This window comes from Gopherus flavomarginatus, chromosome 10, assembly GCF_025201925.1.
Source record: "Gopherus flavomarginatus isolate rGopFla2 chromosome 10, rGopFla2.mat.asm, whole genome shotgun sequence".
Classification (NCBI taxonomy): domain Eukaryota; kingdom Metazoa; phylum Chordata; order Testudines; family Testudinidae; genus Gopherus; species Gopherus flavomarginatus.
The window spans coordinates 55,789,044-55,850,615 of NC_066626.1; the positions used below are offsets into that span (position 1 = coordinate 55,789,044).

The following is a 61,572-nucleotide window of genomic DNA, read 5'->3' on the forward strand; positions in this document are numbered from 1 at the left end:
CTGTTCCTCATTTCCACTTAAATGCCACAGCTCAAGAACAGGTTGTAATTCTAGCCACGACAGAGCCTGTATTATAGAGCAGACTTCCCAACAGATTTAGAACTTGAAGAAGATATAATTTTAATGTTTATCTGTTATTTTGCTTTGTCTCAAAAGCAATAGAAACAATATGCTTAGTGATTCTGTATGGCTTGAGTTTCAATGAGTCAAAGCGATCATGGCTAAAAGAAAAAGAGGCCCAAATGTTCATTGTCTAAATAGACTCCAATTTACTCTGGTCCTGGTTATAATTAGTCTTCTTTGTAGTATTTTAATAGAGATGTGAACACAAACTCCTCATACATATAATTAACACCTTCAAGTCTTAGCCTACCATAACAGGGTTTAAGAGAGAGTCTTGCTGTCACTCTAAATACAGCTTCCTGTTGTGAGTGTAATTACAGTTTTTATTGGCACTTCAGACTGTTTACCTCCTAGAGAGATAACACTGTTTATTATCAAGGTTTTCTTGTATTCACCTCTACAACATATTATCTCATAGTGTGAATAAAAAAGTGTGGCTATATCTAATATTTTCTGCATGATAAACAAAAGCCCAATGAATTAAATAGCAATGGTAATTTTTAAATAATTTTTTTCTGTGTTACCTTAGGGATTCAGGTGTCCTTCCATTTTGCTTTGACATGCTGATCCTCAGAACATAAGATTGTCTCTGTCTCTTTTCTTTGTTAAAAATAATAATACATAAAAGCCCAAAACAAACTAGAATGAAACCCATTCAATTTCCACCATCCGAGCTAGCGGGCTGCAAATAGCAGTTCAAATTAGATATCATAGTTTGGATCTATTAAATCTTTAGAGCACATCCATATTTAACATCAAGGAAGTAACAGATCTTTTCTACAGGCTGACTAAGCAGAGGAGTGGGAAAGTAATTATATAGTAAAGTAGCAACATGCATTCAACCTTCAGTCATATGACCTCTTAATTTTTTAAAAGACTTGTCCTTCCGAAAGAAATTCATGGGAGACCCTAACAATAACTTATTTCCATCCACCTATGTTAAGTGGTAGTAGAAAGATACTGTGCACAGGAAATTGATTCCTTTCAGTGATACAAACAGAACCTGAGAGGGATTTTATTTCTGTATATCATTATTATATTCAATATTAATAGCATTATTTAAACTGCTTTGAACTTATCTCCACTCTCCAATATTTCATTATTGTTCAAAGTCATTTTTGAGGATTATGCTGTACCTAGAAAAAATATTATTTTATGGTGCATTTTTACAGCCATTAGAGATGTAATCTGTCTAGTAGTGATGTGCATCTATCACAGTTGCTTCATGGAGCTAAAAATGAAAATGAGAAAGTTGAACGTAAAAATTGTTAATCATCTGCAAAATGCCCAAAGCTGTAACTATCCAGTTAAAAGAGGTGGAAGTTGGTAATTTTTGTTGTTGTTTTTTTTATTTGAAATCTTAAAAGATTTGCAACACATTAAATTAGATGCTGTGTTTAGTCTATTTTTATCAGCCCTGTTTCTTTCCCACATGGTATCTGTCAATGGCATAATATTTTTTTAATGTAAAAAATTTGGTGATTTACTTTCAAACTTTGTTTACCAAGTACAGTGATAATATTTAGCACGCAGGCATATGTATATGCAGCATCAGGGTCTTATATGGCACTTTGTATTTGTAGAGCTAAAAGTGCTTCACGAGAAGGCAAATATTAATATCCCCTGTTTATAGATTACACAGCAATGAAAGGCCAGATTTGGACACACTTTCTCATTTTAAGTGGTAGAGCTGGTCCCAAAAATCAAAATTTCTGCAGAAATTTTTGATAAAAATGAAAAAATGTTCATTTTTCTCACAATTTCTCATGGAAACTTTAATGTTTTCAGTAAATCCTCAAAAACTGAATGCTTTCAGCCAAAATATTTAGATGAAAAAGCAAAATTTTCGATGGAAAGATGACATCTCTCCACTCTGTCAAAAAAACAGTTTAGATGGAAAATTTTCAGTGATCCCCACTCCACAAGTAGCCACATTGAACTCAGTGATGCTAACAGTGTAGTAAAGTCCTACCCACCTGAGTGAGGGTGACAGAATCTTGCCCTTAGAGATTAATCAACATCACACAGCTTTTCAGTGGCAGAGCCAGGAATAGAAGAAAATATAAAATCATCAGTGATCAAGTTGGCAGATGACACAAAGATTGGCAGGACAGATCACTGTTTCATAGAGATTGGTTAAAGATGGATGTAAGCAAACAATATTCAAATATAAATTCATGCATCTAGCAACCAAGGATGGAAGATTCTATCCTGGGAAGCAGTGACTCTGAAAAAGTCCTTGGGGTTGTGGTGGATAATCCGTTGAACATAAACTCCTAGTGTGATGCTGTGGTGAAAAAGACTAATACAATCGTTGGATGTATAAACAAGGGAATATCAAGCAGGATTAGGGAGGTTATATTACCTCTATATTTGGCACTTGGTACAACAGCTACTGGAATGCTGTGTCCAGTTCTGGTGCACACAGTTCAAGGATGTTGAAAAATTGAAGGAGGTTCAGAGAAGAGCCACAGAAATGATTGAGAGATTAGAAAATCTGCCTTATTGTGATAGACTTAAGGAGCTCAAACTATTTAGCTTATCCAAGAGAAGACTAAGGAGTGACTTGATCACAGTCTGTAAGAATGCCTATATGGGCAACAGAAGTATGATAGTAGAAGGCTCTTCAGTCTAGCAGCCAGGTATAAAAATATCCAGTGGCTGGAAGTTGAAGCTAGAGACATTTAGAATAGAAATAAGACATATATTTTTAACAGTGAGGGTAATTAACCTTTGGAACAATTTACCAAGTGCTGTGGTGAATTCTCCCTCACTGGAATTTTTGTCATTAAGATTAGATGTTTTTTCTAAAAGATATGCTCTAGTTCAAACAGGAAGTAATTCAAGGAAGTCCTTTGGCCTATGTTAGGAGGTCAGACTAGATGATCACAGTAGTCCCTTATGGCCTTGTAATCTATGAATCCAGGGGTGAGATTTTTGTGCTGCACCTCTAGAACTCATGGAACTAACAGCCTGAGGGCAGGAGTGACTATGGAACCTTTTTGCCACCTTTGCTTCCTCCTGATCCTGGTCTGCTTCAGGGCCCTAATGTAATTAAACAGCCCTGGGAACCTGTTTTAAGTCTAGGTTATGGTAGCCTCCTAGGGCTGCCATATGGGGTGCAGTGCTTTCCAGAATCTCCGCAGCACTGTGTGCTGTGACCCTGCCCCGACATACTCCTCCTTCCTCTAGACCCATCCCCAGTATAGTCCATACACCCCGGCCAGAGTTTGCAAGCGGGTCCTCAGAGGCCATCCCTGGTCTCCAGACTCCCAGAATTTCCCCCCTATCAGTTCAATACCTTTGACTGTAAACCCTCCTAGCCAGTCAAATATGGAGAGAAAAGGTAATCTACATTAAAGATAAAGCCCTGTGGGGAAAATTCCCTCAGGAGATTCCCATCAGATGTAGGTAGTTTTATTGAATTCCCAGGATTTCTAGTATTGGGGGTTGGGGGGTTGTAAGTTTAACTGTAATTCTGAATAGCCTGATTTGTTTTTTCAGTTGTTTTATTTAATATAGTTATTTAACTTTTTGAGGCAGATGGACGGGATACAGAGGAGCTCGTGGATAAGAGCTGGGTGTTTTTCTAGACATTCTTGTCAGTATTTTGACCCTTAAATTACTGCTGTATGCTCTGAACCTTTACTTCAATTAAACAGTTTTTTTTCTGGGAATTTCCATAGTTTTAACAATAGTACTAACATGGGACTAGTGTGAAAAGGAGAGAGGGCATTGCCCATGCTTCTTGCTGACTTCTTGGGGTGGGCAGGAATATGGTAATGCCTAGGCAGATGCTTCAATACCCTGGCAATGCTTATGAGGCTCATCATGGGGCCCAGCCCACGTGATGTTTGTCCAGGGCCTCCCAACACCTCTGTTAGCCATAAGAGCCTTGTGCACCCACCTTAGAAGAGTGGTAGCCCACCATCCCCTCATGACTCTGAGGAAGCTGTTTAGGGGCTTCACACGCCTTAGGAGAGTCATGGGACAACCGGTCCTTTTTTCTCTGCAAGCCATTGGAGGCTGGTTTGGACCAGATGAGCCAAATATATTTGGGATCATCTGGATCTGCAGAGTTTACAAAGGCTCCTGCTAAGGAAGATGTCATTTTGAGCATGCCCAGCACAGCTACTAAGGATCATAAAGGGTTGAATTCCTAAGGTTTAGAGTGTGTGTGTGTGTGTGTGCACAGCATCTGCATGCATTTGTGTGTACATAAATCCCCAAGGATTCTTAATATCTAAGGCAGCAGTTTTCAGCTGGGGGTCCACAGCCCCTGGAAGTCCGTGAGCAGCCCCGGGCAGCAGGGCTCGAGCTTCAGCTGTGGGCAACAGGGCTTGGGCTTCAGCCCCAGGTGGTGGGACTCAGACTGGAGCTTCAGTCTCGCATGAAGGGGTTTGGGGACGGCGTGCCACATCCTCCTCCACCCCAACTCACCTCAGCAGGTCACCCAGCCTATGGATCAGCACCAGCAACAAGTTTCACATTGAGTAAGTAAAACAAAAATAACATTCAGGTTTTTTTTTATATTTGTACCTACATTATCCTTTTCTTTTTTTATATTAAATATGTGCATGTGTGTTTAACTGTATAATGCTCAATTTACTACAGCTTTTAATCTACTGGATAGGCAAAAAAACAGTTGTGGCACAGGTGGGCTGTGGAGTTTTCAGAGCATGTTGGGGGGTGCCTCAGAAACAAAAAGGTTGAAAACCCCTGATCTAAGGGATGGGTGGAATCCTCCCTGACCCTGCTGTGCTTCAGGTCCCCCTTTTTCATACTCCCTTCTCTGCTACTGCCATAGTCCCATTTCTACTGTCCCTTCATGCTCTCCTCAGCCCACAATAGCCCTCCCCACACCTCTGCCCTACAAAAAAAGGAAGTCTTCAGGAAATTTACAAGAGAAGGAACTAGCGGAGCTAGTAGTGGGCTTGTGAGTGGCAGCACAGCATGGAGGCATTTCCTGATTATCTTGATGACTCCAATAACCTCACTTTTAATTGTCACATACTTTCTGTTCCTACACCAGGAACAGCCAAAACATAGTGTCAAGAAGAGTTTCCTAACAACTTCTACTTTTTAAAAAATGTATATTAATTTAAAAATGGCTTGTTTGACCAACTCTCCCTAGTGATTGATTTACAGCTAGCAGCCCATTTCCACAAGGAAGTGTTACTGACTTAGGCCTTGACTACACTGGGGTAGCTGGAATGATGTAGCTGCACAATTGCAAACTCATAATGCAGATACGCTGCACTGGTGTAAAAAGAACCAAGGCACTCCTCTGTTGCAAGTCACAGTTCACACTGGTACAGTGAATTTACACTAGAGGTTGATTCCAGTGCATCTACGCCCATTGAAGAAAACCCTCGTGTAGAAAAGACCTTTCTTTCAATGAAAGCATAACTCTCCAGCAGACATTTGTCAGACTAATTTTAATCCACTGTAGCCAACTTGCCATTCTCATGTTACTATTTAAAGTCTTAACAACATCTACAGAGTTACATTGTAAGTCTTACGGCATTTAGAAGCTGAAATAGACATATAGTCATTCCTTATACTTCATAGGTGAAGGCAAAGTAAGATGGAGCACACATCGTAAGTAGATGTTAACTCAATGTTCATTATTTTGTGATTCATCTGAAAACACTACAGAATCCATTTAATTCTCTGCTTCAATGATCCACAGGTTGTGAGGAGCAAAGCTTACACAATAATGCCCAAACATTAACAGCTACGGTTAAGTAGCCATCTGTCTACTAATTCCTTCAAAGGAGTTAACTGGAGCATAGTCAGAGCTGCCAGTACTTAAAACCTTCCAGCATTGCATAGGAAAGAACATTGCCAGATAGAGGAAAAGCAGAACTGCTGAAAAGTAAGAGTAATTAGACCCACTTTTTTATATATTTTCTTTCTCAATTTTTAAATACAGCAACTAAGAAAGACAAGTACAAAAAGAAGAAAAGAAAGAAAAACTCATTACTCTTAGGAAGAGATAAATAAGATGTCAGAATGCCTGAACAGAATGACAAAAGGGAGATAAACACTCATATATTTTTCAGTAGTGTCTTTTATGCAAAGTTATTGCAACAGAGATTGCAGTCTATAAAAGCAGACACACATGACATGGGTGGCTATGGTGTTTCATTCTGTAGGGCTGGTGTGACTCCACTGAAGTCAATGGCGTTATGCCTGTTTATATCAGCTGAGAGTCTGGCCCATCATAGGTAGTACATGTAGTTGTGAGTAAGCCGTTATGGAAAAAACCTCAACAGTTCGGGATGATTTTCCCTTCCTTTCATATGTTGGCCCATAGAGACCAAGGGGAGCTTTTCCCTTCCCCACACACATCATGACTAGGCTATTCCTCTTGAAATCCATTATTTCCTTCTGGCTGCTCAGAAACCACAGTGATGGGCAATCTTGTTAAAACTTAAATAGATCACCACTACTCAGATTTATTCAGCATAAAATCTCCAGATGATCTGCCTCTATTCTAATCCCCAGGCTAGATGTCACATCCATTCTTTATTTATTTCCATATTTTCCAACTCATTTCTCTAACCCTGATGTCAGGAAGTCACAATAGTCTGGTTAGCAACAATCCTAAATGATCAGTTTTATTCCACCCTGCATTTCAGACAGGTTCTGTGAGAGTTTATCTTGAAGCAATTGCTGCCTTTCTTGACAAGAGACTCATACAGAATGTGAGTTTCATCAGCTAGGTTAGATACATTTGAATAAAAATGAGGACACTGAGACCACCATGGAACTTGTCATCCTTCTGTGGTGCTTAGTGACAGCACTTAAGGCTAAAGTCCACTGAATTAAAATCACTGTCATGGAAATCGGCTTTCCCTTGGACAATAAGTTCTGCTGGGATTCCTGGAGACAGTTAGGCCCATATAATAGAGGACCCTGTGTAGAGGATAATGATGTTCCTATGTTAAGACCAGATTTATTATTTGGCTCTGAAAGCTTTGTCGCTGTGTTTTAAATAAATATAAAGAAGTGTATATAACAATTTACTTCCTGGACTCTGGGAGTGAGGAAGTGACCAAGTGAAAGTGACACTTCAGAATGTATTAAACTTTGAAAATAATTATCCATATCCTCCAGAGTGACATGGGGAAGGGCTCTCTCTCTCCTTTTTGTCCCCCTCACCAATCCAAGCGATGTCTTGGGGACAAATCAGCACTCAGCACAACTTAGAGTGGCCGCGGGGATGCTCTAAATTGCACTAGTATGTAATAAACCCTAAGGAGCTGCTCCACTAGCCAAGATCCGAGAGCATCATTCTCTCCAGCCTCTCCCCAGATACTTCCCTCCTTACCTCCAGCTCACACTAGAATGCCCTTTGCACATGTAGGGCTAAAATAGCAACTTCTACACCATTTGGGATACTTGACAAAGCAGCTTTCTTCGTATCTCCAACAACTATAACACAAATCCCTAAATTCCTAATCCATTTTTATGCAAAACTCCTTCAAATATCATCCCCTCAATGAGCATTTTAACTGAGGAATGACATCAGGGATTTGGCCTGTAAGGTTTTGATTAGGGAAGCATGTTCTTATTAAAATATTTTTAACAGAGCTGAGCTGTGAAACAATGCACTGAATTTTATCTCAGGTGTCACTCCTTTCACACCAATCAAGGCATCTTTAGAAAGAGAAAAAGACAGGAAGAACAATTCACATTCAGTAGCTGTTTCCATAGAAACATACAAATAAAAAGATGGAAAAGACTCATAGACTCATAGGTCAGAAGGGACCAATCTGATCATCTAGTCTGACCTCCTGCACAAGGCAGGCCACAGAACCCCACCCATCCAATTTTATAACAACCCCTATCCCAGGACCGAGTTATTGAAATCCTCAAAAATGGTTTGAAGACCTCAAGCTGCAGAGACACCACCAGCAAGCGACCCGTGCCCCACGCTGCAGGGGAAGGCGAAAAACCTCCAGGGCACCTGCCAATCTGCCCTGGAGGAAAATTCCTTCCCGACCCCAAATATGGCGATCAGCTAAACCCTGAGCATGTGGGCAAGAGTCACCAGCCAGCACCCAAGAAGGAATTCTCTGCAGCAACTCAGTACCCATCGCATCCAACATCTCCCCGCAGACCATTGAGCAGACCTGTCTGGTGGTAATTCAAGATCAATTGCCCAAATTAACGATCCTATCATAACATCCCCTCCATATACTTATCAAGCTTTGTCTTAAAGCCAGGAAAGTCTTTTGCCCCTACTACTTCCCTTGGAAGGCTATTCCAGAACTTCACTCCCCTAATGGTCAGAAACCTTCGTCTAATTTCAAGTCTAAACTTCCTAATATCCAGTTTATACCCATTCGTCCTCGTGTCTAAATTAGTACTAAACTGAAATAATTCCTCTCCCTCCCTAACGTTAACCCCCTTGATATATTTATATAGAGCGAGCATATCCCCCCTCAGCCTTCTTTTGGCCAGGCTAAACAAGCCAAACTCTTTGAGTCTCCTTTCATAAGGCAGTTTTTCCATTCCTCGGATCATCCTCGTAGCCCGTCTCTGAACCTGTTCCAGTTTGAATTCATCCTTCTTGAACATGGGACACCAGAACTGCACACAGTATTCCAGATGGGGTCTCACCAATGCCTTATATAACGGTACTAACACCTCCTTGTCCTTGCAGGAAATACCCCGCCTGATGCATCCCAAAATCGCATTTGCTTTTTTAACAGCCGTATCACATTGGCGACTCATAGTCATCCTGCTATCAACCAGTACCCCAAGGTCCTTCTCTTCCTCCGTCGCTTCCAACTGATGCGCCCCCAACGTATATCCAAAATTCTTATTATTAATTCCTAAATGCATGACCTTGCACTTTTCACTATTGTATTTCATCCTATTTCTATTACTCCAGTTTACAAGGTGGTTCAGATCTTCCTGAATAGTATCCCTGTCCTTCTCCGTGTTAGCAATACCCCCCTGCTTCGTGTCATCCGCAAACTTTATTAGCACATTCCCGCTCTTTGTGCCAAGGTCAGTAATAAAAAGGTTAAATAAGATCGGTCCCAAAACCGATCCTTGAGGGACTCCACTGGTGACCTCCTTCCAGTCCGACAGTTCACCTTTCAATACGACCCTCTGGAGTCTCCCCTTTAACCAGTTCCTTATCCACCTTACAACTTTCATATTCACTCCCAGCTTTTTCAATTTAACTAACAGCTCCCTGTGCGGAACCGTGTCGAACGCCTTACTGAAATCTAGGTAAATTATATCTACCGCATTTCCTTTATCCAAGTAATCCGTCACCTTCTCAAAGAAGGAGATCAGATTGGTTTGGCACGATCTACCTTTAGTAAATCCGTGTTGCAATTCGTCACAATTACCATTGACCTCTATGTCCTTAACTACTTTCTCCCTTAAAATTTTTTCCAAGACCTTACATACTACAGACGTCAAGCTAACAGGCCTATAATTACCCGGATCACTCTTATTCCCTTTCTTAAAAATAGGAACTACATTAGCAATCCTCCAGTCATATGGCACAACCCCCGAGTTTATCGATTGCTTAAAAATTCTCGCTAACGGGCTCGCAATTTCACGCGCCAGTTCCTTTAATATCCTCGGGTGGAGATTGTCCGGGCCCTCCGACTTCGTCCCATCGAGCTGTTCAAGTACGGCCTCTACCTCAGTTGCGGTAATATCCACTTCCATATCCACATTCCCGTTTATCATCCCTCCATCATCGCAAGGTTCCTCACTAGTCTTATTAAAAACTGAGGCAAAGTACTTGTTTAGATGTTGGGCCATGCCTAGGTTATCCTTAACCTCCATTCCATCCTCAGTGTATAGCGGCCCCACTTCTTCTTTCTTTGTTTTCTTCTTATTTATGTGGCTGTAGAACCTTTTACTATTGGTTTTGATTCCCTTTGCAAGTTCCAGTTCAATGTGGCTTTTAGCCTTCCTCACTTTATCCCTACATGTTCTGACCTCAGCAAGGTAGCTTTCTTTACTGATCCTGCCTTCCTTCCACTCCCCGTAAGCTTTCTGCTTTTGTCTAATCCCCTCTCTGAGTTGCTTGCTCATCCAGTTTGGCCTACAACTCCTGCCCATGGTTCTTTTCCCCTTTCTCGGGATGCAGGCTTCCGACAGTCTCCGCAGCTGTGACTTAAAGTAATTCCAGGCCTCCTCCACATTTAAATCCACTAATTCCTCCGTCCAATCCACTTCCCTAACTGATTTCCTTAACTCTTTAAAATTAGCCCTCGAGAAGTCAAAAATCCTAATCGCAGATCTACATTTGTTTATCCTTCCATCTAGTTTGAACTGAATCAGCTCATGATCACTCGAACCAAGGTTGTCCCCTACCACCATTTCTTCTACGAGGTCCTCACTGCTCACCAACACCAAATCTAAAATGGCATCCCCTCTTGTAGGTGCTTCAACTACTTGATGAAGAAATCCATCTGCTATCACATCCAGAAAAATCTGACCCCTATTATTCGTGCAAGTACTCGTCCTCCAGTCTATATCCGGGAAGTTGAAGTCCCCCATAATCACACATTTCCCCTTTGTGTTTACTTCATTAAAGACATTAAAGAGGTCTCTATCCATATCCCAATCCGATCCCGGCGGTCTGTAGCACACCCCAAGCACTATCTCAGGGGAAGCTCTAGTTGCTTTTTTACCCAGCGTGATTTTTGCCCAGACAGACTCTGTCTTATCCATTCCATCGCTTCTTATTTCGCTACATTTAATTTCATCATTGATGTACAAGGCTACTCCACCACCTTTGCCTTTCTTTCTGTCTTTTCTAAACAGCACATAGCCTTCAATACCCGTGCTCCAGTCATGAGTACTATTCCAACAGGTTTCGGTAATCCCTATAATATCCGGCTTCACTTCCTGCACGAGTAACTCCAGTTCCTCCATCTTGTTACCTAGGCTCCTCGCATTAGTGTACAGACCTTTTAATTTTCGGCGTTTGGTATCAGTGACATTCTTTCCCCCGTCGTGCACAAACTTTCTACCACCAGCATCACCCGTTACTCTGGTTTCTACTCCACTTTTCCTCCTTGGATCAAATCTTGGGGTCGCAAGGGTATCCCCGCTCACTTTGTTTACTTCCCTCTCCAGGTTATATTCTGGCGTGGAGATCTCCCGAACATCTCCCAACCATCTCCCCCAACTTTCTAGTTTAAAGCCCTCTTGATGAGGTCGGCGAGCCTCCATCCTAGAATTCTATTTCCCTCCTTGCTGAGATGAAGTCCATCCTGAGCGAACAGTCGTCTATCCGTAAATGCTTCCCAGTGACCGTACATCCCAAAGCCCTCCTTATAACTCCACTCCCTGAGCCATCTGTTGATCACCATAATCTTGTCACTCCTTCGTCGCCCCGCTCTAGGAACCGGCAGAATCCCACTGAAGATCACCTGAGCCTCGATGTCTTTAAGCCTCTTCCCCAGTCTGGCATAGTCCTCCTTGATACAGTCCAGCGAGTAACTAGCCGTGTCATTCGTTCCCACATGAAGGATAATCAACGGATTCTTTCCCGCTCCCGCTAAGATCGTATTCAGCCTCAAATCCACATCCTGTATCTTAGCCCCTGGCATACAGCACACTCTTCTGTTCTCCCGATCAGGTCTAGTTACAGGCCTGTCTACTCTTCTCAGTAAAGAGTCTCCAATCATGTAGACTTGCCTTTTCCTGGCGACAGTGCGATTCTGCGGTCTATCCCCCACAGCAGCTGGCCGCGATTCCTCTCGATTTGAATTTGCCCTTACAATCCTCCTAGGGCTCGTACTTGATGTTGCCTCCAGTGACTGCTCCCCTCCTTCTGCAGTACTAGCTGCTTGCCTCTTCTTCCTCGCCCTTTCTCCTTCAGCAGCCTGCTGTGTTCCATCTTCATTTCCCAACTCAGCAAACCTGTTCCTGAGTTCTATTTGTCCATCGCTGGCCCGTCTTTTCCTCTGCCTGGTTCTCCTAGTGACATGCTTCCACCGTCCACTTTCCTCACCCAGCAGTCCCTCCTCAGAGTCCTTAGGTCCCGCTTCTGTCTGCTCGTCTGAGCTTGTCCCCTGTGCCTCATCATGTCTGTGTTCCATCATCTGCTCAAATCCCCTTCTAAACTCAGCCAGAGTTTCCACTTGCATCTCCAGTCCCCTTACCTTTTCCTCCAGCAGCTCTATCAGGCGGCACTTCATGCAGATGAAACTCCTTTCAGGTGCTCCCTCTAGGACCATGTACATGCCGCAGCTACCGCACCCAGTCATCCTCAGTGTGTCTGCACCTGCTGCCTCTGCCTCCATCGTAGCGCTGCAACTCTGTGCCTGGCAATCCACAGCTCACACCGCACCGCAGGCCACCGGCAAGCGCAGGGCTGCTGGCAGACTCCTGCCCCTTCCCTTGTCTGACTTCCTGGTTTCTCTGCCTTGGTCTCCCCTGCAACCTCCCCCTGGAAACTCCCACTGAAACTCCCCTGTTTGACCTTTGACATAGGCAATCCACCTGCCAGGGCAGCAGTTAGTATCATATAACAACGATCCTGGAGGTTCATATAGTGCCTCTTTCCCATTTGAGGTGTAGTTAGCCTGCATTTCAAAGCCCACAAGGCTACAACTCTGTCTTCCTCTCATCTGCCATTTTATTGCCCAATCACCCAGTTTTGAGAGATCCTTTTGTAGCTTTTTGCAGTCTGCCTGGGACATAATTATCTTGAGTAGTTTTGTATCATCTGCAAATTCACTGTTTACCCCTTTTTTCAAATCATTTATGAATATGTTGAATAAGACTGGTCCCAGTACAGACCTCTGGGGGACACCACTATTTACCTCTCTCCATTCTGAAAACTGGCCATTTATTCCTACGCTATGTTTCCTATCTTCTAACTAGTTACCAGTCCATAAGAGGACCTTCCCTCTTATCCCATGACTGCTTACTTTGCTTAAGAGTCTTGGTGAGGGGCATTGTCAAAGGCTTTATGAAAGTCTAAGTACACAATATCCACTGGATCCCCGTTGTCCACATGCTTGTTACCCCTTCAAAGAATTCTAGCAGATTGGTGAGGCATGATTTCCCTTTACAAAAACCATGTTGACTCTTCCCAAACAAATTATGTTTTTCTATGTGTCTGACAATTTTGTTCTTTACTATAGTTTCAATCAGTTTGCTCCGTACTGAAGTCAGGCTTACTGGCCTGTAATTGCAGAGATCACCTTTGAAGCCCTTTTTAGAAATTGGCGTCATATTAGCTATCCTCCAGTCATCTGGCACAGAAGCTGATTTAAATGATAGGTTACAGACTACAGTTAATAGTTCTGCAATTTCACATGTGAGTTTCTTGAGAACTCTTTGGTGAATCCCACTGGTGCTGGTGACCTATTGCTTATTACTGTTTAGTTTATCAATTTGTTCCAAAAACCTCCTCTGACACCTTTTTGTAATCTTTTGTAACCTAATCATTGTGTAAACATCATGCGTAATAATAGGAATCAGACTTCATTTACTAGGCATGTTTTTCAGGCCACAATAACACAGTGACTTGCATGAGACACCCACCCACTCAGCTCCTTGGCTAGGGGATTGTGTGCATGTTGACACTGGTGGGAGTTATTGAGCAAGTATTAACATGTTCACAATATCCAGATGGAACATACAACTCTTCCAGGAATAAGAATATCATTACTTAGAGCAGATGTATCGAGGCAGTGAGCCAAATTGCAACAATCGGTTTAAATCACGTTTTGGCCACTTTGGCCTAACATACCCAGTATTCTATCTCCTATTCCTGTTAGTTTTAAGATGGTGGCAAAGTAAAAAGACACCAAATCTCTAATAGACACTAATCTTGTTATTTCATGTTGGGATTTAGAGATTCCAAGTGATCATGGCAAGAAATGTGTGTTACACTGATGGTTAGAATCTGGGAAATCTCCTTCTTTGACATTCTGTAATGAGATGGAGTGGCCTCCCTCCAAACTGGAGTGTGACAGACTGCTACATTCCCCTGGGTGGGTGGAGCCAAACCTGCCCCCCTCACCGGAAGTACCAGGGTGGGACAGGAAGTAGAAAAGGAGAGCTCTGGAGCTCAGTTGCTGCTGAGCCACAGGAGAGAAAGGTATCAGAGGGGTAGCTGTGTTAGTCTGGATCTGTAAAAGCAGCAAAGAGTCCTGTGGCACCTTATAGACTAACAGACATATTGGAGCATGAGCTTTTGTGGGTGAATACCCACTTTGTCGGATGCATGTAGTGGACATTGCCAGGGACAGGTATATCTATATGCAAGCAAGAAGCAGGCTAGAGATAATGAGGTTAGTTCATACAGGGAGGATGAGACCCTCTTCTAGCAGTTGCGATGTGAAAAGCAAGGGAGGAGAAACTGCTTTTGTAGTTGGCTAGCCATTCACAGTCATTGTTTAATCCTGAGCTGATGGTGTCAAATTTGTAGATGAACTGAAGCTCAGAAGTTTCTCTTTGAAGTCTGGTTCTGAAGATTTTTTTGCTGCAGAATGGCTACCTTTAAATCTGCTATTGTGTGTCCAGGGAGGTTGAAGTGTTCTCCTACAGGTTTTTGTATATTGCCATTCCTAATATCTTATTTGTGTCCATTTATCCTTTTCCATAGGGACTGTCCAGTTTGGCCGATGTACATAGCAGAGGGGCATTGCTGGCATATGATGGCGTGTATTACATTGGTTGATGTGCAGGTGAATGAACTGGTGATGGTGTGGCTGATCTGGTTAGGTCCTGTGATGGTGTCGCTGGTGTAGATACGTGAGCAGAGTTAGCATCGAGGTTTGTCACATGGATTGGTTCCTGAGTTAGAGTTACTATGGTGCGGTGTGCAGTTACTGGTGAGAATATGCTTCAGGTTGGCAGGTTGTCTGTGGGCGAGGACTGGCCTGCCACCCAAGGCCTGTGAAAGTGAGGGATCATTGTCCAGGATGGGTTGTAGGTCCCTGATGATGCGCTGGAGGGGTTTTAGCTGGGGACTGTATGTGATGGCCAGTTGGAGTTCTGTTGGTTTCTTTCTTGGGTTTGTCTTGCAGTAGGAGGCTTCTGGGTACACGTCTGGCTCTGATCTGTTTCCTTATTTCTTCGTGCAGGTATCGTAGTTTTGAGAATGCTTGGTGAAGATTTTGTAGGTGTCGGTCTCTGTCTGAGAGGTTGGAGCAGATGCGGTTGTACCTCAGTGCTTGGCTGTAGACAATGGATCGTGTGATGTGCCCGGAATGGAAGCTGGAGGCATGAAGGTAGGCATAGCGGTCAGTAGGTTTTCGGTGTAGGGTGGTGTTAACACAGTTTCGGACTTTGGCCAGTGCCGGCCCAGAGTGGTTCTTGAGTCCAGCAACCCAAAAGTCACCCCTCCCACAGTTTCTGTCCTTGGTCAGTGCAGCCTCCAGCGTTCAGAAGTTCATCTGCAGAGTTTACCTCCCAGCCTAGGTGGAAGTGGGGGGAGGAATCGGAGGCATCTTACATGCTCTGCTGGTCAGAATGACGGCCAGTTGCCACACCTCTCCACAGGGTTCTGCGGCAGTCTTCACTGCCCGCTGCACCTCTCCGCCAGCTGTCCTGCTATCCGCTCCTCTCCATTATCCGCTCCTCTCCTCTCCACTCCACCAGCTGCGCCTCTCTGCTAGCTGTCCTGCTAGCCACTCACCAACTTGTCTTCAGGCCCCCCACACACACTTAAACACAGTTCTCAGTGATTTCAGCTCTTTGTAACTTCAGCTCTTTAGTGAGTTCAGCTCTCAGTGATTTCAGTTGTTAGTAGGAGGTCCTCAGTGCTGGTGCACTCAGAACAACTAGCCCAAAATAGATCTAATGCTTAGACCTATGAATCAGTGATTTCAGCTCTGCAGCACCTAACAAGTCTCCTAACTGAATCAAAATTAGCTCTGTTATTACACAGTGGAGAGAGGAGGGTCAAAGTTGTATTTAGGGCCCTCAGAAGGGGCCCACACTACCAGGTACACATGCCTATCCCCAGCCTCTCTCAATTCACTGGGCTTTGGAACCCATGTCCCTTGCCTAGCAAGTGACAGTTGAGGGCAAGTCCCTCCATCATAAAATGCCAAGTACAGTTCTACTGTCCTTGATTCACATAACCAGGATAACAACCTTGCACCAATAACAAAGAGACTGGGGATCCCACAGCTGACAAAGTGACCATTTGGGCAAGCAGCCCATCATGCTAGGCAGGGTGGGCATGCCCATCCAAATGAGATCAGCCCCTGAAGTCCTTTTCCACAGCTCAGCACCAGATGTCAAGGTAGAGCTCATTCTGACTCTGCTTACACATTAATAATATACATATATGGATAGAGCAGGGGTCGGCAACCTTTCAGAAGTAGTGTGCCGAGTCTTCATTTATTCACTCTAATTTAAGATTTTGCGTGCCAGTAATACATTGTAACATTTTTAGGTCTCTTTCTATAAGTTTATAATATATAACTAAACTATTGTTGTATGTAAAGCAAATAAGGTTTTTAAAATGTTTAAGAAGCTTCATTTAAAATTAAATTAAAATGCAGAGCCCCCTGGACCAGTGGCCAGGACCCAGGCAGTGTAAGTGCCACTGAAAATCAGCTTGTGTGCTGCCTTCAGAACGCGTGCCATAGGTTGCCTGTCTCTGGGATAGAGAAATGACTTTCAGCAGATCATAATGGCAGAGAGAAAGGAGGGTCAGGGCAAAACTGGGAGGCAAGATCAAATCAGTATCTTTGATGCCTATATACAAATGAGAGAAGTATGGGTAATAAGCAGAAAGAACTGGAAGTGCTAATAAATAAATACAACTATGACATTGTTGGCATCACCGAAACTTGGTGGGATAATACACGTGATTGGAATGTTGATATGGATGGGTACAACTTGCTCAGGAAGGATAGATGGGGGAAAAGGAGGAGATGTTGTCTTATATATTAAAAATGTACACACTTGGAATGAGGTGGAGATGGATATAGGAGACAGAAGTGTTGAGAGTCGCTGGGTTAGGCTAAAAAACAAGGGTGATGTCATGCTAAGAGTCTACTACAGGCCACCTAACCAGGAGGAAGAGGTGGATGAAGCTTTTTTTAAACAACTAACAAAACTGCCCAAAGCCCAAGATTTGCTGGTGATAGGGGACTTCAACTATCCAGATATAAGTTGGGAAAATAACACAGCAGGCACAGACTATCCAATGCCTCCTTTCTCTCTGCCATTCTTGGACTGCATTGCAGACAACTTTTTATTTCAGAAGGTTGAAAAAGCTACTAGAGGGGAAGCTGTTCTATATTTGATTTTAACAAATAGGGAGGAACTCCTTGAGAATTTGAAAGTGGAAGGCAGCTTGAGTGAAAGTGATCATGAAATCATAGAGTTCACAATTCTAAGGAAGGGTAGAAGGCAGTACAACAAAATAGAGACAATGAATTTCAGGAAGGTGGATTTTGGTAAGCTCGGAGAGATGATAGGTAAGGTCCCATGAGAATCAAGACTGAAGGGAAAAAAACTGAGGTGAGTTGGCAGTTTTTTCAAAAGGAATTATTAAGGGCCCAAAAGCAAGCTATTCTGCTGGGTAGGAAAGATAGAAAATGTGGCAAAAGACCACCTTGGCTTAACCATGAGATCTTGCATGATCTAAACAATAAAAAGAAGTCATATAAAAAATGGAAACTAGGACAAATTACAAAGGATGAATATAGGCAAACACAGGAATGCAGGGGCAAGATTAGAAAGGCAAAGGCACAAAATGAGCTCAAACTAGCTACGGGAATAAAGGGAAACAAGAAGACTTTTTATCAATACATTAGAAGCAAGAGGAAGACCAAGGACAGGGTAGGCCCACTGCTCAGTGAGGAGGGAGAAACAGTAACAGGAAACTTGGAAATGGCAGAGATGCTTAATGACTTTTGTTTCGGTCTTTACTGAGAAGTCTGAAGTAATGCCTAGCATAGTGATAGCTAATGGGAATGGGGTAGGTTTAGAAGATAGAATAAAAAAAGAACAAGTTAAAAATCACTTAGAAAAGTTAGATGCCTGCAAGTCACCAGGGCCTGATGAAATGCATCCTAGAATACTCAAGACGCTAATAGAGAAGGTGTCTGAGCCTCTAGCTATTATCTTTGGAAAATCATGGGAGAGAGGAGAGAGTCCAGAAGACTGGAAAAGGGCAAATATAGTGCCCATCTATAAAAAGGGAAATAAAAACAGCCCGGGAAACTACAGACCAGTTAGTTTAACTTCTGTGCCAGGGAAGATAATGGAGCAAGTAATTAAAGAAATCATCTGCAAACACTTGGAAGGTGGTAAGGTGATAGGGAATAGCCAGCATGGATTTGTAAAGAACAAATCATGTCAAACTAATCTGATAGCTTTCTTTGATGGGATAACGAGTCTTGTGGATAAGGGAGAAGCAGTGGATGTGGTATACCTAGACTTTAGAAAGGCATTTGATATGGTCTCGCATAATATTCTTATCAATAAACTAGGCAAATACAACTTAGATGGGGCTACTATAAGGTGGGTGCATAACTGGCTGGATAACTGTACTCAGAGAGTAGTTATTAATGGTTCCCAATCCTGCTGGAAAGGTATAACAAGTGGAGTTCCGCAGAGGTCTGTTCTGGGACCTGCTCTGTTCAATATCTTCAACAACGATTTAGATATTGGCATAGAAAGTAAGTTTATCAAGTTTGCAGATGATACCAAACTGGGAGTGATTGCAACTGATTCGGAGGATAGGGATAGGGGCCATAATTCAAAATGATCTGGACAAATTGGAGAAATGGTCTGAGGTAAACAGGATGAAGTTTAATAGAGACAAATGCAAAGTGCTTCACTTAGGAAGGAACAATCAGTTTCACACACATACAGAATGGGAAGAGACTGGCTAGGAAGGAGTACGGCAGAAAGGGATCTAGAGATTATAGTGGACCACAAGCTAAATATGAGTTAACAGTGTGATGCTGTTGCAAAAAAAGCAAACATGAATTCTGGGATGCATTAACAGGAGTGCTGTGAGCTAGACATGAGAAGTCATTCTTCCACTCTACTCTGCGCTGCTTAGGCCTCAACTGGAGTATTGTGTCCAGTTCTGGGCACCGCATTTCAAGAAAGATGTGGAGAAATTGGAGAGGGTCCAGAGAAGAGCAACAAGAATGATTAAAAGTCTTGAACATGACCTATGAAGGAAGGCTGAAAGAATTGGGTCTGTTTAGTTTGGAAAAAAGAAGACTGAGAGGGGACATGATAGCAGTTTTCAGGTATCTAAAAGGGTGTCATAACGACAAGGGAGAAAACTTGTTCATCTTAGCCTCTAATGATAGAACAAGATGCAATGGGCTTAAACTGCAGCAAGGGAGGTTTAGGTTGGACATTAGGAAAAAGTTCCTAACTGTCAGGGTGGTTAAATACTGGAATAAATTGGCAAAGGAGGTTGTGGAATCTCCATCTCTGGAGATATTTAAGAGTAGGTTAGATAAATGTCTATCGGGGATGGTCTAGACAGTATTTGGTCCAGCCATGAGGGCAGGAGACTGGCCTCGATGACCTCTCGAGGTCCCTTCCGGCCCTAGAATCTATGGATCTGTGAATAACCTTTCCCCTGATATGTGCAAAATATAGCTTTCAAATGCTTGTTTTAGCCAGGCTGAAGTGAGAAAGAGGATCTGATCACAGACAATACAGTACACCGTTGTTCCTAAATTGGTAAAACAGGATGACAAACCTACTAGCAATAAATTATGGAAAACGTGTGCAATTTTATATACTTTTCTAAAGAATAAATGTATGTTGTGTCATGGAACTAGACTTAAAAAATATTCCAACATAATAGCAGAGCTTCAATGTGAGTTTGGTGACATGAATGTATTATGGCTCTTGAGCAGAGTTGTCAAGGGCAATATGGATTCTCAGCAGGGCCTCTCTTCACAATGAAGATGCTCCTCCTAGCTAATAGGTGTAGCTGCCTATCCATTTGTGACCATGATCGCTGGAATTGAAATTTCACTCGCACTGAAATTGCTCAGTCCAGGCAAATGGCAAAGAATGGGACAGATGATCCTTCAAACTGATGTTTATTCTAATAATTAGATTCAAACCAGCAACAAAACAGCTTCTACAATACCTTACTGGTGATCCAGAAGCAAAAGTCACAGCTCCCTTAAAGCAACCAGCGCTGGGCTCCCAACCAAACAGCCAAGTCAAATATGGGGAGGATAACTTAAAATATTATTCACCAATCCCAAGAGATTGAACACATTAGCCACCAGGTCAATGAATGTTTCAGTCTTCTTTAGCCAAATACATGCTCATAGTCAATTCTTATTAACGAATCTAAGATTTATTTAAAAAAAAAGAAAGTGTTGTTATTGTTAAAGACCATTATACATACCGATATGAGTAAAGTTTTTCAGTCGGTTTCAAAGTAGAGATGGTGAGCTGCAAAAAGTTCTTTCAGAATCAATTCCATAAATTCTAATGCAATAGGCAATCTGTGTGCAGAGTCTGTATACATTCTCCCATAAGAAATAGCAGTGTAATCCAGACTGGTGCTGGAGACTTCAGTCTTGTGACTCAAGCTTCCCCTAACCAAGCTTATGCAGATCTGAGATTAATAGGATCAGGTCCCACAGTTCTTTTATAGCTGAAGCTCAGCTGATAAACCTCTTGTCACAGCATGCATTCCTCGGATGAAGAATAGGTAATATATATTGCTGCTTTGAAGTCCTATTTCCTATGTATACATAGGTAAACTAGTAGTATTAATTAACATAAGGCAATTATCCATTCAGACTGTTGAGGTATTCCATTATGGCACAGCCAATTTAAGCTGAAGACAGTGTAAGTAATATTATTTTCTGCAATATCTTATGTCTTTGATCTTAAAGATAACTGAACCATCGCATGCACAATATAACGTAATTAAGACATGAAAGGGAATTAGCATCCACAAGCTGAACTGGTTATATTGTTAACATCTAACCAGATATAGATAAACATAAACCAATACAATTAGTATTTACCTGTAATTCTCTAACACAGAATGCTCGTCCATTTAACATGACTTTGATAGCTATCTACAAGGAATGGCCTGTTTATCACTTCAGTATTTTCCTAATATGTTTTTAAAGGTTGATTTTTAGGTCACTTAGCCCGCTGGTTGTTTAGCCCCCAGTGGCTCAGTATCATACCATTTCATATAAAAAAATCCATGTATTCATAAATGTTACGGACATTTGGGACCATTAGATCATCTAGTCCTGTTTAACAGAGAAAATAGAATTTAATCCAGTACCCAATGTATTAAGCCCAATGTATACAGCATCGATGAGACCTGTCTTGGAGTGAGTAATGTTCTAGTGTTCACATTTTTAAAAAGGATGTTCAAAAATTGGAGAGGAGGCAGAAACAAACTGCAAAAATGAGTCAAGGGTTTAAAAACAGGTCTTAAAGTGAGAGACTAGAAGAGCTCAATCTGCTTAGTTTATCAAAAAGAAGATTGAGCTGTGACTTGATCACAATATGTAATCTTTTATGGGGAGAAAATACCAGATATTAAAAGGCCCTTTAATCTACCAAGAAAGGCATAACAAGAACCAATGGGTGGAAGCTGAAATCAGACACGTTCCAGCTAGAAATAAGGCACACATTTTTAACAGTGAGGATGATTAACCATTAGAACAAACTATGAAGGGAAGGGGTGGATTCTTCATCTCTTGGTATCTTCAGATTGAGATAGGATGGATTTCTGGAACATATGCTTTAGCCAAACAAAAGTCATTGGGCTCAAAACAGGACTATCTAGATGAAATCATCTGGCCTGTGTTACACAGGTCAGATGGGGTTCTCAGGAAAAAGAAATTTGGTGTCCTCACACTGTGACTACCAACTGTTGCTGGTGGCTGCTCTCACACTTTTTCCTAAATACTGAATTAGCTTTAGGAAAAACAAATAAATATGCACATACACACTTCCAAATCACTGTAATGTATTCATTGCTAGCTAGTAAGTCCGTTGTGAAAAACATACAAGTATTACTTTTCACAGCATACGTACACAACCTGGCAAGCTTGGGGACAAATTAAGCCCTGGATGGGGGAACAGGGGAGTCAGTGTGGGGCTAGAGCCTCAAGATGCTGGCAATGCTCTTACTAATACAGCCTGTAGCACGGTGGTTACCCCGCTGATGCCCTGAAGGGCTTAAAACAGCCCTGGGAGAGGGCTGGGGTGGGGGGAAAGCTGGGCTGATTGGGGGAAAGCAGCCACAGTTGGGGCCACACCCCAGTCAGGCCACAGCTGGCCCTAAAAGAGGTCTGAGGACCAGAGACTGAGATTCTCTCTCTAGCCTTTTTGAGAGAGAAGGACCTGGCTGTCTGGGAGCTGAGAAGGATACCTGAGGTGGAGCAAGGCCGGGGAAGGGCAGAGGGAGCTGGGGAGCTCCAGTCTAGCAAAACCCCAGGCTGCAGGCCTAGTTAAAGGCCTACAAATAGGTACTGAGGCTTCAGGGTGGTAGCCCAGAGATAGGTAAAGGCAGTGGATCCTAACCCCCTTGCCAGTGATGAGTGGTTTACAGACTGCCGTCAGCCCCAGTGAGCGGGGACTAGATGATGACTGGCAGTAGCCACTGAGGCAAGGTGGGGATAGAGGGTTGGGGGTTCCCCTGGATGGGGAGACCCAGATTGTGGGTTACTGCTGGGGGAAGAACCCTGATGTATCAGGACACTTGTCCTTGTTGAACCTCATCAAATTTCTCTTGGCCCAATCCTCCAATTTGTCTAGGTCACTCTGGACCTATCCCTACCCTCCAGCATATCTACCTCTTCCCCCAGTTTAGTGTCATCTGCATACTTACGGAGGTTGCAATTCATCCCATCATCCAGATCATTAAGAAAGATGTTGAACAAAACCGGCCCCAGGACCGACCCCTGGGGCACCCTGCTTGATACTGGCTGCCAACTAGACATTGAGCCGTTGATCACTACCTGTTGAAGCTGACAATCTAGCCAGCTTTCTATCCACCTTATAGTTCTTCCATGCAATCCATACTTCTTTAACTTGCTGGTAAGAATACTGTGGGAGACCGTATCAAAAGCTTTGCTAAAGTCAAGATATATCACATCCACCTCTTTCCCCATATCCACAAAGCCAGTTATCTCATCATAGAGGGCAATCAGGTTGGTCAGACATGACTTGCCCTGAATGAATCCATGTTGACTGTTCCTGATCACCTCCCGCTCCTCCAAATACTTCAAAATGGATTCCTTGAGGACCTCCTCCATGATTTTGCCAGAGACTGAACTGAGGCTGACCAGTGTGTAGTTCCCCAGGTTCTCTCTTTCTTCCCTTTTTTAAATATGGGTACTATATTTGCCTTTTCCCAATCATCCAGGACCTCCCCTGAGCACCACAAATTTTCAAAGATAATGGCCAATGGCTCTGTAATCACAACAGCCAACTCCCTCAGCACCCTCGGCTGCATTAAATATGGACCCATGGACTTGCGCACGTCCAGCTTTTCTAAATAGTCCTTAACCTGTTCTTTCACAAGTGAGGGCTGCTCACCTCCTCCCCATACTGTGTTGCCCAGTGCAGCAGTCTGGGAGCTGACCTTGTCTGTGAAGACCGAACAAAAAGAAGCATTGAGCACTTCAGTTTTTTCCACATCATGTATCACTAGGCTGCCTCCCCCATTCAGTAAGAGTCCCATTGCTAACATACCTGTAGAAATCCTTCTTGTTACCCTTCACATCCCTTGCTAGCTGCAACTCCACTTGTGCCTTGGCCTTCCTGATTACACCCCTGCATGCTCAAGCAATATTTTTATACTCCTCCCTAGTCATCTGTCCAAATTTCCACTTCTTGTAAGCTTCCTTTTTGAGTTTAAGCTCACCGAAGATTTCACCCTTAAACCAAGCTGGTTGCCTGCCATATTTGCTATTATGTTTGCACATCGGGATGGTTTGTTCCTGCGCCCTCTATAAGGCTTCTTTAAAATACAGTCAGGTCTCCTGGACTCCTTTCCCCCTCATATTAGCCTCCCAGGGGATCCTGCCGATCAGTTCCCTAAGGGAGTCAAAGTCTGCTTTTCTGACATCCAGGGTCTGTATTTTGCTACTCCTTTCTTCCTTTTGTGAGGATCCTGAACTCAACCATCTCATGGTCACTACTGCCTAGGTGGCCACCCACTTCTATTTCCCCTACCAATTCTTCCCTGTTTGTAAGCAGCAGGTCAAGAGTAGCACAGCCTCTAGTTGGTTCCTCCAGCACTTGTACCAGGAAGTTGTCCCCAACACTCTTCAAAAATATGCATTGCTGCATTGCTCTCCCAGCAAATGTCAGGGTGATTGAAGTTACCATTAGAACCAGGGCCTGTGATCTGGAAACTTCAGTTAGTTGTCCAAAGAAAGCCTCGTCTACCTCACCCTTCTGATCCGGTGGTCTATAGCACACGCCCACCACAATATCACCCTTGTTGCTCTTGTCTGTAAACTTAACCCAAAGACTCTCAACAGGCTTTTCTCCAGTTTCATACTGGAGCTCTGAGCAATCATACTGCTCTCTTACATACAGTGCAACTCCTCCACCTTTCCTTCCGTAACAGTCCTTTCTGAACCATTTATATCCATCCATGACAGCGCTCCAGTCATGTGAACGGCCTCACTAAGTTTGTTATTCCAATCACATCACAGTTCCTTGATTGTGCCAGGACTTTCAAATCTTTCTGCTTGTTTCCCAGGCTTTTTGCGTTTGTGTACATGTACGTAAGATAACTAGCCGATTGCCCTACTTTCTAAGTATGAATCAGGAGGCTTCCTGTCTTGTACCCTCCTCTTTGTGTTTTCTTCCAGTATCCCACTTCCCCACCCACCTCTGGGGTTAGGTCACCATCCCCCAGCAAACCTAGTTTAAAGCCCTCCTCACTAGGTTAGCCAGCCTACCTGCAGAGATGCTCTTCCCTGTCGTTGTTAGGTGGATCCCATCTCTTTCTAGCAATCCTTCTTCCGTGAATAACATCCATTGGTTGAAGAATCCAAAGCCCTATCTTCGACATCAGCTTCGTAACTACGGATTCATCTCCACAATTCAACCTAGGTCTTTTCCTTCAGCAGGGAGGACTGATGAGAACACGACTTGTGCCCGAAACTCTTATCTTTCTTCCCAGAGCAATGTAGTCTGAAGTGATCTGCTCAAGGTCATTCTTGTCAGTATCATTGGTGCCCATGTGGACAAGCAGGAAGGGTTAGCGGTTCAAGGTCTCGGTCAGTCTCAGGAGACACTGCATCACATCTTGGATTCTAGCTCCAGGCAAGCACAACACTTCTCAAGTCTTGCACTATGGATGGCAGATGGATGACTACGTCCCCTAGTTCTGCATAGCACTCTGATTATTCGGAAGGTTGTGCTTCCAGCACTGAAAGCTGACTTCTATCCAGGCAGTCTTCATGTTCAGTGATGAGATACAGGGTTGATACTTGGCTCTGTAGCCCTTTAACCTTCTCTTCCACTATGCAGACAAACCGAGTTGCCTCAGTGCTCTAGGAAAGGGGACACATAGCACGTTATGGGTGGCTACCGGCAGCTGGATGCTCACTAGCCACGGATTCCTTCTCTATGGCTCCTCAGCTGTCATAGGACATATTCACGGCAGCCTGTGAGATGGAGCTGGCCTGTGTGTCCTCCGTGCCGGTGAACTCCCAGGTAAACTCCCTCTGTTTGCCACACCTCTGTTTGCCGCTCACACAGTTCGCAACTGACAGCCCTTTTATAAGGCTCTTACCTCCAAGCTTACTATCCAATAAACCACTCAAGGCTCAGCTGGAATTAATCACTCCTAAGTAACACCATGAAAACAAACAAGCAAAAAACCAAACAAACAAAAACCCAGCCAGCCTTCTGGGCGCCGTGGGTAGCGCGTCAGTCTCATAATCTGAAGGTCCTGAGTTCGAGCCTCAGAGAAGGCAGCCTTTTGCCTCTTGCCAGAGCCCTGACCGCATCTGGCTCGCCCTTCCCTGTGCTCGCTGGCGTCCAGGATTCCCCTGCGCTCGTTGGCCTCGGGGGGAAATGCACGCACGTATGCTGGGAGAGCGAGCCGGTCCCCCCTGGCGCCTCTCCCTGATGGTCTAGTGGTCAGGATTTGGCGTTCTCACCGCCACGGCCTGGGTTCGATTCCCAGTCAGGGAAGCAGCGGGCTGGCCTGGGCTGGCTCTTGTCCGCGCGGGCTGCTTTTCTCTCAGCCCCAGCCTTTCAAACCCCTTTGCTAAGAGCTGTCTTTCAAGAAGCTCTTGTATCTCTTCTGCCGCAGCCGCCCCTTCACCTCCTGCTTCCAGGGCCTGGCCCCTCTCCTGCCGGCCCAGGTGTTCTTTCCGGCGGCTCCCCTCTTCCCTTGTGAGAGGGGGCCTTCTTCTGCTTCCTCTTCTCGACTGGTGAGGACGGTAGGCACTCAGCGCCGTGGCGCGACTCCCGTCGCCCCTCGAGGAAGACTTTTTCTTGCCCGCCCTGCTGAGGGATGGGCTCGGGGCTGTATTTCCAGGAGGAATTGCGGGCGTGTCCAGCTGCAGGGGTACCTTGGGGAACTGCTTCTGCCTACAGCAGGCTGACGTCACCACCGTCTCTCCTGCAGAGACACTCAAGTGGGCCGTGCGCTCACACGGCACGGGGCGCCTGCCAGGCGAGCCAGCCAGCCAGCCTTCTGGGCGCCGTGGGTAGCGCGTCAGTCTCATAATCTGAAGGTCCTGAGTTCGAGCCTCAGAGAAGGCAGCCTTTTGCCTCTTGCCAGAGCCCTGACCGCTTCTGGCTCGCCCTTCCCTGTGCTCGCTGGCGTCCAGGATTCCCCTGCGCTCGTTGGCCTCGGGGGGAAATGCACGCACGTATGCTGGGAGAGCGAGCCGGTCCCCCCTGGCGCCTCTCCCTGATGGTCTAGTGGTCAGGATTTGGCGTTCTCACCGCCACGGCCTGGGTTCGATTCCCAGTAAGGGAAGCAGCGGGCTGGCCTGGGCTGGCTCTTGTCCGCGCGGGCTGCTTTTCTCATAGCCCCAGCCTTTCAAACCCCTTTGCTAAGAGCTGTCTTTCAAGAAGCTCTTGTATCTCTTCTGCCGCAGCCGCCCCTTCACCTCCTGCTTCCAGGGCCTGGCCCCTCTCCTGCCGGCCCAGGTGTTCTTTCCGGCGGCTCCCCTCTTCCCTTGTGAGAGGGGGCCTTCTTCTGCTTCCTCTTCTCGACTGGTGAGGACGGTAGGCGCTCAGCGCCGTGGCGCGACTCCCGTCGCCCCTCGAGGAAGGCTTTTTCTTGCCCGCCCTGCTGAGGGATGGGCTCAGGGCTGTATTTCCAGGAGGAATTGCGGGCGTGTCCAGCTGCAGGGGTACCTTGGGGAACTGCTTCTGCCTACAGCAGGCTGACGTCACCACCGTCTCTCCTGCAGAGACACTCAAGTGGGCCGTGCGCTCAAACGGCACGGGGCGCCTGCCAGGCGAGCCAGCCAGCCAGCCTTCTGGGCGCCGTGGGTAGCGCGTCAGTCTCATAATCTGAAGGTCCTGAGTTCGAGCCTCAGAGAAGGCAGCCTTTTGCCTCTTGCCAGAGCCCTGACCGCTTCTGGCTCGCCCTTCCCTGTGCTCGCTGGCGTCCAGGATTCCCCTGCGCTCGTTGGCCTCGGGGGGAAATGCACGCACGTATGCTGGGAGAGCGAGCCGGTCCCCCCTGGCGCCTCTCCCTGATGGTCTAGTGGTCAGGATTTGGCGTTCTCACCGCCACGGCCTGGGTTCGATTCCCAGTCAGGGAAGCAGCGGGCTGGCCTGGGCTGGCTCTTGTCCGCGCGGGCTGCTTTTTCTCTCAGCCCCAGCCTTTCAAACCCCTTTGCTAAGAGCTGTCTTTCAAGAAGCTCTTGTATCTCTTCTGCCGCAGCCGCCCCTTCACCTCCTGCTTCCAGGGCCTGGCCCCTCTCCTGCCGGCCCAGGTGTTCTTTCCGGCGGCTCCCCTCTTCCCTTGTGAGAGGGGGCCTTCTTCTGCTTCCTCTTCTCGACTGGTGAGGACGGTAGGCGCTCAGCGCCGTGGCGCGACTCCCGTCGCCCCTCGAGGAAGGCTTTTTCTTGCCCGCCCTGCTGAGGGATGGGCTCGGGGCTGTATTTCCAGGAGGAATTGCGGGCGTGTCCAGCTGCAGGGGTACCTTGGGGAACTGCTTCTGCCTACAGCAGGCTGACGTCACCACCGTCTCTCCTGCAGAGACACTCAAGTGGGCCGTGCGCTCAAACGGCACGGGGCGCCTGCCAGGCGAGCCAGCCAGCCAGCCAGCCTTCTGGGCGCCGTGGGTAGCGCGTCAGTCTCATAATCTGAAGGTCCTGAGTTCGAGCCTCAGAGAAAGCAGCCTTTTGCCTCTTGCCAGAGCCCTGACCGCTTCTGGCTCGCCCTTCCCTGTGCTCGCTGGCGTCCAGGATTCCCCTGCGCTCGTTGGCCTCGGGGGGAAATGCACGCACGTATGCTGGGAGAGCGAGCCGGTCCCCCCTGGCGCCTCTCCCTGATGGTCTAGTGGTCAGGATTTGGCGTTCTCACCGCCACGGCCTGGGTTCGATTCCCAGTCAGGGAAGCAGCGGGCTGGCCTGGGCTGGCTCTTGTCCGCGCGGGCTGCTTTTCTCTCAGCCCCAGCCTTTCAAACCCCTTTGCTAAGAGCTGTCTCAAGAAGCTCTTGTATCTCTTCTGCCGCAGCCGCCCCTTCACCTCCTGCTTCCAGGGCCTGGCCCCTCTCCTGCCGGCCCAGGTGTTCTTTCCGGCGGCTCCCCTCTTCCCTTATGAGAGGGGGCCTTCTTCTGCTTCCTCTTCTCGACTGGTGAGGACGGTAGGCGCTCAGCGCCGTGGCGCGACTCCCGTCGCCCCTCGAGGAAGGCTTTTTCTTGCCCGCCCTGCTGAGGGATGGGCTCGGGGCTGTATTTCCAGGAGGAATTGCGGGCGTGTCCAGCTGCAGGGGTACCTTGGGGAACTGCTTCTGCCTACAGCAGGCTGACGTCACCACCGTCTCTCCTGCAGAGACACTCAAGTGGGCCGTGCGCTCAAACGGCACGGGGCGCCTGCCAGGCGAGCCAGCCAGCCAGCCTTCTGGGCGCCGTGGGTAGCGCGTCAGTCTCATAATCTGAAGGTCCTGAGTTCGAGCCTCAGAGAAGGCAGCCTTTTGCCTCTTGCCAGAGCCCTGACCGCTTCTGGCTCGCCCTTCCCTGTGCTCGCTGGCGTCCAGGATTCCCCTGCGCTCGTTGGCCTCGGGGGGAAATGCACGCACGTATGCTGGGAGAGCGAGCCGGTCCCCCCTGCCGCCTCTCCCTGATGGTCTAGTGGTCAGGATTTGGCGTTCTCACCGCCACGGCTTGGGATCGATTCCCAGTCAGGGAAGCAGCGGGCTGGCCTGGGCTGGCTCTTGTCCGCGCGGGCTGCTTTTCTCTCAGCCCCAGCCTTTCAAACCCCTTTGCTAAGAGCTGTCTTTCAAGAAGCTCTTGTATCTCTTCTGCCGCAGCCGCCCCTTCACCTCCTGCTTCCAGGGCCTGGCCCCTCTCCTGCCGGCCCAGGTGTTCTTTCCGGCGGCTCCCCTCTTCCCTTGTGAGAGGGGGCCTTCTTCTGCTTCCTCTTCTCGACTGGTGAGGACGGTAGGCGCTCAGCGCCGTGGCGCGACTCCCGTCGCCCCTCGAGGAAGGCTTTTTCTTGCCCGCCCTGCTGAGGGATGGGCTCGGGGCTGTATTTCCAGGAGGAATTGCGGGCGTGTCCAGCTGCAGGGGTACCTTGGGGAACTGCTTCTGCCTACAGCAGGCTGACGTCACCACCGTCTCTCCTGCAGAGACACTCAAGTGGGCCGTGCGCTCAAACGGCACGGGGCGCCTGCCAGGCGAGCCAGCCAGCCAGCCTTCTGGGCGCCGTGGGTAGCGCGTCAGTCTCATAATCTGAAGGTCCTGAGTTCGAGCCTCAGAGAAGGCAGCCTTTTGCCTCTTGCCAGAGCCCTGACCGCTTCTGGCTCGCCCTTCCCTGTGCTCGCTGGCGTCCAGGATTCCCCTGCGCTCGTTGGCCTCGGGGGGAAATGCACGCACGTATGCTGGGAGAGCGAGCCGGTCCCCCCTGGCGCCTCTCCCTGATGGTCTAGTGGTCAGGATTTGGCGTTCTCACCGCTACGGCCTGGGTTCGATTCCCAGTCAGGGAAGCAGCGGGCTGGCCTGGGCTGGCTCTTGTCCGCGCGGGCTGCTTTTCTCTCAGCCCCAGCCTTTCAAACCCCTTTGCTAAGAGCTGTCTTTCAAGAAGCTCTTGTATCTCTTCTGCCGCAGCCGCCCCTTCACCTCCTGCTTCCAGGGCCTGGCCCCTCTCCTGCCGGCCCAGGTGTTCTTTCCGGCGGCTCCCCTCTTCCCTTGTGAGAGGGGGCCTTCTTCTGCTTCCTCTTCTCGACTGGTGAGGACGGTAGGCGCTCAGCGCCGTGGCGCGACTCCCGTCGCCCCTCGAGGAAGGCTTTTTCTTGCCCGCCCTGCTGAGGGATGGGCTCGGGGCTGTATTTCCAGGAGGAATTGCGGGCGTGTCCAGCTGCAGGGGTACCTTGGGGAACTGCTTCTGCCTACAGCAGGCTGACGTCACCACCGTCTCTCCTGCAGAGACACTCAAGTGGGCCGTGCGCTCAAACGGCACGGGGCGCCTGCCAGGCGAGCCAGCCAGCCAGCCAGCCTTCTGGGCGCCGTGGGTAGCGCGTCAGTCTCATAGTCTGAAGGTCCTGAGTTCGAGCCTCAGAGAAGGCAGCCTTTTGCCTCTTGCCAGAGCCCTGACCGCTTCTGGCTCGCCCTTCCCTGTGCTCGCTGGCGTCCAGGATTCCCCTGCGCTCGTTGGCCTCGGGGGGAAATGCACGCACGTATGCTGGGAGAGCGAGCCGGTCCCCCCTGGCGCCTCTCCCTGATGGTCTAGTGGTCAGGATTTGGCGTTCTCACCGCCACGGCCTGGGTTCGATCCCCAGTCAGGGAAGCAGCGGGCTGGCCTGGGCTGGCTCTTGTCCGCGCGGGCTGCTTTTCTCTCAGCCCCAGCCTTTCAAACCCCTTTGCTAAGAGCTGTCTTTCAAGAAGCTCTTGTATCTCTTCTGCCGCAGCCGCCCCTTCACCTCCTGCTTCCAGGGCCTGGCCCCTCTCCTGCCGGCCCAGGTGTTCTTTCCGGCGGCTCCCCTCTTCCCTTGTGAGAGGGGGCCTTCTTCTGCTTCCTCTTCTCGACTGGTGAGGACGGTAGGCGCTCAGCGCCGTGGCGCGACTCCCGTCGCCCCTCGAGGAAGGCTTTTTCTTGCCCGCCCTGCTGAGGGATGGGCTCGGGGCTGTATTTCCAGGAGGAATTGCGGGCGTGTCCAGCTGCAGGGGTACCTTGGGGAACTGCTTCTGCCTACAGCAGGCTGACGTCACCACCGTCTCTCCTGCAGAGACACTCAAGTGGGCCGTGCGCTCAAACGGCACGGGGCGCCTGCCAAGCGAGCCAGCCAGCCAGCCTTCTGGGCGCCGTGGGTAGCGCGTCAGTCTCATAATCTGAAGGTCCTGAGTTCGAGCCTCAGAGAAGGCAGCCTTTTGCCTCTTGCCAGAGCCCTGACCGCTTCTGGCTCGCCCTTCCCTGTGCTCGCTGGCGTCCAGGATTCCCCTGCGCTCGTTGGCCTCGGGGGGAAATGCACGCACGTATGCTGGGAGAGCGAGCCGGTCCCCCCTGGCGCCTCTCCCTGATGGTCTAGTGGTCAGGATTTGGCGTTCTCACCGCCACGGCCTGGGTTCGATTCCCAGTCAGGGAAGCAGCGGGCTGGCCTGGGCTGGCTCTTGTCCGCGCGGGCTGCTTTTCTCTCAGCCCCAGCCTTTCAAACCCCTTTGCTAAGAGCTGTCTTTCAAGAAGCTCTTGTATCTCTTCTGCTGCAGCCGCCCCTTCACCTCCTGCTTCCAGGGCCTGGCCCCTCTCCTGCCGGCCCAGGTGTTCTTTCCGGCGGCTCCCCTCTTCCCTTGTGAGAGGGGGCCTTCTTCTGCTTCCTCTTCTCGACTGGTGAGGACGGTAGGCGCTCAGCGCCGTGGCGCGACTCCCGTCGCCCCTCGAGGAAGGCTTTTTCTTGCCCGCCCTGCTGAGGGATGGGCTCGGGGCTGTATTTCCAGGAGGAATTGCGGGCGTGTCCAGCTGCAGGGGTACCTTGGGGAACTGCTTCTGCCTACAGCAGGCTGACGTCACCACCGTCTCTCCTGCAGAGACACTCAAGTGGGCCGTGCGCTCAAACGGCACGGGGCGCCTGCCAGGCGAGCCAGCCAGCCAGCCTTCTGGGCGCCGTGGGTAGCGCGTCAGTCTCATAATCTGAAGGTCCTGAGTTCGAGCCTCAGAGAAGGCAGCCTTTTGCCTCTTGCCAGAGCCCTGACCGCTTCTGGCTCGCCCTTCCCTGTGCTCGCTGGCGTCCAGGATTCCCCTGCGCTCGTTGGCCTCGGGGGGAAATGCACGCACGTATGCTGGGAGAGCGAGCCGGTCTCCCCTGGCGCCTCTCCCTGATGGTCTAGTGGTCAGGATTTGGCGTTTTCACCGCCACAGCCTGGGTTCGATTCCCAGTCAGGGAAGCAGCGGGCTGGCCTGGGCTGGCTCTTGTCCGCGCGGGCTGCTTTTCTCTCAGCCCCAGCCTTTCAAACCCCTTTGCTAAGAGCTGTCTTTCAAGAAGCTCTTGTATCTCTTCTGCCGCAGCCGCCCCTTCACCTCCTGCTTCCAGGGCCTGGCCCCTCTCCTGCCGGCCCAGGTGTTCTTTCCGGCGGCTCCCCTCTTCCCTTGTGAGAGGGGGCCTTCTTCTGCTTCCTCTTCTCGACTGGTGAGGACGGTAGGCGCTCAGCGCCGTGGCGCGACTCCCGTCGCCCCTCGAGGAAGGCTTTTTCTTGCCCGCCCTGCTGAGGGATGGGCTCGGGGCTGTATTTCCAGGAGGAATTGCGGGCGTGTCCAGCTGCAGGGGTACCTTGGGGAACTGCTTCTGCCTACAGCAGGCTGACGTCACCACCGTCTCTCCTGCAGAGACACTCAAGTGGGCCGTGCGCTCAAACGGCACGGGGCGCCTGCCAGGCAAGCCAGCTAGCCAGCCTTCTGGGCGCCGTGGGTAGCGCGTCAGTCTCATAATCTGAAGGTCCTGAGTTCGAGCCTCAGAGAAGGCAGCCTCTTGCCAGAGCCCTGACCGCTTCTGGCTCGCCCTTCCCTGTGCTCGCTGGCGTCCAGGATTCCCCTGCGCTCGTTGGCCTCGGGGGGAAATGCACGCACGTATGCTGGGAGAGCGAGCCGGTCCCCCCTGGCGCCTCTCCCTGATGGTCTAGTGGTCAGGATTTGGCGTTCTCACCGCCACGGCCTGGGTTCGATTCCCAGTCAGGGAAGCAGCGGGCTGGCCTGGGCTGGCTCTTGTCCGCGCGGGCTGCTTTTCTCTCAGCCCCAGCCTTTCAAACCCCTTTGCTAAGAGCTGTCTTTCAAGAAGCTCTTGTATCTCTTCTGCCGCAGCCGCCCCTTCACCTCCTGCTTCCAGGGCCTGGCCCCTCTCCTGCCGGCCCAGGTGTTCTTTCCGGCGGCTCCCCTCTTCCCTTGTGAGAGGGGGCCTTCTTCTGCTTCCTCTTCTCGACTGGTGAGGACGGTAGGCGCTCAGCGCCGTGGCGCGACTCCCGTCGCCCCTCGAGGAAGGCTTTTTCTTGCCCGCCCTGCTGAGGGATGGGCTCGGGGCTGTATTTCCAGGAGGAATTGCGGGCGTGTCCAGCTGCAGGGGTACCTTGGGGAACTGCTTCTGCCTACAGCAGGCTGACGTCACCACCGTCTCTCCTGCAGAGACACTCAAGTGGGCCGTGCGCTCAAACGGCACGGGGCGCCTGCCAGGCGAGCCAGCCAGCCAGCCTTCTGGGCGCCGTGGGTAGCGCGTCAGTCTCATAATCTGAAGGTCCTGAGTTCGAGTCTCAGAGAAGGCAGCCTCTTGCCAGAGCCCTGACCGCTTCTGGCTCGCCCTTCCCTGTGCTCGCTGGCGTCCAGGATTCCCCTGCGCTCGGGGGGAAATGCACGCACGTATGCTGGGAGAGCGAGCCGGTCCCCCCTGGCACCTCTCCCTGATGGTCTAGTGGTCAGGATTTGGCGTTCTCACCGCCACGGCCTGGGTTCGATTCCCAGTCAGGGAAGCAGCGGGCTGGCCTGGGCTGGCTCTTGTCCGCGCGGGCTGCTTTTCTCTCAGCCCCAGCCTTTCAAACCCCTTTGCTAAGAGCTGTCTTTCAAGAAGCTCTTGTATCTCTTCTGCCGCAGCCGCCCCTTCACCTCCTGCTTCCAGGGCCTGGCCCCTCTCCTGCCGGCCCAGGTGTTCTTTCCGGCGGCTCCCCTCTTCCCTTGTGAGAGGGGGCCTTCTTCTGCTTCCTCTTCTCGACTGGTGAGGACGGTAGGCGCTCAGCGCCGTGGCGCGACTCCCGTCGCCCCTCGAGGAAGGCTTTTTCTTGCCCGCCATGCTGAGGGATGGCCTCGGGGCTGTATTTCCAGGAGGAATTGCGGGCGTGTCCAGCTGCAGGGGTACCTTGGGGAACTGCTTCTGCCTACAGCAGGCTGACGTCACCACCGTCTCTCCTGCAGAGACACTCAAGTGGGCCGTGCGCTCAAACGGCACGGGGCGCCTGCCAGGCGAGCCAGCCAGCCAGCCAGCCAGCCTTCTGGGTGCCGTGGGTAGCGCGTCAGTCTCATAATCTGAAGGTCCTGAGTTCGAGCCTCAGAGAAGGCAGCCTTTTGCCTCTTGCCAGAGCCCTGACCGCTTCTGGCTCGCCCTTCCCTGTGCTCGCTGGCGTCCAGGATTCCCCTGCGCTCGTTGGCCTCGGGGGGAAATGCACGCACGTATGCTGGGAGAGCGAGCCGGTCCCCCCTGGCGCCTCTCCCTGATGGTCTAGTGGTCAGGATTTGGCGTTCTCACCGCCACGGCCTGGGTTCGATTCCCAGTCAGGGAAGCAGCGGGCTGGCCTGGGCTGGCTCTTGTCCGCGCGGGCTGCTTTTCTCTCAGCCCCAGCCTTTCAAACCCCTTTGCTAAGAGCTGTCTTTCAAGAAGCTCTTGTATCTCTTCTGCCGCAGCCGCCCCTTCACCTCCTGCTTCCAGGGCCTGGCCCCTCTCCTGCCGGCCCAGGTGTTCTTTCCGGCGGCTCCCCTCTTCCCTTGTGAGAGGGGGCCTTCTTCTGCTTCCTCTTCTCGACTGGTGAGGACGGTAGGCGCTCAGCGCCGTGGCGCGACTCCCGTCGCCCCTCGAGGAAGGCTTTTTCTTGCCCGCCCTGCTGAGGGATGGGCTCGGGGCTGTATTTCCAGGAGGAATTGCGGGCGTGTCCAGCTGCAGGGGTACCTTGGGGAACTGCTTCTGCCTACAGCAGGCTGACGTCACCACCGTCTCTCCTGCAGAGACACTCAAGTGGGCCGTGCGCTCAAACGGCACGGGGCGCCTGCCAGGCGAGCCAGCCAGCCAGTCTTCTGGGCGCCGTGGGTAGCGCGTCAGTCTCATAATCTGAAGGTCCTGAGTTCGAGCCTCAGAGAAGGCAGCCTTTTGCCTCTTGCCAGAGCCCTGACCGCTTCTGGCTCGCCCTTCCCTGTGCTCGCTAGCGTCCAGGATTCCCCTGCGCTCGTTGGCCTCGGGGGGAAATGCACGCACGTATGCTGGGAGAGCGAGCCGGTCCCCCCTGGCGCCTCTCCCTGATGGTCTAGTGGTCAGGATTTGGCGTTCTCACCGCCACGGCCTGGGTTCGATTCCCAGTCAGGGAAGCAGCGGGCTGGCCTGGGCTGGCTCTTGTCCGCGCAGGCTGCTTTTCTCTCAGCCCCAGCCTTTCAAACCCCTTTGCTAAGAGCTGTCTTTCAAGAAGCTCTTGTATCTCTTCTGCCGCAGCCGCCCCTTCACCTTCTGCTTCCAGGGCCTGGCCCCTCTCCTGCCGGCCCAGGTGTTCTTTCCGGCGGCTCCCCTCTTCCCTTGTGAGAGGGGGCCTTCTTCTGCTTCCTCTTCTCGACTGGTGAGGACGGTAGGCGCTCAGCGCCGTGGCGCGACTCCCGTCGCCCCTCGAGGAAGGCTTTTTCTTGCCCGCCCTGCTGAGGGATGGGCTCGGGGCTGTATTTCCAGGAGGAATTGCGGGCGTGTCCAGCTGCAGGGGTACCTTGGGGAACTGCTTCTGCCTACAGCAGGCTGACGTCACCACCGTCTCTCCTGCAGAGACACTCAAGTGGGCCGTGCGCTCAAACGGCACGGGGCGCCTGCCAGGCGAGCCAGCCAGCCAGCCTTCTGGGCGCCGTGGGTAGCGCGTCAGTCTCATAATCTGAAGGTCCTGAGTTCGAGCCTCAGAGAAGGCAGCCTTTTGCCTCTTGCCAGAGCCCTGACCGCTTCTGGCTCGCCCTTCCCTGTGCTCGCTGGCGTCCAGGATTCTCCTGCGCTCGTTGGCCTCGGGGGGAAATGCACGCACGTATGCTGGGAGAGCGAGCCGGTCCCCCTTGGCGCCTCTCCCTGATGGTCTAGTGGTCAGGATTTGGCGTTTTCACCGCCACGGCCTGGGTTCGATTCCCAGTCAGGGAAGCAGCGGGCTGGCCTGGGCTGGCTCTTGTCCGCGCGGGCTGCTTTTCTCTCAGCCCCAGCCTTTCAAACCCCTTTGCTAAGAGCTGTCTTTCAAGAAGCTCTTGTATCTCTTCTGCCGCAGCCGCCCCTTCACCTCCTGCTTCCAGGGCCTGGCCCCTCTCCTGCCGGCCCAGGTGTTCTTTCCGGCGGCTCCCCTCTTCCCTTGTGAGAGGGGGCCTTCTTCTGCTTCCTCTTCTCGACTGGTGAGGACGGTAGGCGCTCAGCGCCGTGGCGCGACTCCCGTCGCCCCTCGAGGAAGGCTTTTTCTTGCCCGCCCTGCTGAGGGATGGGCTCGGGGCTGTATTTCCAGGAGGAATTGCGGGCGTGTCCAGCTGCAGGGGTACCTTGGGGAACTGCTTCTGCCTACAGCAGGCTGACGTCACCACCGTCTCTCCTGCAGAGACACTCAAGTGGGCCGTGCGCTCAAACGGCACGGGGCGCCTGCCAGGCGAGCCAGCCAGCCAGCCTTCTGGGCGCCGTGGGTAGCGCGTCAGTCTCATAATCTGAAGGTCCTGAGTTCGAGCCTCAGAGAAGGCAGCCTTTTGCCTCTTGCCAGAGCCCTGACCGCTTCTGGCTCGCCCTTCCCTGTGCTCGCTGGCGTCCAGGATTCCCCTGCGCTCGTTGGCCTCGGGGGGAAATGCACGCACGTATGCTGGGAGAGCGAGCCGGTCCCCCCTGGCGCCTCTCCCTGATGGTCTAGTGGTCAGGATTTGGCGTTCTCACCAGCCACGGCCTGGGTTCGATTCCTCAGTCAGGGAAGCAGCGGGCTGGCCTGGGCTGGCTCTTGTCCGCGCGGGCTGCTTTTCTCTCAGCCCCAGCCTTTCAAACCCCTTTGCTAAGAGCTGTCTTTCAAGAAGCTCTTGTATCTCTTCTGCCGCAGCCGCCCCTTCACCTCCTGCTTCCAGGGCCTGGCCCCTCTCCTGCCGGCCCAGGTGTTCTTTCCGGCGGCTCCCCTCTTCCCTTGTGAGAGGGGGCCTTCTTCTGCTTCCTCTTCTCGACTGGTGAGGACGGTAGGCGCTCAGCGCCGTGGCGCGACTCCCGTCGCCCCTCGAGGAAGGCTTTTTCTTGCCCGCCCTGCTGAGGGATGGGCTCGGGGCTGTATTTCCAGGAGGAATTGCGGGCGTGTCCAGCTGCAGGGGTACCTTGGGGAACTGCTTCTGCCTACAGCAGGCTGACGTCACCACCGTCTCTCCTGCAGAGACACTCAAGTGGGCCGTGCGCTCAAACGGCACGGGGCGCCTGCCAGGCGAGCCAGCCAGCCAGCCTTCTGGGCGCCGTGGGTAGCGCGTCAGTCTCATAATCTGAAGGTCCTGAGTTCGAGCCTCAGAGAAGGCAGCCTTTTGCCTCTTGCCAGAGCCCTGACCGCTTCTGGCTCGCCCTTCCCTGTGCTCGCTGGCGTCCAGGATTCCCCTGCGCTCGTTGGCCTCGGGGGGAAATGCACGCACGTATGCTGGGAGAGCGAGCCGGACCCCCTGGCGCCTCTCCCTGATGGTCTAGTGGTCAGGATTTGGCGTTCTCACCGCCACCGCCTGGGTTCGATTCCCAGTCAGGGAAGCAGCGGGCTGGCCTGGGCTGGCTCTTGTCCGCGCAGGCTGCTTTTCTCTCAGCCCCAGCCTTTCAAACCCCTTTGCTAAGAGCTGTCTTTCAAGAAGCTCTTGTATCTCTTCTGCCGCAGCCGCCCCTTCACCTCCTGCTTCCAGGGCCTGGCCCCTCTCCTGCCGGCCCAGGTGTTCTTTCCGGCGGCTCCCCTCTTCCCTTGTGAGAGGGGGCCTTCTTCTGCTTCCTCTTCTCGACTGGTGAGGACGGTAGGCGCTCAGCGCCGTGGCGCGACTCCCGTCGCCCCTCGAGGAAGGCTTTTTCTTGCCCGCCCTGCTGAGGGATGGGCTCGGGGCTGTATTTCCAGGAGGAATTGCGGGCGTGTCCAGCTGCAGGGGTACCTTGGGGAACTGCTTCTGCCTACAGCAGGCTGACGTCACCACCGTCTCTCCTGCAGAGACACTCAAGTGGGCCGTGCGCTCAAACGGCACGGGGCGCCTGCCAGGCGAGCCAGCCAGCCAACCAGCCTTCTGGGCGCCGTGGGTAGCGCGTCAGTCTCATAATCTGAAGGTCCTGAGTTCGAGCCTCAGAGAAGGCAGCCTTTTGCCTCTTGCCAGAGCCCTGACCGCTTCTGGCTCGCCCTTCCCTGTGCTCGCTGGCATCCAGGATTCCCCTGCGCTCGTTGGCCTCGGGGGGAAATGCACGCACGTATGCTGGGAGAGCGAGCCGGTCCCCCCTGGCGCCTCTCCCTGATGGTCTAGTGGTCAGGATTTGGCGTTCTCACCGCCACGGCCTGGGTTCGATTCCCAGTCAGGGAAGCAGCGGGCTGGCCTGGGCTGGCTCTTGTCCGCACGGGCTGCTTTTCTCTCAGCCCCAGCCTTTCAAACCCCTTTGCTAAGAGCTGTCTTTCAAGAAGCTCTTGTATCTCTTCTGCCGCAGCCGCCCCTTCACCTCCTGCTTCCACGGCCTGGCCCCTCTCCTGCCGGCCCAGGTGTTCTTTCCGGCGGCTCCCCTCTTCCCTTGTGAGAGGGGGCCTTCTTCTGCTTCCTCTTCTCGACTGGTGAGGACGGTAGGCGCTCAGCGCCGTGGCGCGACTCCCGTCGCCCCTCGAGGAAGGCTTTTTCTTGCCCGCCCTGCTGAGGGATGGGCTCGGGGCTGTATTTCCAGGAGGAATTGCGGGCGTGTCCAGCTGCAGGGGTACCTTGGGGAACTGCTTCTGCCTACAGCAGGCTGACGTCACCACCGTCTCTCCTGCAGAGACACTCAAGTGGGCCGTGCGCTCAAACGGCACGGGGCGCCTGCCAGGCGAGCCAGCCAGCCAGCCTGCTGGGCGCCGTGGGTAGCGCGTCAGTCTCATAATCTGAAGGTCCTGAGTTCGAGCCTCAGAGAAGGCAGCCTTTTGCCTCTTGCCAGAGCCCTGACCGCTTCTGGCTCGCCCTTCCCTGTGCTCGCTGGCGTCCAGGTTTCCCCTGCGCTCTTTGGCCTCGGGGGGAAATGCACGCACGTATGCTGGGAGAGCGAGCCGGTCCCCCCTGGCGCCTCTCCCTGATGGTCTAGTGGTCAGGATTTGGCGTTCTCACCGCCACGGCCTGGGTTTGATTCCCAGTCAGGGAAGCAGCGGGCTGGCCTGGGCTGGCTCTTGTCCGCGCGGGCTGCTTTTCTCTCAGCCCCAGCCTTTCAAACCCCTTTGCTAAGAGCTGTCTTTCAAGAAGCTCTTGTATCTCTTCTGCCGCAGCCGCCCCTTCACCTCCTGCTTCCAGGGCCTGGCCCCTCTCCTGCCGGCCCAGGTGTTCTTTCCGGCGGCTCCCCTCTTCCCTTGTGAGAGGGGGCCTTCTTCTGCTTCCTCTTCTCGACTGGTGAGGACGGTAGGCGCTCAGCGCCGTGGCGCGACTCCCGTCGCCCCTCGAGGAAGGCTTTTTCTTGCCCGCCCTGCTGAGGGATGGGCTCGGGGCTGTATTTCCAGGAGGAATTGCGGGCGTGTCCAGCTGCAGGGGTACCTTGGGGAACTGCTTCTGCCTACAGCAGGCTGACGTCACCACCGTCTCTCCTGCAGAGACACTCAAGTGGGCCGTGCCCTCAAACGGCACGGGGCGCCTGCCAGGCGAGCCAGCTAGCCAGCCTTCTGGGCGCCGTGGGTAGCGCGTCAGTCTCATAATCTGAAGGTCCTGAGTTCGAGCCTCAGAGAAGGCAGCCTCTTGCCAGAGCCCTGATCGCTTCTGGCTCGCCCTTCCCTGTGCTCGCTGGCGTCCAGGATTCCCCTGCGCTCGTTGGCCTCGGGGGGGAAATGCACACACGTATGCTGGGAGAGCGAGCCGGTCCCCCCTGGCGCCTCTCCCTGATGGTCTAGTGGTCAGGATTTGGTGTTCTCACCGCCACGGCCTGGGTTCGATTCCCAGTCAGGGAAGCAGCGGGCTGGCCTGGGCTGGCTCTTGTCCGCACGGGCTGCTTTTCTCTCAGCCCCAGCCTTTCAAACCCCTTTGCTAAGAGCTGTCTTTCAAGAAGCTCTTGTATCTCTTCTGCCGCAGCCGCCCCTTCACCTCCTGCTTCCAGGGCCTGGCCCCTCTCCTGCCGGCCCAGGTGTTCTTTCCGGCGGCTCCCCTCTTCCCTTGTGAGAGGGGACCTTCTTCTGCTTCCTCTTCTCGACTGGTGAGGACGGTAGGCGCTCAGCGCCGTGGCGCGACTCCCGTCGCCCCTCGAGGAAGGCTTTTTCTTGCCCGCCCTGCTGAGGGATGGGCTCGGGGCTGTATTTCCAGGAGGAATTGCGGGCGTGTCCAGCTGCAGGGGTACCTTGGGGAACTGCTTCTGCCTACAGCAGGCTGACGTCACCACCGTCTCTCCTGCAGAGACACTCAAGTGGGCCGTGCGCTCAAACGGCACGGGGCGCCTGCCAGGCGAGCCAGCCAGCCAGCCTTCTGGGCGCCGTGGGTAGCGCGTCAGTCTCATAATCTGAAGGTCCTGAGTTCGAGCCTCAGAGAAGGCAGCCTCTTGCCAGAGCCCTGACCGCTTCTGGCTCGCCCTTCCCTGTGCTCGCTGGCATCCAAGATTCCCCTGCGCTCGTTGGCCTCGGGGGGAAATGCACGCACGTATGCTGAGAGAGCGAGCCGGTCCCCCCTGGCCCCTCTCCCGGATGGTCTAGTGGTCAGGATTTGGCGTTCTCACCGCCACGGCCTGGGTTCGATTCCCAGTCAGGGAAGCAGCGGGCTGGCCTGGGCTGGCTCTTGTCCGCGCGGGCTGCTTTTCTCTCAGCCCCAGCCTTTCAAACCCCTTTGCTAAGAGCTGTCTTTCAAGAAGCTCTTGTATCTCTTCTGCCGCAGCCGCCCCTTCACCTCCTGCTTCCAGGGCCTGGCCCCTCTCCTGCCGGCCCAGGTGTTCTTTCCGGCGGCTCCCCTCTTCCCTTGTGAGAGGGGGCCTTCTTCTGCTTCCTCTTCTCGACTGGTGAGGACGGTAGGCGCTCAGCGCCGTGGCGCGACTCCCGTCGCCCCTCGAGGAAGGCTTTTTCTTGCCCGCCCTGCTGAGGGATGGGCTCGGGGCTGTATTTCCAGGAGGAATTGCGGGCGTGTCCAGCTGCAGGGGTACCTTGGGGAACTGCTTCTGCCTACAGCAGGCTGACGTCACCACCATCTCTCCTGCAGAGACACTCAAGTGGGCCGTGCGCTCAAACGGCACGGGGCGCCTGCCAGGCGAGCCAGCCAGCCAGCCTTCTGGGCGCCGTGGGTAGCGCGTCAGTCTCATAATCTGAAGGTCCTGAGTTCGAGCCTCAGAGAAGGCAGCCTCTTGCCAGAGCCCTGACCGCTTCTGGCTCGCCCTTCCCTGTGCTCGCTGGCATCCAAGATTCCCCTGCGCTCGTTGGCCTCGGGGGGAAATGCACGCACGTATGCTGAGAGAGCGAGCCGGTCCCCCCTGGCCCCTCTCCCGGATGGTCTAGTGGTCAGGATTTGGCGTTCTCACCGCCACGGCCTGGGTTCGATTCCCAGTCAGGGAAGCAGCGGGCTGGCCTGGGCTGGCTCTTGTCCGCGCGGGCTGCTTTTCTCTCAGCCCCAGCCTTTGAAACCCCTTTGCTAAGAGCTGTCTTTCAAGAAGCTCTTGTATCTCTTCTGCCGCAGCCGCCCCTTCACCTCCTGCTTCCAGGGCCTGGCCCCTCTCCTGCCGGCCCAGGTGTTCTTTCCGGCGGCTCCCCTCTTCCCTTGTGAGAGGGGGCCTTCTTCTGCTTCCTCTTCTCGACTGGTGAGGACGGTAGGCGCTCAGCGCCGTGGCGCGACTCCCGTCGCCCCTCGTGGAAGGCTTTTTCTTGCCCGCCCTGCTGAGGGATGGGCTCGGGGCTGTATTTCCAGGAGGAATTGCGGGCGTGTCCAGCTGCAGGGGTACCTTGGGGAACTGCTTCTGCCTACAGCAGGCTGACGTCACCACCGTCTCTCCTGCAGAGACACTCAAGTGGGCCGTGCGCTCAAACGGCACGGGGCGCCTGCCAGGCGAGCCAGCCAGCCAGCCAGCCTTCTGGGCGCCGTGGGTAGCGTGTCAGTCTCATAACCTGAAGGTCCTGAGTTCGAGTCTCAGAGAAGGCAGCCTTTTGCCTCTTGCCAGAGCCCTGACCGCTTCTGGCTCGCCCTTCCTTGTGCTCGCTGGCGTCCAGGATTCCCCTGCGCTCGTTGTCCTTGGGGGGAAATACACTCACATATGCTGGGAGAGCGAGCCGGCCCCCCTGGCGCCTTTCCCTGATGGTCCAGTGGTCAGGATTTGGTGTTCTCACTGCTCCGGCATGGGTTCGATTCCCAGTCAGGCAAGCAGTGGGCTGGCCTTTGCTGGCTCTTGTCGGCCCGGGCTGCTTTTCTCTCAGCCCCAGCCTTTCAAACCCCTTTGCTAAGAGCTGTCTTTCAAGAAGCTTTTGTATCTCTTCTGCCGCAGCCGCTCTTTCACCTCCTGCTTCCAGGGCCTTGCCCCTCTTCTGCCGGCCCAGGTGTTCTTTCCGGCCGCTCCCCTCTTCCCTTGTGAGAGAGGGCCTTCTTCTGCTTCCTCTTCTCGACTGGTGAGGACGGTAGGCGCTCAGCTCCGTGGCGCGACTCCCGTCGCCCCTCGAGGAAGGCTTTTTCTTGCCCGCCCTGCTGAGGGATGGGCTCGGGGCTGTATTTCCAGGAGGAATTGCGGGAGTGTCCAGCTGCAGGGGTACCTTGGGGAACTGCTTCTGCCTACAGCAGGCTGACGTCACCACCGTCTCTCCTGCAGAGACTCTCAAGTGGGCCGTGCGCTCAAATGGCACGGGGCGTATCAAACCTTAGTCCCAGATTTGGACCTTAGCGTCCAAAATATGGGGGTTATCATGAAAACCTCCAAGCTTGGTTACCAGCTTGGACCTGGTACTTGCTGCCACCACCCAAAAAATTAGAGTGTTTTCGGGCACTCTGGTCCCCCTGAAACCCCTTCCCTGGGGATCCCAAGACCCAAATCCCTTCAGTCTCACAACAAAGGGAAATAATCCTTTTTCCCTTCCCCCCTCCAGGTGCTCCTGGAGAGATACACAGACACAAGCTCTGTGAATCCAAACACAGTGACTCCCCCTCTCCGTTCCCAGTCCTGGAAACAAAAGCACTTTCCTCTTCACCCAGAGGGAATGCAAAATCAGGCTAGGAAATCCAACACACACAGATCTCCCCCTGATTTCTTCCTCCCACCAATTCCCTGGTGAGTACAGACTCAATTTCCCTGAAATTTCCCAGTAAAGAAAACTTTAACAGGTTTCAAAAAGAAAGCTTTATATAAAAAAGAAAGAAAATACATAAAAATGGTCTCTCTGTATTAAGGTAACAAATACAGGGTCAATTGCTTAGAAGAATATTGAATAAACAGCCTTATTCAAAAAGAATACAAATCAAAGCACTCCAGCAACTATAGACATGTAAATACCAAAGAAAAGAAATCATATAACTCACTATTTGATCTTTGTCCTTACAACTTGGAAACAGAAGATTAGAAAGCAGAAACTACTTCTCCAAAGCTCAGAGAAAGCAGGCAGACAGAAAACAAAGACTCAGACACAACCTTCCCTCCACCCAAAGTTGAAAAAATCCAGTTTCCTGATTGGTCCTCTGGTCAGGTGCTTCAGGTGAAAGAGACATTAACCCTTAGCTATCTGTTTATGACAGAGCGCCTGCCAGCCAAGCTAGCCAGCCAGCCAGCCTTCTGGGCGCCATGGGTAGCGCGTCAGCCTCATAATCTGATGGTCCTGAGTTCAAGCCTCAGAGAAGGCAGCCTCTTGCCAGAGCCCTGACAGCTTCTAGCTTGCCTTTTCCCGTGCTTGTTGGAGTCCAGGATTCCCTTTCTAATTGGCATCTGGAGGAAATACACATGCATGCCGATTGTGTATCCGCATTGATGTTCTAGTTCTTCGGATTTTCCCGTTTCAGAAGTATGTTTGTTCCTTTTTTTCATTTTATTTCCAAGAGACGTTAACTTATCAGTCCTGGTCTGCACTACGCATTTAATCCGAATTTAGCAGCGTTAAACCTATTTAACCCTGCACCCGTCCACACAACAAGTCCCTTTATATTGATATAAAGGGCCTTTAAACTGGTTTCTGTACTCCTCTCCAACTAAAGGAGTAGCACTGAGTTCGGTATTGCCATTTCGGATTAGGATTAGTGTGGCTGCAAATCGACGGTATTGGCCTCCTGGCGGTATCCCACAGTGCACCATTGTGACTGCTCTTGAAAGCAAGCTGAACTCAGATGCACTGGCCAGGTAGACAGGATAAGCCCCATGAACTTTTGAATTTCATTTCCTGTTTGCCCAGCGTGGAGGTCGGATCAGCACAGGTGGCGATGCAGTCTCAAATTCAAAAAGAGCTCGAGCATGGACCGTACAGGAGATACTGGATCTGATCGCTGTATGGGGAGACAAATCTGTTCTGTCAGAGCTCCGTTACAGAAGACAAAATGACAAAGCATTTGAAAATATCTCCAGGCTATGAGCGACAGAGGCCACAGCAGGGACTCAGTGCAGTGCTGCGTGACAAGTGTAACGGAAAGCCAACAAATCAAATGGATGCTCATGGAGGGAGAGGGTACTGAGGACTCCAGCTATCCCACAGTCACCGAAATGCATTTGCATTCTTGGCTGAGCTCCCAATGCCTGAAGGGTCAAAAACATTTTCCCCGTCTGTTTCAGGGTATATGTCATCAATTTACACCCTCCCCCCCCCCGAGAAAAAAGGGAAAAAAACGTTTCTCGCCTTTTTTCAGTGTCACCCTCTGTTTACTGCATGCTGCTGGTAGACGGTGTGCTGCAGTGCTGAACACCAGCATCCCCTTTCCGATAACAGATGGTACAATATGACTGCTATCCATTGTCATCATCAGCCTGTGAGTGCTCTTGGCTGACCTTGGTAAAAGTGGAAATGATTTCCGGTCATCCCCGGCAGATGGTATAGAAAGGCTGCTAACCATCTTCATCATAGCAACTGGAGGCTGAGCTCTATTAGATCCCCCCTTTCATGTCTAAAGAAAAGATTCTGTACTGCCTGGACTATCAGAGCAGCAGGAAGCTGGGCTGCTCTCCCTCACCACCCTTTAATATCCTGCCTGGACTATCATAGCAGCTGGAGACTTCCTCGCCCTCATTTTATCTCACTAAAAAGACAGTGTTTCTTATTCCTGCATTTTTTATTACTTCATCACTCAAATGGGGGGCCACTGCCACGGTAGCCCAGGAGGGTTGGGGGAGGAGGGAAGCAACGGGTGGGGTTGCTGCAGGGACACCCCCTAGAATGGCATGCAGCTCATCATTGCTGCGGGATCTCTGGGGCTCAGACATGGAGCTGCTGTGCTCTCTGGTTCTCTAGTACACTTGCTCCATATCCTAGGCAGGACTGACTCTATTTTTAGACAAAATATAAAGAAGAGAATGACACAGGGAGTCATTCCCATTTATGTCCGTGAGCCTCTGGCCAATCTCAGCAATGCCAGCCAGGAGCACCCATGACAGCAGCAGACGATACATAATGACTGATTACTGTCATCTCATTGCCAATTTACAATGGCATGACAGATGGTGGAATAGTAATATGTAACCATCTCTGCTACCTTGCAAAGGCAAATGAATGCTGCTTTGTAGCACTGCAGTACCATGTCTGTCAGCAGCATCCAGTACACATACGGTGACAGTGACAAAAGGCAAAATGGGCTCCATGGTTGCCATGATATGGCGTCTGCCAGGGCAATCCAGGGAAAAAGGGCGCGAAATGATTGTCTGCCGTTGCTTTCACGGAGGAAGGATTGAGTGACGACATTTACCCAGAATCACCCAAGACACTGTTTTTGCATTGGGATCTCAACCCAGAATTCCAATGGGCAGGGGAGACTGTGGGAACTATGGAATAGCTACAGGATAGCTACCCACTGTGCAACGCTCCGGAAATCGACGTTAGCCTCGGTACATGGATGCACACCGCTGAATTAATGTGCTTAGTGTGGCCGCATGCACTCGACTTGATACAATCTGTTTTACAAAACCAGTTTATGTAAAATCAGAATAATCCCGTAGTGTAGACGTACCCTTTGTCATCCCATTGGCAAGATGACGTCTCCTCCCTTCTTTTTCATTACCATTTCTGTAACAGTTGGAAGCAGTTCCTCATTTCAAATGCAAGGACTACAGGTTCAGCAGACTGTGTGAAGGAGACAGTAGGAAATTCCAAAAAAATAAATCTTGAAAATAAAATAAATAACATCAAGAATAAGGAACAGCATAAAGCTTAAAGATTTCTGACCTGGGGAAATGAACAACTTGCACAGGGGAAATGCAGGTACTAAGAGGAAAATCTTCAAAAAACTAGAAATGCAAAAACCACTGGATGGGAGTATAGGACAGATTAACAACCCACATTTTTTTCCTATCTCCAGTATCCTGCCTCCATATCTAAGTGAACCTAAAGTAGACTGGAAGATATCTATGTTTACAGTGTTATTTTAATTTAAGGGCCATTTCTTATGAAAAAAATAATAATTAGGTGAATTTCTTCTTTTTTCACTCTATAAATGAATCTAATTTATTTCCTAATTACAGTTCTGTAGTAAAGGCCTGAGCCTTCTACTACTGATGGGACGGCAAGCATAGGACAAGAAGTATGTGTTTTACATTAAAAAGACACGTTAGATAAAAATAATAAATATACAGGATGAAATTGTATGTGCTGAACCAATCAATTTCTTAGGTCTTGATCCTGCAAGCAAGATGCTCCATGCAGACAGACCCTTGTACCTGCTTAGAGCCCTTTTGACTTCTGTTAAAACTATAGTTACTATGTTAAAACTTTGTTCCTAATTTTCAGAAGCTCTGAGCACCTAAACTTCCAGCTGAAATCAAAGGGAGTAGTGTGTATCCTGAATTTCTGAAAATCAGGCCCTTAATTATTCCTAAATGATACTAGGAGACCCCCACTCTACCTCAGGCCCTACTCCCATCCTGCCTCTTCCCATCCCTGCTCCACCTCTTAGAGACCACAAACCAATTAATTTCAGTTTACCTAAGTCTTAATGAAATTTAGTTGAGGCTGTTGTATAAGTGGCCAGCACCAGCACTGTTCACTATGGCAGACAGATTGATACAGTGACAGTCACTTATACTAATCACTTTAAAAATATATTTTTAAAATATTTCTCACTCATAATTTATTTAGCTATTTAACTAACCTCTGCCATTCTAAATTAGGCCTCTGTGATGGGGTGGACTGGCCCCGCACTGGAGAAGAAGGGGTTAAAGCAGTGCTCTTAGCAGATGGAGTCATGCTCCCTCAACCCTCTGGGGCATGCTCTAACTGCTGCTAAGAGCATCAGAAAGTTGGCACCTCTGCAACACCTCCTTGACCCCCTGTGACCAAAGGGCCCCGCCCTCCCCGACCCACTATGGTCAGTGCCTTCCCAGATCCCCCATACAAATGCACAGTGCCCTGCACACCACCCCTGCCCAGCAGCCCGCTGCCCACAGCTCCAGTACAACAACCCAGCACCTCACACATAACCCCCACTCCCTAGCGCCCCGACACACAGAGATCTTCCTTGCTCCCTTACAGCCTAGAACCCCCTTCCAGACCACCCAGAGACCCACTTCCCAATGCACTGCCTCCCAGCTGCACTCACCAACCCTGCTGGGAGGCAACTGTGTCTGCCAGGCTGAGCTGGGAGCACAGCCAGGGCTGGTCCTGGGGCGGGGAATCACTCTGCCCCTGGGGAGTGGCACGATCAGCCAGGCCAGGGCCTGCCCCGGCCGGGCTCCTTCAGGACCCACTTGCCTGGAGGGGCCCAGCCAAGCCCCCTACACTGTCCGCCCCAACTGGCTGAGACTGGCCAGGCTTCTGCACCATTCCCAAGTAGCTCAGCTCTGGGGAGACAGGCAAGGCCCCACAGGTGGTGGGAAGCAGAGACTGTCCAGAGCTGGAGGTGCACTGGGGTCCAGCCAGGAGGTGGAAAGGAGCCATCGGCCGGCAAGAGGTGGAGAGGAGCAAGTGGTGGGTGAGGGGGAGCCAGTGGGCTGGCAGGGTCTCGGCGTAGTGCAAGTGGAGCAGGCCAGGGCCCCTTCTGAGCATGGGCCCAGCTCCAGGTGCCACTATAAACCTGATAGTGCTTTTTGGTCCTACCTCTAAGGAAACATAGAATGGGATTACAGTCCAGCAGCCTCTTTTCTGCTTACCTCATGTTTCCAGCTCCACTCAGCACTAAAATTTCCTGCTGAGGGGGCAGAGGCTACTTGCTGGGAGGAACCAGGAAGTCCTTGCTCCATACAGCAGTTTGTAGTCCACAGTTTCTAGTTCTTACCACTGCTGCTGAAGCACACTGGACCTTGGGCTACATAATCTCAGAAAACTTTTTCAGTAGGAAGTCACAAACTTTAGTGCTTTAATACAGCTAAAGTCTTTGGTCTTACTATAGGGGTATCTGGGTTAAAATTAATGGCCTGTGATATACAGGAGATCAGACTAGATTAGGGGTTCTCAACCTTTTTCTTTCTAAGCCTCCCCCCCACATGCTATAAAAACTCCACAGCCCAGCTGTGCCACAACTAGTTTTCTGCAGATAAAAGCCAGGGCCAGCATTAAGGGGTAGCAAGCAGGGTAATTGCCCAGGGCCCCAGGCCCCAAGGGGAACCACAAAGCTAAATTGTTCAGACTTTGGCTTCAGCCCCAGATAGTGGGGCTCGGAGCCCCTGGATGCAGTCCTGTGCAGTGGGGCTTTGGCTTTCTGCCATGGGCACTAGCGAGTCTAATACCAGCCATGCTTGATGGACTCCCTTAAACCTGGCTGTGGTGCCCCAGAAGCCCCCAGGCCTCTGGTTGAGAAACGCTGGACTCAATGAACTAATGGTCCTTTCTGGCTTAAAACTATGAATTTCTGCACACCTCAGACTAGATCCTGGTCCCTTGTCCATAAATCAAATAAATAAGATTTGAACATAGGAATCACAGAGGTAGGGGAGGGGCAAAAATGTTCCCAGCCCCACCTCTTTAAGTACAAATACAGCTGCTGCCTGACACTCCCCTAGAAAGGGGAAATTGTCCAGTCATGGACCTGCTAACCACAATACTGGTCCCTTCTATGGTTCATTTCCAGCTCCAGCTTTCCTGCCTACATGATGCTGTAGAGACAGCTTTCCAAGGTGCATCTCACAGTGGTACCACTGTATTGTATTTAGTACTTTTGGTGTATGCAGGTAGCAAAGGAGTTGGCTCCGTGGGATGGGCTTTTGTTCTTTTTAAACAGATACAATACTGAATATTATTTGCAACAATGTGTAAGCAGAGTCAGTATGAGCTCTACCCTGACATCTGGTGGTGAATTATGGTGAGTGTGGAAAAGAATTTCAGGGGCTGATCTTGTTTGCATAGGCACACCCACCCCACCTAGCATAGCCCATGGCAGCCTAAAATGGTCACTTTGACAGCTGTGGGATCCTCAATTTCTCTGTTATTGAGGCAGGAGGAATAAAGTGTTGTTACTCTGATTATGTGAATGAGGGACTATGAATCTGTTTTATGACAGAGAATCTCACCATCAACTAAGTAGCACTCGCTAGACAAGGGACATGGGTTCCAAAACACAGTGAATTGAAAGAGGTTGGGGACTGGTGTGTGTACTTGATGGTATTGGTGCCTTTTGAGGGTCTGGAACACAAATTGCACCTACACCACTGTTGAAGAGTACAGCTAATTTTGGTTCTATTAGGAGTCTATCTAGAGACTGTGCTGAGTTGAATTCATTTTGGGCCAATGGTGCACCAGCACTGGGGTTTCCCCTCTATGAGCTGAAATCACTAAAGGAGCTAAACTTACTGAGCTAAGTGCAGTGTTAACTAGTGGGGGAGCCTGAAGATCTATCACTAAGTGGCTGGCAGGGCTGAGCGTTTGTGGGATGGTTGGAGCGGCCCACGGAACAGTGAGCGAGTGGAGCAGTTTGCGGGGACAGCTGGAGCAGCTCACGGGTCAGCTGGAGGAGCGGCACAGCTGGTGGAGTGGAGCCGGTCGTGGTGAAGTCTGCAACAGAACTCCATGGAGAGGCAGGGCAGTTGGTCCCAGCCCACGTAAGGTGCTCCTTAACACCCTGTGTGCCCCCTACATTTCCTCCCAGGATGTGGGGGGGGGTAAAACTCTGCAGATAAACTTTTGAACGGTGGGGCGGCACTGCCCAGGAACAGAGACTTTTGGGTTGTTGGACTTTGGGGTGATTGGACCCTAAGGGGAAAAGGACATTGCCAAAACTTACTTGGTGGGTCTTTTGCTCATGGTTTATCTTATGAATCCTGTTTGTGGTGTTTCCCCAATACGATGCCACATTGTTTCCCTCCTTTATTAAAAGGATTTTGCTACATTCAGACTCTGTGCTTGCGAGAGGGGAAGTATTGCCTCCTAGAGGCGCCCGGGGGAGTGGTATGTAGTTGTCCCAGGTCACTGGGTGGGGTCTCGAGCCAGTTTTGCATTGTGTTATTGAAATGGAACCCCTGGACATGAACCCAGCCCTTGTTGCTGCCAACTCAGAGGGGCAGAAGGGTTACAAATGTATCAACTTGTATCCCTCTTCCCAGGCACTTGTATCACAAACCTCACCACTTTCGATTCCAAGAGCAAGGTGTGTTTCTTTGATGCTTCTCTAACACAAACACATAGCAACAGGTATCATTAACAACAAAACCAATCCTACCAAAACAAGACACTCCATTCCACATGCATCTCACTCTGGGAAAGAAATGAGAAAACAAACAACATGTGACGGATGTGGAGTCATGTTGCTTAATGCAGCTATATAAGAGTAGAACTTACCGTGTAGGAACACAGTACTCCAGGTTAGCCCACATTTTTACAGTGTGAGATGATTAACATTTTAATTGCTGGATTACAGTATTGTGTAAAGCCCAGATATTTCAGAACAGTCCCTGGTGTGGATTCTGTGTGCCTCTGCCCAATGTTATGACGTTTCCTCAATTGCAAATTAATAAATATTCAGCAAACTCAATTTATAGATATGTCTCAAAACATTTTAAAGTAAAGAATCAGTTAAAAATCTTTTGTCTGTGTGCATTTCTCTTCCAACTGAAAAATATCATCTCCAGGTTAAGAATTTAATCAAAACCAGCTACTAATTACTTTCCTGACACTCTGGGAGAGGAATGTTGGCACTATAAAGGATTGAAATATTGTCATGATTAATATTTGAAAAATATGTAATTGGATCATTTGATTTTGCTGTCTCCTTTGAATTATGGCAGCAACTTCTTTGCAACTGATGTTTATGAATTCATGCCATACATTTCAGGGGAAATAGGACAAACCATTGACTGATTTGAGAAACCTGAAGTGTTAATCTTATAGTATTGTTAAAACTGGGATTGCCTGAGTCCAAGTCAATACAGACTAAGCAGAATCTAGAAAAGTTTTATGTGAGAAGAAAACAAATGAAATTTCTATAGAGTTAAAATTGCATGTCTTCAATCCTTCTATACCGAAGTTCAGAGTTCCACCACAATTATTAATTTGCAAGCAAATGAGATTTGATTGTGATAACATAGAAATAATCCAATTGGCAAGTGCGCCAAGCAACTGTGTGCAATTGTTTTGTGGAAAAATAAATGCATGAAAATGCTGAAATTATAAATCATCATTGTTTAAAATGTAATATAAAAGATCTACTCCTACTTCGACTGAAATTAGTAGCAAAGCTGTCATTGAATTCAGTGGGAGCAGGAGCCCTCTGATTGTAACTGGATGGATGTGACGTCTATGAATAATAAAGCTACTATACTCTTTTTTTTCTGATTTTTAGATTTTGAGCCATGCACCAAAGCCTATAGATTTTTTATGCTAATAATGCATCAGCAGAACAAAGCAATCATCTCAGAGGAGCTGTTTTATAACTGAAACAAACTGAAGGCTATGTCAAGTGTTCGTTCACTAAGGGATATGGACATCTAAACTTTTTATTTTGAAGACAGGCGTTTAAATTCACCTATACTTAACCAACATCACTGCCTTGAACAGACAGCAATGAAACAGCAAGAATAATAGAAAAGTTTTTTAATCCTGTTACTTCTAACATGTTTTATGGGTGGTTCCCTTCTACTGTAGAGGAAAGCAGCATACAGCTCTTACACATTTAGCAATAACACATCCCTGACAGACATAATCATGCCAACATAACCCCCAGCGTGGATTCAGCTATGTTGATGGAAGACGGCTTCTGTCAAGATAACTAGTATTGTTTGCGGGTAGTGGTGTTCCTACACTAAGGCCTGGTAGACACTATGAGTTTAGGTCGAATTTAGCAGCGTTAAATCAAATTAACCCTGCACCCATCCTCACAACAAAGCCATTTTTGTCGACATAAAGGGCTCTTAAAATCGATTTCTGTACTCCTCCCCATCGAGGGGAGTAGCGCTGAAATCGACATGCCGGTTCAAATTAGAGTTATTGTGGATGCAATTTGACGGTATTGGCTTCTGGGAGCTATCCCACAGTGCACCATTGTTACCACTTTGGACAGCAATCTGAACTTGGATGCACTGGCCAGGTAGACAGGAAAAGACCTGCAAACTTTTAAATTTCATTTCCTGTTTGCCCAGCATGGAGAGCTCATCAGCATAGGTGACCATGCAGTCCCAGAATCGAAAAAGAGCTCCAGCATGACCATACGGATCTGATGTACTGGATCTGATCGCTGTAAGGAGAGACAATTCCATGCTATCAGAACTCTGTTCCAAAAGACGGAATGCCAAAACATTTGAAAAAATCTCCAAGGCCATGATGGACAGAGGCCACAACAGGGACTCAACACAGTGCCACGTGAAACTTAAGGAGCAGAGAAAAGTGTACCAGAAAGCCGAAGAATCAAATGGATGCTCTGGGAAAGAGCCACAGACATGCTGCTTCTACACTGATAGGCAATTCTAGAGGGGGCCGCCACCAGTACCCCATCCCTGTTCATGGACTCTGATGATGGGGTACTCTCAGTTGCCATGCCTGAGGACTGTGCGGACGGGGAAGATAAGGAGGAGGAAGACGAGGTTGAGGAAAGCACACAGCACACCATTCTCCCCGACAGCCAGGATCTTTTTCTCACTCTGACTAAAATACCTTCCCAACCCTCCCAAGGCAGTATCCCGGACCATGAAGCCATAGAAGGGACCTCTGGTGAGTGTACCTTTGTAAATATAAAACTTGGTTTAAAAACAAGCGTTTTTTAATGATTAATTTGCCCTGAGGACTTGGGATGCATTTGTGGCCAGTACAGCTACCGGAAAAGTCTGCTAACGTGTCTGGGGATGGAGCAGAAATCCTCCAGGGACATCTCCATGAAGTTCTCCTGGAGGTACTCTAAAAGCCTTTTCAGAAGGTTTCTGGGGAAAGCAGCCTTATTTCGTCCTCCATGGTAGGACACTTTACCGTGCCATGCTAGTAGCAAGTAATCTGGTATCATTGCATGACAAAGCCTGGCATCGTATGGTCCCGGTGTTTGCTGGCGTTCAAGCAACATCCGTTCTTTATCTCTCTGTGTTATCCTCAGGAGAATGATATAGTTCATGGTAACCTGGTTGAAATATGGGAATTTAATTAAGGGGACAGTCATTGGTGGCCGTTCCCATTGGGCTGTTTGCCTGTGGCTGAAAAGAAATCCTCCCCACAGTTAGCAAAGCGAGGAGGGGGGAGAGCATTGGCACTAAGCTGTTTGCATTTGGCTAGCAGGAATCTTCCCTGATACAAGCCACATGGTTGAGGAAGAGTTAAAGCGATCATCGCAGAGAAAAGGATCGGGGGGCAGGCTTCATGCTCAGCTGTTCGCATTTGACTAGCAGGGATCTTCCCTGATACCAGCCACACGGTGTGGTGGTGGAGAGGGTTAAAGAAGTCATCCCAGAGAAAAGGATGGGAGGGGTTAGTTTGGTTTCTGCTGCTGCACATTAACATGAAAACTGCAGCCCTAAATGGACAACTCAACGGGCTTTGCCTGGTATAAGAAAGGAGGGTTATGAAGGTTGCAGAAGCTGAAAGACTATGGCTTATCATGGCCGCCAGCAAGCCAAATTCTGTTGCCCGGCGTGTTTGATCTCTAACACCAAAGCCGCAAGCACTCAATATAAGATGCAAAAAATGACCTTGTACCAAAATCCCGTGCTATGTAATGTGAACAGTGTTGTTCACCGTGAAAGAGTATACCCATTGTTCTGTAAAATGTATCTTTTTAAATACTTCTCTCCCTTTTTCTCCTCCTGCAGTTGCAAATGTTTCAAGCCTCCCTCCTCCGTCCCAAGGGTTATCTCAGATAAGGCGGCAAAAAAAACACAAGCGCGATGAAATGTTCTGTGAGCTCATGCAGGCGTCCCACACTGAAAGAGCTCAGCAGAAAGTGTGGAGGGACACAATAGCACAAGACAGGAAAGCGGACAGTGAACGTGAGGAGAGGTGGCTGCAGGAAGATCAGAGGAGGCAATGTTGGAGCTACTGCGAGAACAAACGGACATGATCTGGCATCTGGTGGAGGTTCAGGAACATCAGTTGGAGAGACTGCCGCTGCAGCCCCTGTTTAACCACCGTCCCTCCTCCCCAAGTTCCATAGTCGTCTCCTCACCCAGATGCCCAAGAACACAGGAGGGGTTTCCGGGCCCCAACCATTCCACCTCAGTGGACAGAGGCTGTCATTCAACAAGTATTGAAGTGGCCTTTTCCTTCCTCCTCCCTTCCTCCCACACCCCACCCAGTGACCTGGGCTACCTTGTGAGTTATCGCCCTATTTTTATAATCAATTAATAAAGACTACATGGTTTTTAAATCATGGTGACTTTATTTCCAAGCTGTGATTGAAGGGGGGAGGGCAGTTGGCTTACAAGAATTAGAGTCAACCAAGGGGGCAGGTTTGCATCAAGGAGAAACAAATAGAACTGTCACACAGTACCCTGGCCAGTCATGAAACTGGTTTTCAAAGCTTCTCTGATGCGCAGCGCTTCCTGATGTGCTCCTTTAATCACCCTGGTGTCTGGCTGCGCGTAATCAGCGGTCAGGCGATTTGCCTCAACCTCCCACCCCGCCATAAACGTCTCCCCCTTACTCTCACAGAGATTATGGAGCAAACAGGAAGCAGCAATAACAATGGGATATTGGTTTCACTGAGGTCTGAGCGAGTCAATAAACTGTGCCAGCGACCCTTCAAACATCCAAATGCACTCTGTACCACCATTCTGCACTTGCTCAGCCTTTAATTGAACAGCTCCTTACTACTGTCCAGGGTGCCTGTGTACGGCTTCATGAGCCATGGCATCCCCAAGGATAACTACAGGCATTTCAACATCCCCAACTGTTATTTTCTGGTCTGGGAAATAAATCCCTTCCTGCAGCCATTTAAACAGACCAGAGTTCCTGAAGATGCAAGCGTCATGAACCTTTCCCGGCCATCCCATGTTGATGCTGGTAAACATCCCTTGTGATCCACCAGTGCTTGTAGCACCATTGAAAGTACCCCTTGTGGTTTATGTACTGGCTGCCTTGGTGGTCCGGTCCCAAGATAAGAATATGGGTTCCATCTATGGCCCCCCCCACAGGTAGGTAATCCCATTGCAGCAACGCCATCTACTATGACCTGCACATTTCCCAGAGTCACTACCTTTGATAGCAGCAGCTCAGTGATTGCGCTGGTTTCTTGCATGAGAGCAACCCTCACAGTAGGTTTGCCCACTCCAAATTGATTCCCAACTTACCGGTAGCTGTCTGGCATTGCAAGCTTCCAGAGGGCTATCGCCACTCGCTTGTGAACTGTGAGGGCTGCTCTCATCTTAGTATTCTTGCAGTTCAGGGCAGGGGAAAGCAAGTCACAACGTTCCATGAAAGTGCCCTTATGCATGCGAAAGTTTTGGAACCACTGGGAATCATCCCAGACCTGCAACACTATGTGGTCCCACCAGTTTCTGCTTGTTTCCCAGGCCCAGAATCAGCGTTCCATGGCATGAACCTGCCTCAATAACACCATGATGTCCACATTGCCGGGGCCTGCGCTTTGAGAGAAGTCTGTGTCCATGCCCTCATCGTTCTTGTCACCTCGCTGCCGTCAACTCCTCGCCTGGTTTTTCAGCTTCTTTTTCTGCATAAACTGCACGATAATGCATGAGATGTTTACAGTGCTCGTAATTGCTGTGGTGAGTTGAATGGGGTCCATGCTTGCCATGCTATGGCGTCTGCTCGGGCAATCCAGGGAAAAGGGCGGAAAATAATTGTCTGCCATTGCTTTCACGGGGTGAGGGTTTACTGACAACATTTCCCCTTAACCACCCGCGACAAATTTTTGGCCCCATCAGGCAATGGTAGCTCAACCCAGAATTCCATTGGGCAGCAGGGACTACAGCAACTGTGGGATAGCTACCACAGTGCACCATTCAGAATGTCGATGCTTGCCACAGTATTATGAACACATGCCGTCGAATTAATATGCTTAGTGTGGACACATGCACTCGACTTTATACAATCTGTTCCCAAAAATCGACTTCTGTAAAATCAGAGTAATTTCGTAGTGTAGACATACCCTAATAAAAAAAAATCCTTCTGTCAGTGTATGCTGCATCCACATTACAGCGCTAGAATGACATACCCTAGAGCCTCAAAGTACAGAGGTTTTGTGGCATTAAGCCTGTAATAAACAGATAGCTAAGGGTTAATGCCTTTTTTTACCTGCAAAGGGTTAAGAAGTTCACCTAGCCTAGTTGACACCTGACTAGAGGAACCAATGGGGGAACAAGATGTTTCAAAAGGAAGGAGGGAAGTTTTCCTTTGTTTAGAGTTTCAGTTTCAGCCACAGTGAAAAAGATCAAGGAACCAGCCTCTTATTAGAGTAGTAAGTTTTAGAAAGGGATAAATAGGTTTATGTTTATTTTCTTCGTAACTTGTCTTGGTACCATTAAGGGAATTATCAAATTTGAGTATTCTTGTGTGTATTAAGATTTTTGCCCAGGGTTTGGGAGGAACATCCTCTGTGTTTTGAATCTGTTGTCTGTGAGAGTAGCTGGTATGCTAATCTCTCCCAGATGGTTTTCTTTTACCTTTCTTTTCTTTAATTAAAAGCCTTTTTCTTAATACCTCATTGATTTTTTCCTTGTTTTAAGATCCAAGGGGTTTGGATCTGTGTTCACCAGGAAATTGGTGAAGTCTCTCAAGACTACCCAGGGAAGAAAAGTAGTGCTTGGGGGTGGTGGCAGCGATACCAGATCTAAGCTGGTAATTAAGCTTAGAAGTGTCCGTGCAGGTCCCCACATCTGTATCCTAAAGTCCAGAGTGGGGAAAGAACCTTGACAAAACCTCTTTCCCTTTGTATTATTATTTCACTGTTTAAATAGTGCCATTAGTTTGCATGGTGTTTTTCAGATATACCAGGCATATCCCTGCCCCAAAGATCGTGCAATCTAAATTAGACAAAATACCGATAAAAGCTGGGGGAAAGAATGCTACGTAAAAGTAAAGCATTGGGTCTTTATCTTTGACACGAGTTGCTAGTTCCAAGGGTTTCCCCATCCCCAGCCATCAAATTCTAGCATTATATTTCTATTGTAAAGCAAGCTAAACTATAGGATTCTGAGGGAAGGCAGGAGAGCTAGGGTGAATGGTTATCTCTGTTACGTGGCACAAAGAGGGAAGGCTTTGGGAGGAACTTGAACACAGATAATGAGGCTGAGTAACACACTGGCAGAGGGAGGCTATTTCATACATGGGGACAGAATGAAAAAGAGTTCAGAACTGTGAGTTTGGTGGAGATGGTTTTGTGGTGAAAGCACTTGGAAGAATATATTACATGAGACAGTCCATAGTAGACTTAGCAAGAGCCAAGATGCTTGCAGAGATGGGCACACTGCAGAGGTTTGAGGATGAAGATGGAGTGTTTGAACTTGAAGTGGAAAGAGACAAGAAGAAGCCCCGTAGAGGGATTTGAGAGGTGGGCTGATATCAGAGCAGCAAGCAAGGGCAAACCTAAATGATTAGTTGCATAACTTCAAGCCAGAGAGGAGACATTTATCACAGTCCAAGTCAAAAATAACAAGGGAATGGACCAGAGATTCAAAAATGGGTACAGAGATGAAGGGACAAATTTTGGAGATCTAGAAGGAAAAGCAACAGGATTTGAGAGAAGGGAGGAATCACAGGGCTTGTCTACACTACCGCTTAAGTCGATGTAATTTACATCGTTCAGGAGTGTGAGAGTGCTCTACCATCAGTACAGAAGTGTCTTCACCAGATGTGTTACAGCCGCACAGCCACATTGGTGCAGCTGTGCTGATGTAACGCGGTAGTGGAGACTATCCCAAAATGATCCTAAATTTATTACATTGAGTGACCAAGGGCTCATCTACATAGTGGAGTAATGGCGTTGTGATTTCTAAAGCGCACTAACGTGTTGAGCATTAGCATGCAGACCCTGCTGGTGTCCCCTAAAGTTTTTTTAGCATGCTTTACCTCAGTGTTGTTTGAAACAAAGAATAGTATAATTGTCATTGAATACGGAGAAAGGCATGAACCTGCCGGAACCTTTTGGAAGCTACAAGTGTAAAGATTCTAATCTTCTGTTCTAGCCAAGCTATGCTCAGTGCAGGGATGCGGGGGGTGGAGTGAGAAAAGTGGCTGTAAGCCATCTTTGCATTTCCCCCTTTCTTGGGCCAGCTGGGCTCTCTGTGTACAAGTTTGAGCACCTTCACCCACTACATCAGTGGGTTGTGTAGAGAGCAATATAGAGCCATTACACCAAGGTTTCTCAAACAGGGGTCGCTGCTTGTGTAGGGAAAGCCCCCAGTGGGCCGGGCCGGTGTGTTTACCTGTCCTATCCGCAGGTCCAGCTGATCGCAGCTCCCACTGGCCGTGGATCACTGCTCCAGGCCAGTGGGGGCTGCTGGAAGTGGCATGGGCCGAGGGATGTGCTGGCCGCCGCTTCCAGCAGCTCCCATTGGCCCGGAGCAGCGATCCGCAGCCAGTGAGAGCCGCGATTGGCTGGACCTGAGGATGGGGCAAGTAAACACACCAGCCGGGCCTGCGAGGGGCTTTCCCTACATAAGCAGCGACCCCTCTTTGAGAAACCCTGCATTACACCCTCTCTACACCATCTGGGGATTCCTCCTATGATGGCAGAATTTCCTGGGGGCCAGATGATCTGCTGGACTTCCGGCTCCCTTGACGTGCTAGAGCAGCATAATGGGCCCAGAACACAATAGAGATTCATGTTCAGACAGTGAGTGTGTAGATGTATGTGCATGTACACAGTAGCCTCAGCAGTCTGCACTGACTGGGAAACAAACTGTGATGAATATTATGAAATAGCAAGTAAATGAATAAACATAATTTTAAAACTGAGCCAATGGAATTATATCATTTAGCCCAATGTGGTTGTTTATGAAAAAGCTCATGCCTCCCAAGCAGATCTGACACCAGTTCCCCCAAACAGGAGGATTGGTAGGTTTTGTTAACACAAGAAAATGGACAATGTCTTTTTATTATTATTTTGCAGAGTGTGCTTTGGGAAAACATGCAGCACTTCTAATGGAGATTTCCAAAGACAAAAATGGCAGTAGGTATCTAACTGCCCTTTGTTCCTTTGAACATCTCCCCCTTTGTTTTGTTCAGTAATAATACACACTTTTATTCATTTTTCTTCATTCTATTCCCAAAGCCTAAAATAATCATAGCTTAAGTTTTCTTCTGCACTGCACACAGACTTTCTGTTAACAGCTACTGCTACCTGGTGGACATAAACAGTACTGCACCACACTACAATAAAAGATACATTTATCTCTATACTCATGTCCAAATCCTGAGCCTAGCCCTACAAATATCATGTTGAGCATCTTAGATGTGCCAGTACCAATAAAATAATGACCATAAACAACTGTCTTTTTGAATAGACAGCAGGGACTGCACTTAACTAGTTTCCAGGCTCTTTCAGCAGGTTAAGATCACCTTACAGAGGAAAGCCCGTTTGCTGTGTTGTAAGCGTATCACTACCAGGATATTGGAGAGACAAGGTGGGTGAGATAATCTTTTATTGGACCAATTTATGTTTATGAGAGACAAGCTTTTGAGAGCTATACAGAGCTCTTCTTCAGGTCTGGGAAAGGTACTCAGAGGCCTGGTCTACACTACACGTTTAAACCGATTTTAGCAGCTGTGGCAAAGTACCTGCCTCTCCTCTGCTAGCTCAGTCCTTCTTAGCCTTGGAGACACAGGCTTGGGCAAAGCAAAAAGCCCTTCACAGTCACGCAGGGTCTGGCTGATCCCTTCTCAGTCAGGCCCTTGTTCTGGTTTCCTCTCCTTCTGGGGAGAGTGCAATCTGCCTTGCAAGAAAAGTTTCAGAGTTCAGCTGCCCCTACTCGCTGGCAGCTACTCTACTTCTCTCCTCCCCCCTGCTTCCCTGCCAGGGAGGGTTTAAAAAGGTCTCCAGCCATTGGGGCCAGCTGAAACTAATTAGCTCCCTGGTAACCCCTGTTCCAGCTAAACCTTATTCCTCCATGGTTAAGCCTTCTGGGACTAATTACTACCCCTCTCCTGGTAGCTAAGTATCCTGAGTTTGCCACATATCCCCCCCACCCCGCTCAACACTATGGGGTTGGGCTACTTGGGTCGAAAAGCAGTGCACCCTCGACAGGCCATCCGCACTGCCATGTTGGGTTCCCGACCTGTGTCGCACCGTGAAGTGGAAGGGTTGAAGCGATAGGAACCATCTCGTTACTCTCGCATTTTTGTCCTTGTTTTGGTGCATCCACTGCAACGGGGCATGGTCCATGACCAGGGTAAACCTCCGTCCCAGTAGATAGTAGCAGAGGCTTTCAACGGCCCATTTTACTGCCAAGCATTCCTTTTCCACTATGGCGTACTTCCATTCCCTAGGCAGGA

General features: G+C 49.9%; 42 non-coding genes across 42 annotated transcripts; all 42 read left to right on the plus strand.

Moving 5' to 3' along the window:
- The first annotated feature begins 25,984 nt into the window (after positions 1-25,984).
- Positions 25,985-26,057, plus strand: TRNAM-CAU (transfer RNA methionine (anticodon CAU)). The gene has a single exon. It is a non-coding gene; the product is annotated as a tRNA-Met (tRNA).
- A 148-nt stretch (positions 26,058-26,205) lies between these two features.
- On the plus strand, positions 26,206-26,277 carry TRNAE-CUC (transfer RNA glutamic acid (anticodon CUC)). The gene has a single exon. It is a non-coding gene; the product is annotated as a tRNA-Glu (tRNA).
- Positions 26,278-26,780: 503 nt separating this feature from the next.
- TRNAM-CAU (transfer RNA methionine (anticodon CAU)) lies at positions 26,781-26,853 on the plus strand. The gene has a single exon. It is a non-coding gene; the product is annotated as a tRNA-Met (tRNA).
- Positions 26,854-27,001: 148 nt separating this feature from the next.
- Positions 27,002-27,073, plus strand: TRNAE-CUC (transfer RNA glutamic acid (anticodon CUC)). The gene has a single exon. It is a non-coding gene; the product is annotated as a tRNA-Glu (tRNA).
- Positions 27,074-27,576: 503 nt separating this feature from the next.
- Positions 27,577-27,649, plus strand: TRNAM-CAU (transfer RNA methionine (anticodon CAU)). Its single transcript has one exon. It is a non-coding gene; the product is annotated as a tRNA-Met (tRNA).
- Positions 27,650-27,797: 148 nt separating this feature from the next.
- On the plus strand, positions 27,798-27,869 carry TRNAE-CUC (transfer RNA glutamic acid (anticodon CUC)). The gene has a single exon. It is a non-coding gene; the product is annotated as a tRNA-Glu (tRNA).
- A 508-nt stretch (positions 27,870-28,377) lies between these two features.
- On the plus strand, positions 28,378-28,450 carry TRNAM-CAU (transfer RNA methionine (anticodon CAU)). The gene has a single exon. It is a non-coding gene; the product is annotated as a tRNA-Met (tRNA).
- A 148-nt stretch (positions 28,451-28,598) lies between these two features.
- TRNAE-CUC (transfer RNA glutamic acid (anticodon CUC)) lies at positions 28,599-28,670 on the plus strand. The gene has a single exon. It is a non-coding gene; the product is annotated as a tRNA-Glu (tRNA).
- Positions 28,671-29,171: 501 nt separating this feature from the next.
- On the plus strand, positions 29,172-29,244 carry TRNAM-CAU (transfer RNA methionine (anticodon CAU)). Its single transcript has one exon. It is a non-coding gene; the product is annotated as a tRNA-Met (tRNA).
- Positions 29,245-29,392: 148 nt separating this feature from the next.
- TRNAE-CUC (transfer RNA glutamic acid (anticodon CUC)) lies at positions 29,393-29,464 on the plus strand. The gene has a single exon. It is a non-coding gene; the product is annotated as a tRNA-Glu (tRNA).
- Positions 29,465-29,967: 503 nt separating this feature from the next.
- Positions 29,968-30,040, plus strand: TRNAM-CAU (transfer RNA methionine (anticodon CAU)). Its single transcript has one exon. It is a non-coding gene; the product is annotated as a tRNA-Met (tRNA).
- A 148-nt stretch (positions 30,041-30,188) lies between these two features.
- On the plus strand, positions 30,189-30,260 carry TRNAE-CUC (transfer RNA glutamic acid (anticodon CUC)). Its single transcript has one exon. It is a non-coding gene; the product is annotated as a tRNA-Glu (tRNA).
- Positions 30,261-30,767: 507 nt separating this feature from the next.
- On the plus strand, positions 30,768-30,840 carry TRNAM-CAU (transfer RNA methionine (anticodon CAU)). The gene has a single exon. It is a non-coding gene; the product is annotated as a tRNA-Met (tRNA).
- Positions 30,841-30,988: 148 nt separating this feature from the next.
- TRNAE-CUC (transfer RNA glutamic acid (anticodon CUC)) lies at positions 30,989-31,060 on the plus strand. Its single transcript has one exon. It is a non-coding gene; the product is annotated as a tRNA-Glu (tRNA).
- Positions 31,061-31,563: 503 nt separating this feature from the next.
- TRNAM-CAU (transfer RNA methionine (anticodon CAU)) lies at positions 31,564-31,636 on the plus strand. The gene has a single exon. It is a non-coding gene; the product is annotated as a tRNA-Met (tRNA).
- Positions 31,637-31,784: 148 nt separating this feature from the next.
- Positions 31,785-31,856, plus strand: TRNAE-CUC (transfer RNA glutamic acid (anticodon CUC)). The gene has a single exon. It is a non-coding gene; the product is annotated as a tRNA-Glu (tRNA).
- A 503-nt stretch (positions 31,857-32,359) lies between these two features.
- Positions 32,360-32,432, plus strand: TRNAM-CAU (transfer RNA methionine (anticodon CAU)). The gene has a single exon. It is a non-coding gene; the product is annotated as a tRNA-Met (tRNA).
- Positions 32,433-32,580: 148 nt separating this feature from the next.
- Positions 32,581-32,652, plus strand: TRNAE-UUC (transfer RNA glutamic acid (anticodon UUC)). The gene has a single exon. It is a non-coding gene; the product is annotated as a tRNA-Glu (tRNA).
- A 503-nt stretch (positions 32,653-33,155) lies between these two features.
- TRNAM-CAU (transfer RNA methionine (anticodon CAU)) lies at positions 33,156-33,228 on the plus strand. The gene has a single exon. It is a non-coding gene; the product is annotated as a tRNA-Met (tRNA).
- A 141-nt stretch (positions 33,229-33,369) lies between these two features.
- On the plus strand, positions 33,370-33,441 carry TRNAE-CUC (transfer RNA glutamic acid (anticodon CUC)). The gene has a single exon. It is a non-coding gene; the product is annotated as a tRNA-Glu (tRNA).
- A 503-nt stretch (positions 33,442-33,944) lies between these two features.
- On the plus strand, positions 33,945-34,017 carry TRNAM-CAU (transfer RNA methionine (anticodon CAU)). The gene has a single exon. It is a non-coding gene; the product is annotated as a tRNA-Met (tRNA).
- A 132-nt stretch (positions 34,018-34,149) lies between these two features.
- Positions 34,150-34,221, plus strand: TRNAE-CUC (transfer RNA glutamic acid (anticodon CUC)). The gene has a single exon. It is a non-coding gene; the product is annotated as a tRNA-Glu (tRNA).
- A 511-nt stretch (positions 34,222-34,732) lies between these two features.
- On the plus strand, positions 34,733-34,805 carry TRNAM-CAU (transfer RNA methionine (anticodon CAU)). Its single transcript has one exon. It is a non-coding gene; the product is annotated as a tRNA-Met (tRNA).
- A 148-nt stretch (positions 34,806-34,953) lies between these two features.
- On the plus strand, positions 34,954-35,025 carry TRNAE-CUC (transfer RNA glutamic acid (anticodon CUC)). The gene has a single exon. It is a non-coding gene; the product is annotated as a tRNA-Glu (tRNA).
- A 503-nt stretch (positions 35,026-35,528) lies between these two features.
- On the plus strand, positions 35,529-35,601 carry TRNAM-CAU (transfer RNA methionine (anticodon CAU)). Its single transcript has one exon. It is a non-coding gene; the product is annotated as a tRNA-Met (tRNA).
- A 148-nt stretch (positions 35,602-35,749) lies between these two features.
- TRNAE-CUC (transfer RNA glutamic acid (anticodon CUC)) lies at positions 35,750-35,821 on the plus strand. The gene has a single exon. It is a non-coding gene; the product is annotated as a tRNA-Glu (tRNA).
- Positions 35,822-36,324: 503 nt separating this feature from the next.
- Positions 36,325-36,397, plus strand: TRNAM-CAU (transfer RNA methionine (anticodon CAU)). The gene has a single exon. It is a non-coding gene; the product is annotated as a tRNA-Met (tRNA).
- Positions 36,398-36,545: 148 nt separating this feature from the next.
- Positions 36,546-36,617, plus strand: TRNAE-UUC (transfer RNA glutamic acid (anticodon UUC)). Its single transcript has one exon. It is a non-coding gene; the product is annotated as a tRNA-Glu (tRNA).
- A 503-nt stretch (positions 36,618-37,120) lies between these two features.
- On the plus strand, positions 37,121-37,193 carry TRNAM-CAU (transfer RNA methionine (anticodon CAU)). The gene has a single exon. It is a non-coding gene; the product is annotated as a tRNA-Met (tRNA).
- A 725-nt stretch (positions 37,194-37,918) lies between these two features.
- TRNAM-CAU (transfer RNA methionine (anticodon CAU)) lies at positions 37,919-37,991 on the plus strand. Its single transcript has one exon. It is a non-coding gene; the product is annotated as a tRNA-Met (tRNA).
- A 147-nt stretch (positions 37,992-38,138) lies between these two features.
- TRNAE-CUC (transfer RNA glutamic acid (anticodon CUC)) lies at positions 38,139-38,210 on the plus strand. The gene has a single exon. It is a non-coding gene; the product is annotated as a tRNA-Glu (tRNA).
- A 507-nt stretch (positions 38,211-38,717) lies between these two features.
- Positions 38,718-38,790, plus strand: TRNAM-CAU (transfer RNA methionine (anticodon CAU)). The gene has a single exon. It is a non-coding gene; the product is annotated as a tRNA-Met (tRNA).
- Positions 38,791-38,938: 148 nt separating this feature from the next.
- Positions 38,939-39,010, plus strand: TRNAE-CUC (transfer RNA glutamic acid (anticodon CUC)). The gene has a single exon. It is a non-coding gene; the product is annotated as a tRNA-Glu (tRNA).
- Positions 39,011-39,513: 503 nt separating this feature from the next.
- Positions 39,514-39,586, plus strand: TRNAM-CAU (transfer RNA methionine (anticodon CAU)). Its single transcript has one exon. It is a non-coding gene; the product is annotated as a tRNA-Met (tRNA).
- Positions 39,587-39,734: 148 nt separating this feature from the next.
- Positions 39,735-39,806, plus strand: TRNAE-CUC (transfer RNA glutamic acid (anticodon CUC)). The gene has a single exon. It is a non-coding gene; the product is annotated as a tRNA-Glu (tRNA).
- Positions 39,807-40,309: 503 nt separating this feature from the next.
- On the plus strand, positions 40,310-40,382 carry TRNAM-CAU (transfer RNA methionine (anticodon CAU)). Its single transcript has one exon. It is a non-coding gene; the product is annotated as a tRNA-Met (tRNA).
- Positions 40,383-40,524: 142 nt separating this feature from the next.
- TRNAE-CUC (transfer RNA glutamic acid (anticodon CUC)) lies at positions 40,525-40,596 on the plus strand. Its single transcript has one exon. It is a non-coding gene; the product is annotated as a tRNA-Glu (tRNA).
- A 503-nt stretch (positions 40,597-41,099) lies between these two features.
- On the plus strand, positions 41,100-41,172 carry TRNAM-CAU (transfer RNA methionine (anticodon CAU)). Its single transcript has one exon. It is a non-coding gene; the product is annotated as a tRNA-Met (tRNA).
- Positions 41,173-41,313: 141 nt separating this feature from the next.
- TRNAE-CUC (transfer RNA glutamic acid (anticodon CUC)) lies at positions 41,314-41,385 on the plus strand. Its single transcript has one exon. It is a non-coding gene; the product is annotated as a tRNA-Glu (tRNA).
- A 503-nt stretch (positions 41,386-41,888) lies between these two features.
- Positions 41,889-41,961, plus strand: TRNAM-CAU (transfer RNA methionine (anticodon CAU)). The gene has a single exon. It is a non-coding gene; the product is annotated as a tRNA-Met (tRNA).
- A 141-nt stretch (positions 41,962-42,102) lies between these two features.
- TRNAE-CUC (transfer RNA glutamic acid (anticodon CUC)) lies at positions 42,103-42,174 on the plus strand. The gene has a single exon. It is a non-coding gene; the product is annotated as a tRNA-Glu (tRNA).
- A 2,187-nt stretch (positions 42,175-44,361) lies between these two features.
- TRNAM-CAU (transfer RNA methionine (anticodon CAU)) lies at positions 44,362-44,434 on the plus strand. Its single transcript has one exon. It is a non-coding gene; the product is annotated as a tRNA-Met (tRNA).
- The last annotated feature ends 17,138 nt before the right edge of the window (positions 44,435-61,572 follow it).